The following is a 72,089-nucleotide window of genomic DNA, read 5'->3' on the forward strand; positions in this document are numbered from 1 at the left end:
GGCATTGAATTATGGGTGTGGGCAAGCACACGCATGAACCCCCCACGCTCTCCCTGCTTTTGGCACACAACGGCAAAAAGATTAGTCATCACTACCCTATCCTATTTCAGACAAATGGTTGTCCAAACTCTTTAAAAACCTCCAGGAGCACCCTATTTGACCATCTTGTATAGAGAGAAAAGAAGATAGCCTTGACAGCAGTAAGCCAAATCTGGGAAAAATAAGGCAAAAAGCATGACTCAATCCCAAAACAATCTGAGGAGAGGAGGAAATGACTCAGACACCTTCTGAATTTCAGGAGTATAAGGGGAAAGGGGGAGGCAATAAAGCACAAACTTGCAAGATTATAGTCAATATAATGAATTAGTTTTAATGTTCCTTTGGAGTTACTTTCTTGGTCTGGTGTACATAGTGGCTTTGACATAAGTCTTGGAAGTCTGATTGTCAGTTGGTGTTGACTCTTAGCAAACACATAGCTAGATCTTCTCTAGGATGATTTGTTTCCATCCTGACATTCTTGTGCTCCAACACTGCACTCTTTTGTTGTCCATTCACTCTGATTGCATTCATCTTCTTCTCTTCCCTTCTGGTGACCTAGTGTTGCAGGTCGCAAAATTTCGTTATCTGACCTATGCCACAACCATGCAAGAAGAAAATTGATTCACCTGCCCCAGGATTATACAATGACTTCACTGGGGTGTGGCCCTCATGTGGGGACAGCACCAGACCTATGGGAAGTACCCCGAGTTTTTAATCTCTAAGGATCTCCAGTGCCATGGATCATCTGAATCCTTAAAGTGCAATGCTCAGGACTGGACATAATGCTCAAGGTGAACATCTGCCTAACATAAGGTACAGCAAATACTTTCCATGATTTGAATGATACTATTGATGCAGGCTGTTGACTCATACTCTGTTTACAATCAACAAACCAATTATCTTTATTCACAAATTCTCTTGCCAAACCAGTAATTTTCTTTCAAGCAGGAGGAATCTGAGGTCACATTATGCCCACAGAGATCATAACAGAACAGGAAGTGTAGAATGGACCTTGGAAGTCTTCTAGTCCAATCCCCTGCTCAAGCAGGAGATCCTATACTAGTGATGGCTAACCTTTTTGCCGTTGTGTGCCAAAAGTCGGGGGAGCGCAGGTGTGTATGTCACATGTGCATGTGCCCACACCCATAATTCAATGCGCCCTGCCCCCCCACATGCGCACTTCAGTGGTGGGTTGCATCCACAACTTCTGAAGGCAAGCTGTTCTCACTGTCAGGAAATTGTTCCTTACTTCTAGGTGGGCTCTCCCCTTGATTAGTTTCCATCTATTACTTCTTGTCCTAACATGGATTCATTATGTAACAAAATGATGCATGGTCCATTTTCCTGAGATTCTGGATCCCCAAGTTAATGCTTAAGACAGAGAAATAGGAGTATTTGAGTAAGTTCCTCATACAAACAAAATAAGGATTGTGAGATCAGTCTATGTTGTGCTTTCTTTTGCGGGGACTTCTTTCTTACTAAGTTTCATTTTCTGAAATCTATAGTAGTATAACATGTATGAATGATTTAAGGATTTCTTATGTGGGATCAGAGAGATATCATACTGTTAACTGTCAGGTAATATATTAACTAATTTACTGTAGTTCATATATTGATGGTGCTGAGAAGCTACCCAGAAGCTCCCTCACTGAAGCTACACAGTTGAGCCATTTGCTGTCTAACCACCAATATATTTAATGATGAGTAAACCAGAAACAGATATAAAGATGGATTATATTGGAGTCACTGACCAAGTGAATAATCATTGTTAAGTTTTCTCCAATATGATTTCCTTCCTTTTCCTCTAGGTAAGAAAAAACTGCTCTAGATTGTAATATGTTCCCCATCCAAATCTTCAACCTATATTGGCTATTTTGTTGGCACATCTACTGGCACAGACAGGACTATTATTTCTGTGGATATAAAATGTGTTTTTCTACTTGTATACTTCCATGTTGTCCTGTGTAGCATAGCTGCCTTCATAAACCTCATATATTGTTAGTGAAGTAAAGAGTATAATTTAAGGCTCTGTGATGCTGCTGAAATATTGAAGTTGCATTAACTGAAAATCAAATTAGAATTAAACCATTAAATTAAATTAAATTTATTTATTAAACCTCTGTCCAAATAGGAGACCTTATACCATTCTGGACAAATGGCTGTCTAATCTCTTTTTAAAAACAGCAAGAGATGGAGCACCCATAAATTCTGGAGGCAAGCTGTTCCACTGATTGTTTGGTCAGAAAATTTATCCTTAATTCTAGATTGGATTTCTCCTAGGTTAGTTTCCATCCATTGCTTCTTCTCCTGCCTTCAGTTGCTTTAGAGAACAAGTTGTCCTCCTCTTCTTGGAACATAGCCAGTTGCTTCAACTGATTGTCATACAGTATATTTTAGCCTCCAGACCCCAAATTGCTCTTCTCTGCCCTCTTTCTAGTGTCTCAACATCTTTGAATTTTTTATTCTTTGCTTACTTATAGTGCCATCATGTGGTCTCTGTGAAGTCTCATGCTGCATTATTTCAGTTTATTCAGAATCAGAAACAAGCACACCAATTAGAACAAGTTATACTTGATCAAAACAGGTAGGACAAGCTGCCACACATCAAAAGGCAGCAAACCTGACCATTTTACCTAGAGTGGTAATAAAATGTTTGCAGAAAGAAAACCAAGCTCAGCAAAATCCCAATAGATTGTTCTTTATTTATAATAGGAGATGGTTTCTGTCTTGCAACATTTAAAACTTGAAAGATTAGTCAGTCCTATTCTATTTTTGAGGCTGCTGCCACTAATGTTAGGAATATGAATAATGTTGCTGCTGAATACTTAGCCAAATCCTAGTTAGGATTTGTTAGGATAAGTTTTCTAATTTAAGTGTGGTCTTTGAGGATATGTTTTTCTGCCCAGTCTCCTTTTGAAATGGAGATGCCAACAGTTCAATCTTTTGAGCTTCTACATATACAACTTAAAAGCAGCAAATGTGTTTGAGCTCTTAAAACAGGAAACAAAATATAAGGTAGTAATTTTTGTCTATATCATCCTATACTTTGTTTCTTCAAGCAAGGTTATTAAATAAGCCACAATGGGCTAGAATTTATACACACACACACACATACCTACCAAAGTATGCTATGGTTTATCATTATGTGTGAATCATGCTCATAAGAAAAAATAATGAAAAATGAAAAATTTATTGCTGTACTTGCAATATCATCTGATAAATATGGAATATTTATAAAAAACAAGTGAACCACAAACACACTTTTCTCTTTTTTTTATAAAGAAATCAAGAGAAGTGACAAAGTCAGATTGATTCTTTTTTACAATAATACTAAAGCTTACCTATTTTGTAACACTGGTAACTGAGAGAGTAGTTTGGAGGGGTACAAGGTACTATTATTATATGTTATAAAAGGTAAAACTGCCTCAACCTCATCAGAACCTAACCTGCAAACCCCCATTTTAAGCAACTTTGAATTCATAAGAAGAGAGAGAAAGGCAGCAAAATATCTTAATATTGTTTCTTAAGATTCTCCAAATACAAAAAAAAAATTAAGTAGGCTAAATAGCAGTAGTAGACTGAGATCAAACTAAATTTGATGTTAATGGTTTGAAAGGGAAAGCTATCACAGTTCATTTTTCAACATATATATGTTTCCTTTGCTTTTTTCCCCTCCAAACAGAATTGAAATCAGAGCAAGAAGGGAAGTTTAATTATCTTGCTTAGGATGAGATCGTAGCAATTCTTTGCTGAGGCTAAAAACAACTGATTTTGTTAAGAAAAGAGAGATTTTCATCAGAAGCATGGTGGGGAGGGAAAAGATTACACCCTCTTTGCGCAATTCTCTACTTTTATAAACTGTGATAGTAGAAAATGACAAAATGAGGTATTTGTACAAGGCTGCATGACTGGACATCTTTGAATGTGAATTCAAAGCATAAAAGAACATGAGCTTAAACAAGGTCTATGTGGGGAAAAATGGCTGCAAAATGCTTTGATTAACAATTCGCTAAAAGCTTTATTTGATCTGTAGCTCCCCTAGCCTGACCCAAATGCTCTAAACGACATTAGTTCATTCTTAAAAAAAACCTAGACTTTTCTCTTGAAGAGCAATCATGTTCAGTGTGACTTAACTTTCCCAGTTATGAGGCTCTGAACTGGAGATACTGAATCAGGATGCATACTGATGGCTGTGCTATTGAAGAAGCAAACTGCTTTTATCTCAGTCCTATCTTAACAGAGAACTAGAGAGATCATCATCATGTACTGATCATCCTAACTGGTCACCATCCCTTGTCCGGTGGTGGGGATCAGATCTCCCTTCTTTAGATCAGAGGCAATCTCTTTTTCTTTTCTGCTCCGTGCTTGCTGCTCTGTGGAAATGATGAAAATACATTAGACACAATGCTGTGTTGCTATTGCACAATAGAAGAACACAGTTTGCAATTACTCTATACCCAACCAGACTGCATATCAATTTAATCTAGCATGTTAATGACTCCAGTCCTCAGGGAAGGCCTTTCTCCTTTATTTGCTACTTGTTCCTTTAGTTGGAAATACTTAATAGTTAAATCTGGGATTTCCTATATGCAAAACATTGATTCTGCCAAGAAACTATATTTATCTCCACAGATAGGGACAATTTCTCATACATTGCTGTATTAGGATTATGCATTTTCTGATTCTGCACAATGATGACAATATTGTCAGTTGCTGAAAAACTTTATTTCTTAAGAAGTACAAATGGGGTATTTGCTTAAAGTAAAATTTGTGTTCTTGTGAGTGTGTTTCTGAACCATAACAACTTGAAGATGGGTGGACTTCATTTCCCAGAATTCCCTAGCCAGCTAAGCTGATTAGGGGGATTCTGGGAATTGAAGTTCACCCGTCCTCAAGCTGCCAAGGTTGAGAAACGCGGTTTTATAGAGCAGAATAGAAACCAAGACAGCATGTCGGCAACACCAATCCAATTTCTGAAACTGGAGCAGGGATTGCCAACAGTTAAGAGGAAGATCTTTGGTGGCAGCGTTTCTGTCCTCTTTGTCAAACTAAATTTTGTCATGCAAACTATGTAAATAAATGCCAATTAGCTTAACGTTAAACTTTTTGTACAGGTTACAAGAAAGGGAAGAATATACTAGTCACTTCCCAATCCTTTCATAATGTGAAGTAATGTAAGAAGTTCCAACCTTGTTAAAAATCTCTCCCATTGATGTTTAACCTCCCAGCTGCTTTCCTCCTGTTGGAGATCCAAATCCAACATGGTCTAATGATCTAATGCCACATGACTCAGGAGGGCATAGAAAGAAACATAAACATTATATTTCTGCCTGCGCCTTGCCACACAAATTGCTAATGGAAAGTCACTTCCTTCTGCTTCCTTCCAAGACATACACTTACGGAGATGTTCTTTGATCTCCGCACAGTGAGATGTAGTGAAGTAGGGACTAGGCTTTACTTATCTCTGTAATGTATTTATAAATAGATCCCCTGTTTATTACCATTATAAAATTTGCTTCGCTAAATGTTAGTTGTATATACGGAATCATTTAATCTCCAGCAGGCAGTACTTTAAACATGCAGAAAGTGACTAAAAACAGGAGTGAAATCCAGCAGGTTCTGACAGGTTCTGGAGAACTGGTAGCGGAAATTTTGAGCAGTTCAGAGAACCGGCAAATATCACCTCTGGCTGGCTCCAGAGTTGGGTGGGAATGGAGATTTTGCAATATCCTTCCCCCAGGAGTGGAGAGGGAATGGGGATTTTGCAGTATCCTTCCCCTGGAGTGGGGTGGGAATGGAGAGTTTGCAGTATCCTCTCCCTGCCACGCCCACCAAGCCACGGTGACAGAACCGGTAGTAAAAAAATTTGGATTTCACCACTGACTAAAAATGCTCAGGAAATATTTCCTCATTCGTTTGCTCTTTCCAAGAATGAATCTAGGGAATTCAGTTTTGGAAGCAAAAGTAGCTTTGCATGAGAGTTGGTCAATCAAGCTTCTTAACTTTCCCCTTAACTTTATGTGATATAATTTATAATCCTTAACTATTTGTATTGTTAGAAAAGTAAGAAAGCCTAATGATATAAATGTAAATTGGTTCTTTAAAAATATAGGCAAATAGCTGGTAGCTAATACAATATGGGGAGGGACAGAGATGAGCAGCATATACATTTAATAAACAGACAGGCAGATAGATTACTGTCAGAATCAGTGACATTGCATCTATTTAAAAACAGCAAAGATCAAAGAAGACCGATGCAATTCATGACACAAAATGTTCTTTTCTACATATTTGTGTAAATAAACAAGACATTCTTCCATTTGTCTGCAAATAAAGACTGAATATTGATTACTATATCCATGTCTTCTTCAGTTCTATACCAGCAAAATAAGATTCCAATTTTCTACCTACCGTGGTTCACCGTGAAGGAGTCACTTGTTTCTCGCAACTCTTGGATAATTTCCTGAAGAAGATCAAATCTGAGGAAACGTGAATTAACCCATTTTTAAATGCAGTTTCATGAAGGATGATTTCGAAACTAGGGAAATGTAAGGCAGAATAAAATTTAGAGATATATTTCGTTTACAAATGTCTCCATTAGTTAGTTGCTAACTAATCAAATGAGAAGGAGGCAGGACTTCTACTTACAGTAGGTACTATTTGGAATTTTTACTAATGTTGTAGGCACAGAAAATGAGAAATTAAAAAAAATTCAGAGTTTGAGAACAGATTTCTTACTGCAGAAAAAGGGGAAGGGATACAAAAGAAAGTCAAAATAATTCTATGTTGATTTTGTTTCATAAAAGATGGAGCAGGGAGAAACTATGATAGGCTTTTAGGATTCTACTCTTCTCCCCTACAATACCATATTTCCCCGAAAATGAAATCCTGTCTTATATTTTTTTGAACCCTGAAATAAGCGCTTGGCTTTATTGCCATGAGCTCAAAAGCCCGATTGGGCTAATTATCAGGGGATGTCTTATTTTGGGGGAAACAGGGTAGTAAGGAGCATTCCGGGAACCCCTTCTGTGTTTTCTTGCCTACCTCAAAGGGCTGACATTTATTGACAATCCCTGCATGGTAAGAAGTTTCAGGGATTACCATAGTAGTCAAAGATTCAGAAAGAAGACATTGTAGTACTACCTGACATATTTACCAGGCTGAGCTTGAAAGACGATTTACAACAGCATTCCATTAAATTCCCACTTCTCACAGATTTCAAGCAGAATTCAACAAAATCAGCTCTCTGCCTTCTATTTAAATTCAGTCCCTATAGAGTCCCATTTCGTTTTAAAAACACATTTCATTTTTTTTTTTTTGTTCCTTGTCAGAATTTAGCGGCATAGTATTTCTTTGGGGATCTACTACACACAATTACTGTCAGAGGTGTCATAAGACTGAGAAACTTAACCTTCAGATTTACAGAGTTGAACACATCCCAAGCTGTCCCAAGCCCGGAATAACGTAATCTGAAAGCCAGCAGCAAATTCTTTATGCAAGGTGATTTTACAATGTGATTGGGACATCTGCTACTTACGTTTTGGTGTTATAAAAAGGCCTTTCTGTGTGACTTTCCAACCTCGGATAAATCTCTGGTAAGACAGGATTTTGCTGCAGGCAAGACTGTAGGTGGTTAGTATCACCAAACAATAGACTAAAAGAAGTTTTTGTTTTGTTTTACTTTGTTTAAAAATACCTGTTGTTCTCTTCTGGCTTGAGCTGATAAATCAATAAGGTTTTGAAGGGAGTAGTTCTGGATGTTATCTTTGTACTTCTCTGAGTGGAGACAAATGGAGGTTAACAGCAATCTAAAGAATGGTTAGTTACAGGTACTCCTCAATTTATGACTGTAATTGAGCACAGAAGTCATACCAGTTGTTAAGCAGGTCATCCTATGACCGACCAGATTTTATAACATTTTTTCCAGCAGTCATTAAGCGAATCACCATGGTTGTTAAAGATTGTCTACAACGTTTTTTTTTGGTCAGAAACTGGAAGTAAAAGCTGGTTTCCAGCAAAAAATGTCATAAATCATGGTCATTTGACCACAGGATGCCGCAAATGGCCATAATTGTGGGCCAAGCACCTGAAATTGGGGGGAGGAGGGGTGGAGTGACAGTTGGAGTTTCAAATTCTGCTCATAAAGGCCTTTTTTTGGGGGGGGGGTTCCATTGTAACTTTGAATGGTTGCTAAGCAACCAGTCATAAAGCAAGGAGTATCTACAGGTAATCTTTTCTTACTGTCCGAAAGAGAATAGTGGCAGAAGATTGCAATGCTACTAGAATGGCATAATCACAATGTGCTTTCCAGACACACTTTAGCATCCAAAATCCCTCCAAGGTACATATAGATTTGAACCTGTTCAATTTTATTCTGCCTTATAACCCATATTATCTGATTTCTGTTTTCCAGAAGGCCAAGATTTTGGATTTTGGAAATGACCTTGTTTTATTCACTATGGAGGATGGTAAATTTCATCGTTCTTCTGAACCCATCTCATGTTTGGGGTATAACGGCAATAAATGCATTTCATTAATTCTGTATTCATGAAGAAGTTCTAGTATTACTAAGAATATCCGTTTTCTAAAATTATCAGTCGGGATCAATTTTCCCACTACTGATACGTACGTAGCTGTCACCTTCTGAAATTCCATTACAAAAATTTCCACTTACACAGCAAATCTTCCATAGTTTCTGTGATTTTCTAAAAACATATCCCTTGGTGACACATCTTTTTTTAAATTAATATGCTATATTTGGAGGAATTCCTACATTACATGTACTACATTACATGTACATGTACATGTAGTACAGATCTAGTAAAAAAAATAGTTAAGAAAAAGATCACCTTCTCCAAATAGTACATAGTACATAGATCCCAACTATAATCCCCCATTTCCATAAGGTTAATAGCTGGGTTGAAACCAGGAAGACATATTTCTTTGTCATGGCTCTCATTTTAAGGATTAGTCTCTGTGATTAAAGTTGAAACTCGCCCTGACCTCAATTGCCTTCCAGAAGCCGATTAAAAAGGAACTCTTCCAAGCTGTTTTTTAAAATATGTTCTTTGTTTTTATTTCTCATTTAATATTTATTTCTAATAATTTTACAATGAGCATGTTATGCTTTTTAATTGTATTGTGTACCACCAAGAGTCATTGGTCTGTATTCTTAGGAAAAAAATATATATAAAAAACAATAAAGCACATATGGATTTGGAATGAGATAAAATGCTGCAAAAATTTCTGGATTTTTGTCCCTAGATAATCTTCTTTTCACCATGCAGCCAACTGCAATTGTGTTTGTATTAGCACTGGTCAAATATAGCAATTTTCTCCTTCTGGAATATAAGATTGGAATAGGTTTTACTTCTCAGGATCTGAAAACATAAAGATACATGCAAGACTACTACAGGAAATTAGTCCTGCAGAAATTGAAAATTGGTAAAAAAAAAAATCTAAAAAGTTTGGAAAAGCTTAAACCAGCGGTCCTCAACCTTTTGGGCGCCAGGGACCGGTTCTGTGGAAAACAATTTTTCCATGGACTGGGGGAGTGGGGTGGGGAGGGGGAAGGCGGAGGAGAGGAATGATTTTGTGTGCTACTTAAAACATGTGCATACCCAGATGAAGCTTTGCTCACTTGTGTGGCCCAGTTTCTAATGGACGGTGGACTGGTATCAGTCCGCAGCCCGAGGGTTGGGGACCCCTGGCTTATATGACCATGAAAGATTCGTACATCAGTTTCAATAATTCAGTGCTGAACAATACGCAGAGCGGTTGTGTAATGCCGGCACACAGATTACAAGTAATAAAATATCTACAATAACTGGAAAGGGTCAAAGCTCTTACTTTTAATGTGCACAAGAAGGAACATCCTCAGTCATTGTTAAATACATCATAGTTTCCAGTATTAGGACTTACCCACCACCACCCGCTTAGATACGGATCCCTCACTATGACCCGTTCGACCTGGTGCCTCTTGATGGGTGACAAAGGACTCTAACATATGGATGCCAGATGTAAAACGTTTCTCAAGATTTTCTAAGGAGGCTTGGGCCTTTGCCAATAGACAGGCTGAATCCTGTAGGCTGTTCACAAAATTTTCCTCCTGGCTGGCAACAGTGTTTCCCTGAAGAAGAAGAAAAAAAATTGTGAGGAGAGTTCAGATGGGGTAACATAGAAGAGACCAGGGTTAAGAGTACAGGTAGCCCTCAATTTACAACCATTAGTTTAGAAACCATGTGAAGTTATAGAAGCACTGAAAAAAGTGACTCATGACTGGTCCTCACACTGATGACCCTCACAGCAAGCCGAGTCATGTGATAAAAATCCAGGAACTTGGCAACCGGCAAGTTCTTAGAATCATGATTGCCATTTGTAACCTTCCCAGCCAGCTTCTGACAAGTCAAGTTAAAGGGGGAAGCCAAATTTTGATGAATATGTGATTCCCTTAATAACCATGGTGAAAAAGGTCATAAAACTGAGCACAACTCACTTAACAACTCCCTAGTTTAGCAATGGAAATTTTGCTCCCAACCTGTAAATTGAAGACCAGCTCTAGAATATTTGATTTCTGGAAAATCATCCAAAAATGCAGATTAGTATTGAAAAAAATCTTGTGTGTGTTTGTGTATGTGCGTGCGCGCGCACGCATTACGGGCAACATAATCCAGAACTAGGAAAGAAGACCAATAAATTTACACTATGCATATTGAAGATTCTGCTTACAAAGGCTTACAGAGTGGCAAAGTTCAGATTAAAAGAATGGTTTACTTGAGAAGTGGTGAAACGTTTCTTAAAACTCTTGGAGATTTTGATGTAGAATAGTATGTAAATCCTAGTAGTATGTAAATCCTAGAGCTGCAATTTTTAATCATTACGTTTATTGATGGGTATGCTTTACAGTCAAGTAAAAAGAAATCCACAATCAATGCATTGCATATATGACACTGTGTGTTAAAATGTGAATGTGCTTGTTCACGGCACACAGTTCAGGCTTCATAGTGAAAATGTTGCTTATCTTGTACTTTCTGGTACCCACCTCCCCATTTTGGACTATAGTTCCTACTCTGTTTCCCGGAAAATAAGACCCTACTGGAAAATAAGCCCTAGCATGATTTTTCAGAATGCTTGTAAAATAAGCCCTACCCCCAAAATAAGCCCCAGTTAAGATTGTCAGCAGACAGAGGCGTTTAGTACTGTATTTTCCCTAAAATAAGACCTAACTGGAAAATAAGCCATGTGTCTTTTGGAACAAAAATTAATATAAGACTCGGTCTTATTTTGGGGGAAACACAGTACAATTATGCTAACAGGGAGAGTTGGGCATTATTACTGGAAACAGCCAAAGATCCTTGGACTTAATCAAAGAACTCATTTGATTCATTAAATAAGTTCTCATTAATCGATTGAAAACTCTAAATCATTTCCTCCAGCAATCTGTACTGGGGGAGGGGGAAAAATATTTGCAGATCAAGACTTAAAAAGGCTTCAAGCCTGACCAAGTCATACCAGGTCTGATGACATGACAGTATTATCAGATTCAACCTTCTCCTCATCACTCTTCCCATGTTCCCATGTGCTGTCACAGTTTGACTTCAGATTTTGCTGTTCCACAGATTTGCTAGAAACACCAGCCTGCTGATCGCTATATTTCTATGAAAAAAAATGCAGAACACTGTGAAAATGGGTGCTCTTCAGTGGATGAAATGTAATTTAATCTAAATTGTCCCTTCAACCTCTTTCCTAAAGAGGGGCATCCTTGACCAGTCTCTTTCTACAGAAGAAATTTTGTACTTGTACTTGTACAATATGTGAGGCTCTATGCCTCTCAGTTGTCAGTGGCTAGAAACATGAGAAGAACATTATTCTCCTCCTTCTTCTTTCTTGTATCTTGCTGCAGTCATTTAATTGACAATAGAACTTAGGCTTTTGACTTGTTCCACTTCATCTTTCTTTAGATTCTTAATATTAATTAAGAATATTGCAACATTAATTAAGAATATTGGAATTTAAAAAAATGTAAGAATGAAATATGATTCACACAATGAACCTGTTGAGTATTAGCCACTTCCCTTGGGATAAACATATGGAGAGCCAGGACTTTTTCTGAAGATTCAGTCAGTCAGTCAGTCACTCTGCTGATCCAAAATTTCCCGATATCAAGAACAGACACTATGTAAGAGTGCTTTGCCTGTTTTAGCTAATATGTGTGAGTGTATGTGCATATGTGTTCGTATAATTTCTCCATTTAAAAACTGATATGGACTGTATTTGACTGCATTAAACACTTCAAGAGTTTAGTCCTGTGTTTCCAAATCATGGCAAACCTTAAGATGTTTAGACTTCGATACACACTGTAGTCAAAGACTTAACATTCACACATATTAAAATTGCCAAGGTTGGAAAACATTAGTCTAGTTACTATTGCAGCATAATTCAAATTACTGTAATTGAAGGCTTTCTCCACAAACAGCCAACATGCTCTTACATGTAATAGGAATTATGTTGTGTCAGGATACATTCCTCCCCAGAAGGAAAAAGGAGAAAGTTTGTTTAAAGCCACTGGAATCCAACCTCCTACCTGTGCCAGTTTCATTGTCTGGCTCCCAGGATGAGCACTAAATGTGCTTTGTCCTGCACTCCTGCTGCTGGACTCCACCTCAAAATATGGTGCTTCTGGAGAGAGTAACAGAGATAAAACTAACTATAGAAAATCTATGAGTTCTGTTAGATCCTTATATTAATTTATTTTGCTACTCCACATTATTATACATTAGCTCCAATTTTGCTTGTTAGTTGCCCTCTGTTTCCCCATTCTTATTCTTGTGTACAATTTTCCACTTTCAATTTATTTTATTTATTTTGTCAAACACGTATAAGATAACAGATATAAGTATAAACATGACTAGCTAAATACCCATGCTCCGCTACGAAACTATGTGATTGGGCTTGATAAATCGACACTTAGAGTTTGAAAATTAATGAGTAGTTACGATGGGCCTCTCCTCTTTCCTTCTCTCCCACAGGATAGCCCCACAGAAGCCTCTCCTCTCTATCCTCTTCTCTCCCTCAGGCTTGCCCCACAGAAGCCTCTCTTATCCTACCCCCTTCTCTTCCTCAGGCTGGCCCCATAGACCCCCTCCTCTCCCTCAGGCTGGCCCTATAGAAATGTCTCCTATCCTATCTCCTCTCCTTCAGGCTTTCTAGCACCTTCTCTCCATGAAGCTTGCCCCACAGAAGCCTGTCCTATGTTATCCCATTCTCTCCAGAGTTATTTTCAAGTTGGAAGGGGGAGTAGAACATCTAACTAATTAGCATCAGAATGTGTTATAATAATATAGGAAATATTAATGCTCTGATGGTCACTTCGAAAAATCCTTTCTTAGTGAGCACCTAGAAGCCAAGAGGAACATACATGGCAAATTTCAAGTTTGTAGGTTTTACAGTTTTGGAGATTTCGTGATTAATGCGTGAGTGGTTTTCACTTTTATATATATGGATTATGAATATAGGATAAGGATATGAATAAATGGGGACAGTAGGACAGGAACGGTAGGCACGTTGGTGCATATTATTGTTCCAATTAAAATTATTGCATTATTACTCAAATAGTTCTTAGCATAAAATATTTTACCTTATCTGACATTATATGAGATGATTTTTTGTAACCTACATAGCTATTCATTTAGAGTTTACATTTACCAAAAGCTGTTTTATAAACCCCAATTCTGAAAAGTATAGTTTGTTGATGAATTGAGTCCAGTTAACCTCAGGATTGTTTGCCTTCTAAATTATTCTGTAGTTATTTTCTTAGTCTATCCATATTTCTACATGAATGCAAAACTAGAGCAGCAAAAGCAAGTGAGAACAAACAAAGAATAGACCAAACCATGGGTGTCCATGGGATCCAGTTGCTTTCATCAGAAAAACAAAAACAGCCACATCATCCTCTCTTTCTTATGTGCATGCAAAGAAGCAATGACTGCTTTGCTCATCTACAATAAAGATTCTGGCCTGTTTCATAAGTGATTCAACAATTGTGGCTAAAATAGGCTATAAGTTAATTGTTACGTATTATATATATAGTTGTCAGTTGAAGTTCTCAGTCTGGTCTTCTGTTGGAGCAGGAAAATACTCTCTCCTGATTGGTTGTGGGCTGATCAGCTTCCCTATAAAAGGAGCTGTGTCAGTCAGAGAGCAACAGGCAGTATTGAATAAGGAGCTGTTAGAAATCACTCTGGCTTCATCTCCATTCTTCACCCAGAATGTAACATTAATATTATAGATGAATTCATTTAGTGACTCAACTTAAAATTCACATCCGAGTATAGATTATAACACACATTCTCAAACCCAACATTTACTTAGGTTTGGCCTCTGGATCTACATTGGAATCCATGAAGCTAACACCTTTTTGCATGCTGTAGTTCTACTCCTGGCCATGAAACTGACCTTCAGGAATGATGGGGACAGAGTCTTGAGTGGACGTTTGCCCTGCCCACATGCAAAGCTTCTTTGGACCAGATGCTGTTGATGAAAGCAAAGGAAAATTTCCCACGGCACCCTGTAAAAGTAATACTGCTTATGATTTTTATTCCTGATCAATAAAAGTTAAAAAAAGAGACCCAATAGTGTCTTGTTCTTTCTTAAAAAGAAACTTAAATACTGTATATGATGAAAGGAGCCTTGGCTGTACCAGTATTTGTGTTTTTCCCCTTAAACTGAAAGCTTTACCTTCATTTGTAGAAATGTAGTAAAATTTGCTACATTTCTCCACCAGAACAGAACAGAATAACAGACTTGGAAGGGATCTTGGAGGTCTTCTACTCCAACCCCCCTACTCAAGCAGGAGACCCTATACCAATTAGAATAGAATAGAATAACTGAGCTGGAAGGGACTTTGGAGGTCTTCTAGTCCAACCCCCTGCTTAGGCAGGAAACCCTACACCACTTCAGACAAATGGTTATCCAACTTCTTAAAAATTTCCAGTGTTGGAGCATTCACAACTTCTGGAGGGAAGTTGTTCCACTGATTAATTGTTCGCACTGTTAGGAAATTTCTCCTTAGTTCTAGGTTGCTTCTCTCCTTGATTAGTTTCCACCCATTGTTCTTGTCCTACCTTCAGGTGCTTTGGAGAATAGTTTGACTCCCTCTTCTTTGTGGCAGCCCCTGAGATATTGGAAGACTGCTATCATGTCTCCCCTAGTCCTTCTTTTCATTAAACTAGACATACCCAATCCTGCAACCGTTCTTCATATGTTTTAGCCTCCAGTCCCCTAATCATCTGTTTCTCTTCTCTGCACTCTTTCTGGAGTCTCCACATCTTTTTTCCATTGTGGCAACCAAAACTGAATGCAGTATGCCAAGTGTGGCTTTACCATCTGACATTATCAGAGATGGTTAGGTCACCAGTAGCAGATAGACCTCTTCACAAGGGCTTAAATGTTGTGGAAGAGGGCAAAGCGAGTGTAGAAACAATGCAATGATCAGACCTGAGAATGGGGCTTGGATGTCTGGGCAAGATATGAAGCAGCCTAATGGTGAATACATTAATTCAAGAAGGAATCAAATAAATTATGTGACTCAAAGATTCCAGTCTCTGTTTGCAAATGCAGAAAGTATAGGAAGAACTAGAACTAGAATTCAGGAAGGCAAATACGGTTTAGTACAGCCATGATGGCAAAGTGGTTAGAATGCAGTACTGCAAGCTACTTCTGCTGATTGCCGATTGTCAGCAGTTCGATTCTCACCGACTCAAGGTTGACTCAGCCTTCCATCCTCCTGAGGTTGGTAAAATGAAGACCCAGATTGTTGGGGGCAATATGCTGACACTGTAAACTGCTTAGAGAGGGCTGTAAAGCACTTTGGAGCGATATATATGTTTAAGTGTTATTGCTATTAGTAGGCATTGCTGAAGCCTTTAAGGATGAAACTAGTGAGTGATCATCTGAACTGGACCTTCAGACCTTCTCAATACGTAGGCTCAATGTCTTTTACATTACTACTCTTCTTTCCTTTTTTCTGGTTTAGTAATTTTCTATGTAGTGAGGAAAAGCCCATACTTTCATCAGTGCTGCAGATAGTAGGATTAGGAATAACTCAAAATGTAAGGAGTTGAGCACCTTACCTGTTGGGCTGCCCGCAGTAAGTAGCGTAAGTCAGGGAAAGTGCCTCTCCGGTCACGTTCTTTCAAAGCTATACCACTTTTTACCACCTCATAAAATGGCTCAGGCACACGGGCATCAGTTAAGAGAGATTGCCCTCCCTCCATTTTTTCTTTCACGTCGAGGCCATCCAATCCATCCCATGGCATTTCCCCTGAAAATATGCATTGCTTTATATATAAGATCATAAATCATAGCTTAGGAAGACCACAGAATCTAGCCTGATAATTTTAGTCACCACAGCATTCTACTAGCTGTGATTACTAAGCTTGTGGCCAAAAACAATTTGAAACACCTTTAATGAATTATCAAAGCAGCATAATTTCACTGGAATTCTTACAGCAGCATCTTTTTTCAAACACATGTGGATTTATTTTTATGAAGTCGAAAATGCATTTTTTTCTGAATAATTTTGAAAGCATGCCAATTCTAATTATTATAAAGATCTTGTTGTTTGAATCATTAATAATCCAATAGTCAAAACCACATCTAAGAAATAGACTGAAGTGTGCTAACCTCAAGAAATTGAATCGGATAAAGATTTCTCCACAGGAAGGCAGTGATAAACAAAAAAGATCAAAGGAGCATCTAAATTCTAGTCCTTAGGCCTATTTCTAATTGATCATTTTAGAGTTTGTTTCTACAATTTTAAACTGGATCTAAATCTCCAAATGTGGCTATACAAAATATGGCATGCCTAATTTAAATCTGACTCCAACAGCCCTATTTTAAATACAATTAAGGCTAAAACCAACGTGATCTTTCCAGAAAAGAAAGCATTTTTAACAGATTGCATTTTTGGCAACATGTTCACCTAATTTATTTGCAGTGAAGTTACTTTGCACAACTCACGGGTCGCTGATTAGTTCATTCTACCTGTGATTTTCTACTTGTGTCACAAACTGACCTGTGAAGATTTCCTGAATTACTGTGCAGAAACTGTAGTAGTCAGACTTCACAGAGGCTGATCGGTCTCTGATGACTTCCAAGGGTAACCAGTTGTAGAGAGGCGGAGGTGGTGGGATAGGCCAAGTTAAACAAAGTTTCTCTCTCCTGAAACAGAATCCATTCCGTCAAGATTCCTGCAAAACCCTATCCGAATTGCTACAATTTGCATTTGCTTCAACTAACCTCTGTTGCATGTACTCAAGGTTACTGAGCTTGGCAAGGCCAGGTCTCACCAGCTGTATGGCGTGGGAGGTCACAGCCCGATGGATATAGCCTCGAGAATGCAGAAACAAAAGCGCTTCAGAGACTTGGAGGAGCAGATGCACTGTAGCGGAGGATGCCGGGGAGCTAGGATTCTGCAGTGAAGGTAAGAAGGGAGGTATGTAGTTCTGGGTGGTGAGAAGAGCCGCCTACCTTCCTGACTTCCACGTACCTCACAGTGTAAGGCATAGTAGAGGGAGCACATTTCTACTCTTTCAAAGACAAGCTGGATAGTTTGGAGATCCACGGATGGACTCACAGCTAAGAGGAGCAGTAGATAGGGATGGCGAAGTTGGCTACAGGAAACATAAGACTCATGTTAAATACCATATCTACTCTGAATAACCACACAGATCACATCTCTTGATTGTAACCAGGAAAGCCTGAATAAATAAATCACATCACTATATCCTTCTTTGAGCCATCATATTCCGGATGTGCGCAAACTGCAATTACCTGCAGTGTTCTTGTTCAGCTAGGAGCAAGTCCATGGTGCGACGTGCTTTACTGCAGTTGGGATGTGCCTCTGGCTTGATGCTTCTCACAGTAACCAACTGTCCATTCCATAACAAGCTAGAAATAGAGGTCAAAATGGAAGAATTGGAGTTAGACTCTAATCCTTTTCTCCACAAAATTGTGAAATGAAGAGTTACAATCATAACTCCTCAGTTGACTTTATTTGCAAGCCATCCCTTTTACCAGACTACCAAGCTACGCATCTCTATTTATGTAAAGTTGCCCGCATATTGGTTCTGTTTTCCTTTGTTTTTAGATGCATATGTATTTCTACTCTCCTCTTGGAAGGTCAATGTAATGTCAAAGCTTGCCAACAATATTCTGAACTTGAATGAGATGGGAAATATTAAAGATGAACCATGGAAACATATGATGACATAATAATAATAATAATAATAATAATAATAATAATAATAATAATAATAATAATAATAATAATTTTATTTCTATACCGCCCTTCTCCCGAAGGACTCAGGGCAGTGTACAGCCTATTAAAAACACAAAACCACATCAGTTAAAATAGTTTAAAATTATTAAATAAATTCGGCTGAATTTTAAAACCCCAGAATTTTAAAACCCAATTTAAAATTGTTATGTTGATAGCCCGGCCTGGCGGAACAACAGGGTCTTGAGTGCGCAACGAAATACCCGGAGGTCGGACATCTTAGGTATTTCCGGGGGCAGTTCATTCCACAGGGCTGGGGCACCCACAGAGAAGGCCCTCCCCCTGGGTGTCGCCAGCCGACATAACTTGGCCGATGGCACCCTGAGGAGGCCCTCTCTGTGGGAGCAAACTGGCCGGTGGGAGGCTATTGGAGGCAGAAGACGGTCTCCATGAATTCATTATTAATTCAGGAGAAGGCTTCCACTATGTGTAACTACCACTCTTTGAACTGGATCTTCCAAGTTATTCTAAGGTTACATTTCATTATTCTAAAAGTGTAGGAAGGAACAAACTACAAAGGACTATACATAGCAACTCAAAATACAGCTTTACTTCCTCATGAGTGTAAATGGTCCATTCTGATAACTCCAATCTGCCTCTCTTTGTCCTCTGATCAGTTCATCATTATCAGCAATGGATAGGAAGGCAGCCATCCGTGGCTGCTCGTATCTACTTGGATAGAGCTGGGGGGCGGGAGAAATGGACAAGTTAAGTATGCAGTTTAGCATTGCACTTCATAGATTAATACCTGCCCTTCCCACTGCACTGAACTACACGATTCAAAGAAATTTCCTTACATGTCCATATCCAACAAATGGCTTCTTCCCATTTGCAAACATTTGGGGACAGTCCAGATACCTACAACAAGAAGGGTGGGAGGATTCTTTTAAAACACATTCTTTTGAGTTTTCAATATAAGAAAAGGAAATGGACAATTTCTCTTGCTGACAAGAAAAAAAAATCTATAAGTTGCAATCTATTTTTTGGGGGGGTTTGAAAATAAGTATGGCTGCTTTCATGAACAGTTGAAAAGTGCTTTGCTCGCGTGAGGTCTGAAATATTTCTTCAGGTCAGTTTTTAGGTCTACACTGCCCTAAGCCCTTTGTTCAAATTGTTTGCACCTGAAAGAAATTATATCTTTACAAGTGCTAACATTAAGTAATAACTAAATAAATGTCATCCGGAGATAACCCTTTATTGTGACTTCAAGGAATGAAAAGAATTGACATTGAATAATGTTTTGGGCATATTTGGGGGGGGGAGGGGCTTTGTTTTGCAACAACATGAATTTTTGGGAACTTGAGTTTTTAAAGAAATGATCACAGCTTATTTATGGGATGGTAATTTCCGACATGTGCTATCCTGACATGCTGGTTCTTGTTTCCTTCATAAGCGTAGATAAAAATATACACTCACTGGGACATATTACATGAGAGAACTATGCCTTTGGTCAGTTCAAACCATGATTTTTGTTATATAATCTTCTACTTTAACAGGTTTGGGGTTAAAATTAGCCAAGAATAAAGTTACCCGAAGGAGGTAGATAAAAGTGAGGTGAAAGAGGAACGCAAACTTCGTGAAGATGTTCCTAGACTTTTTGAGTACAGTGACTGATCACCGTGCTGCACCTGTGCTGCCATCTGAGCGTAGTACTGCTGTATGATGTCCATGACCTAGAAGAATAAAAAGACAGTGGATCTCATTCGGCAAGATCCTTGCACAGAATCTAATAGCCGGGTATCATAAACTAGATGCATGCTTGCTAAGTAAGCGGATTGTTAGGGGAAGAGCATTGCTCATGTCTCTGCATCCAGCATAGAAGCAAAAATGGCCACCGGTATATTAACAGGTAATTCTCAACTTATACCCATTCATTTAGTGACCGTTCGAAGTTACAATGCACTAAAAGAAGTGAGTTATAACCGGTCCTCATTTATAACTGTCAGAGAATCCCCAGGGTCATGTACAGGTAGTCCTCGATTTACGACCACAGTCGAGCCCAAAATTTCTGTTGCTCAGCGAAGCAGTTGTGAAGTGAATTTTGCTCCAATTTACGACCTCTCTTGCCATAGTTGTTAAGTGAATCACTGCAGTGCTTAAGCTAGTAACGTGGTTGTTAAGTGAATCTGGCTTCCCCATTGACTTTGCTGGTCAGAAGGTCACAAAGGGGAATTGCATGACCTGGGGACACTGCGGCCGTCATAAATATGAACCAGTTGCCAAGCATCCAAATTTTGATCACGTGACCGTGGGGATGCTGCAATGGTCATAACTGTGAAATACGGTCATAAGTCACTTTTTTCAGTTATGTAGTAACTTCAAATGTTCACTGAATGAACTGTTGTAAGTCGAGGACTATCAGAGAACAAGGTGGCTGGATTGAGTCACTGAAGCAGTAGGCGTGAGCTTAAATGGACTCCAGAGGATGATAGAGGACAAGAAGGCCTGGAGGAATGTTGTCCATGGGGTCGCGATGGGTCGGATAAGTTATAGTTAGTTATAGTTTATAGTTTATTTGATTTGTATACCGCCCTACTCCCGAAGGACTCAGGGCGGTGAACAGCCAACAATAAAATACATAAATACACAAAATTTAAAAACCCGATCAAATCAAATTAAATTATTTGGCCCAGACAAATTAAAATACCTCAATAATTTAAAAACAGATTAAAATTTACGTATTTAAAAAGGGAAGAGATCAGGCCAAGCCCGCTTGATGGAATAAAAAGGTCTTCACAGCACGGTGGAAGGAGCGCAGATCCGGGATCCTCCGTATCTCCGGGGGAAGCTCATTCCAGATGGTAGGTGCCCCCACAGAGAAGGCTCTCCCCCTAGGGGCCGCCAGTCGACACTGTTTGGCTGACGGCACCCGGAGGAGTCCCTCTGTATGAGAGCGTACTGGCCGGTGGGAGGCTATTGGTGGTAGTAGGCGGTCCCGTAAATAACCAGGCCCTAAGCCATGAAGCGCTTTAAAGGTGGTAACCAAAACCTTGAAGCGCACCCGGAAGACCACCGGGAGCCAGTGCAGCTCGCGCAGGAGAGGTGTTACATGGGAGCGCCATGTCGCTCCCATTACCACCCGCGCGGCCGCACTCTGCGCCAGTTGGAGCCTCCGGGTGCTCAAGGGGAGCCCCATGTAGAGAGCATTACAATAGTCCAGGCGGGAGGTGACGAGGGCATGAGTGACCGTGCGTAACGAGTCCCGATCCAGAAAGGGACACAACTGGCGAATCAGGCGGACCTGATAAAAAATCCTCCCGGTCACGGCCGTCAAGTGCTCTTCTAAAGACAGCCGTGAATCCAGGAGGACGCCCAAGTTGCGAGCCCTCTCCGTGGGGGCCAATGATTCGCCCCCAATAGTCAGTGATGGCGTCAACTGGCTATATCGGGACGTCGGAAACCACAGCCACTCGGTCTTGGATGGGTTGAGCCTGAGCCTGTTCCTCCCCATCCAGATCCGTACGGCCTCCAGGCACCGGGACATCACTTCAAGGGCATCGTTGGGGTGATCCGGGGTGGAGATGTACAGCTGGGTGTCATCAGCGTACTGATGGTACTCCACCCCGAAACCACGGATGATCTCGCCCAGCGGCTTCACATAAATGTTGAACATTATGTAATGCCAGGTCCGTAGTAAATAAAGCCCCCCTCATTTGTGATCTTATTCAAGAGGGGGGAGCGGACCTGGCAGGTATCACGGAGACCTGGTTGGGCCATGAGGGGGGAGTTCCCCTCGTGGAGATGTGCCCATCAGGCTTCTGTGCATTTCATCAGCCGAGAGCTCAGGGCAGGGGTGGGGGGGTGGCGGTCATTTTAAAAGAAGGTCTTGATCCGAGGGAGACCACTGTACCTCAGATAGCCGGATGTGAGTCCCTTTTTGTGAAGTGGGGTCGTGGGGTGCAGATGGGTCTGTTGATCACGTACCTGGCTCCCTGCCACGTGGCAACGACCCTGCCCGAACTCCTCAATGTTATAGCCGAGGTGGCGGCTGATACCCCCAGACTTGTGGTCATGGGAGATTTCAACCTGCCATCCATCGGTGAGACATCTGAGGTAGCTCGGGAGTTCATGGCTTCCATGACGGCCATGGACCTGACCCAAGTAATTCACGGCCCTACTCATATGGGGGGACACACTCTGGACTTAGTTTTTATCTCTGGTCAGTGGTTGAGTGGCCTTGATATAGGGGATGTAGCTATTGAACCCTTGTCATGGTCTGACCACTCGCTCCTTCGACTTGACTTTCTGACCGCCGTACCCCGTCGCAGGGAGGCGGAACCGACCAGGTGGTTCCGCCCCAGGCGCCTGATGGACCCTGATAGGTTCCAGATGGAGCTTGGGCCATTTCCTGAGACTCTAGCTCATGACTCGGCTGACGACCTGGTGGCCGCCTGGGATAGGGCGGCTGCCGGGGCTTTGGACCGGGTCGTGCCTTTGCGGCCTCTGACCCGGCACCGAACTCACTTAGCTCCTTGGTTTTCCGAGGAGCTGAGGGTGATGAAGCGCCGGAAAAGACGCCTAGAGAGCGGTTGGAGGGCCAGTCGTTCCGAGTCTGACTTGACACTGGTAAGGTCTCATATTAAGACCTACCTAGTGGCGATAAAAGCGGCGAAATCTAGCTATTTTGCCGCTCTTATTGCGTCATCAGATAACCGCCCAGCCGCCCTGTTTAGGGTGACCCGCTCCCTCCTCCATCTGGGAGCGCGGGAGGACCCCTTGCAGGGCCGAGCTGAGGATTTTGTACAGTATCTGGATGATAAAATAACTCAGATTCGGGAAGACTTGGCCGCCGACTGGGTTAGTTCAGACGAGACGACTGAGGCAGGCCTTGAGAGTGTTATCTGGGAGGAGTTCGATCCTGTGGCTCCCGAGGACGTGGACAGGATCTTGGGGCGGCTGAACGCAACCACATGTTTATTGGACCCGTGTCCCTCCTGGTTGGTGCTGGCTTCCCGGGAGGTTACACGAGGCTGGCTCCAGGGGATTATTAACGCTTCTTTGAGCGAGGGTGTCCTGCCGGCCGCCTTGAAAGAGGCGGTGGTGAGGCCTCTCCTCAAGAAGCCATCCCTGGACCCGGCTGTTTTGGCTAACTATCGTCCAGTCTCCAACCTTCGCTTTATTGCGAAGGTTGTTGAGAGTGTGGTGGCACGACAGCTTCCCCAGTACCTGGATGAAGCTGTCTATCTGGATCCGCTCCAGTCCGGCTTCAGACCTGGGTACAGCACGGAAACGGCATTGGTCGCGTTGGTGGATGATCTCTGGAGAGCCCGGGATAGGGGTTCTTCCTCTATCCTGGTCCTATTAGACCTCTCAGCGGCTTTTGATACCATCGACCATGGTATCATGTTGCGCCGGCTGGAGGGACTGGGAGTGGGGGGCACCGTTTTGCGGTGGTTCTCCTCCTATCTCTCCGACCGGTCGCAATCCGTGTTGACAGGGGGGCAGCGGTCGACCCCAAGGCGCCTTGTTTGTGGGGTGCCGCAAGGGTCGGTCCTCTCGCCCCTCCTGTTCAACATTTATGTGAAGCCGCTGGGTGAGATCATCCGTGGTTTTGGGGTGGAGTTCCATCAGTACGCTGATGATACTCAGCTGTACATTTCCACCCCAGACCATCCCAATGATGCCTTGGAAGTGATGTCCCAGTGCCTGGAGGCCGTGCAGGTCTGGATGGGGAGAAACAGGCTTCGACTCAACCCTTCCAAGACCGAGTGGCTGTGGCTGCCGGCGTCCCGGTATAGCCAGCTGACGCCATCGCTGGTTATTGGGGGCGAATCATTGGCCCCCACGGAGAGGGCCCGCAACTTGGGTGTCCTCCTGGATGCGCGGCTGTCTTTAGAAGGGCATATGACAGCCGTGGCCAGGGGGGCTTTTTGTCAGGTTTGCCTGATACGCCAGTTGCGCCCCTTTCTGGACCGGGACTCCCTACGCACGGTCACTCAAGCACTCGTCACTTCTCGTCTGGACTATTGTAACGCTCTCTACATGGGGCTCCCCTTGGGGTACACCCGGAGGCTCCAACTGGTGCAGAATGCGGCTGCGCAGGGGATTATGGGAGCGACGGGGCGCTCCCATGTGACTCCTCTCCTGCGCGAGCTGCATTGGCTTCCGGTGGACTTCCGGGTGCGCTTCAAGGTGTTGGTGATCACCTTTAAAGCGCTCCATGGCTTAGGGCCAGGGTACTTACGGGACCGCCTTCTGCCACCAATAGCCTCCCACCGGCCGGTTCGCTCCCACAGAGAGGGCCTCCTCAGGGTGCCGTCGGCCAGACAATGCCGGCTGACGACCCCCAGGAGGAGAGCCTTCTCTGTGGTGGCACCTACCCTATGGAACAATCTACCCCCAGAGATACGAGTGATCTCCGACCTTCGGATTTTTCGTCGGGCCCTAAAAACTTATTTTTTCCAGTTAGCCGGTCTGTCTTGATTTTAGGGTTAGTTTTAAAATTTTAATATTGATTTTAAATTGACAAGTTTTAAATTATAGGCCAAATTTATAAATTATTTTAACTTTATTTTTTAACTGTGATGTTTTGTATAGATGTTTTTATCTTGGCTGTTCACCGCCCTGAGTCCGAAAGGAGAAGGGCGGTATAGAAATTTGAATAAAGTAAAGTAAAGTAAAGAACAGGAGAGGTGAGAGGACCGACCCTTGCGGCACCCCACATATGATGGATAAGACTTCGCAACTAACAACAACATCCCAGGGTCACATGATTGCTGTTTTGCAACCTTCCCTGCCAACTTCTGACCAGCAAGGTCAATGGTGGAAGAAGGATTTGTTTAATAAATTCATGATTCACTTAACAACTGCAATGATTCACTTAACAACCATGGCGAAAAAGGTCATAAAATCAGATGCAACTCACTTAACAACCACTTTGCTAGCAATGGGAATCCTGATCCCAATTGTGGTTTAAGTTGAAGACTACTTATAACTATCTTTCTCCACAATTTTGCAAAAAACAGAGCCTGGTGGTGCAGCAGACTAATAGCCTGTTATTAACATTCAGCTGCCTGCAATTACTGCAAGTTCGAATCTCCCCAGGCTCAAGGATGACTCAGCCTTCCATCCTTTCTAAGGTAGGTAAATTGAGGACCCAGTTTGTGGGGGCAATAAACTGACTTTCTATAAATATACAAAAGTATGAAGGCTTAATACATTGCTTAACGCATTGTAAGCCGCCCTGAGTCTCCGGAGAAGGGTGGCATATAAATAAAAAAAAAAAAAAAGCAGTGAACTTTCAAACACAGAAAAAACTCCCCAGTGCTGTTAATTAGTTACTATTAGATTAGAATCTTTTGGTTTTTCTAGCAGGCTAATACATTTCATAGAATTATATCCATATCAGCCTTATGAACTTTGTACCTTTGCATTTTGTTCACTTCCAGCTTGCTGGGCCCAGTCTTTGGGAGTCCGACCCTTTTGATCATGGAATCTTAAATCACCTCCCACTTGCAAGATACTGTTGAGAAGTCTTGGGTGACCAGAAAATGCAGCTGCATGGACTGGAGTGCTACCATCATAACAACGACTGGGATTCATAAAATAGAAAGAGAAGGAAAAAATTTAGGATATCAACTACAGGAAACAACTGAGTTCAAACGGATCTCATTTGTGGTGAATGGGCTAAATGTCTATGGAGATTCTCAGTCATCCAGGTCATGGTGTTCCCAAAGGTGCTTTTTCAGAAGGCAACTGGACTTTCTGGTTTTTCTTTGAAGACGTTTTGCTCCTCAACCAAGAAGCTTCTTTAGCTCTTCAGACTATTTTACCAAGTCTCTCAGTGCTCATAGATCATGGCTGATTCAACAGGAGTTGGTATAGCAGTAGTCTGGGCTCAGTGGCTTCTTAAACTAAGATATCTTTTGGACCGTGGAAATATGGCATAAACTATTAGGGCTGGCCAGTGATCTGGATCTGAAGAACAAAATGAGTTTGGGGTTGTGAATGAGAACACATAAATAGCATCTCTCGGGAACAAAACAGATGCTGCTTTCCCTGGGATTGTATGTCTAAATCACTAGGCTCATATAATTTACAACCGGCAGATGCTCAATTTGGGAGCCAGTTTAGTATAGTGGTTAAGACATCAGGCTAGAAACCAAGAGACCAGTTCTGTGTTAGGTCTTAGGCCAGTCATTTTCAACCCTAGGAAGTAGGCAGTGGGAAATCACACTTCTGAAATCTTTCCAAGAATAGTTTTCTTTTCTTGTTTGAATTATAGAGTTGCTTTGTGAGCCAATCAGGAACAAGGTTAGCTCATCAACTGACAATTATTGTTCAAAAGCCTCCATTAAGATGTTGCTCTTAATGCTGAATGGCAAATGTACCGTTCTACAACATGGGCCCATTAGATGTAGTCCTGTCTTTGGGACAGCAGGGACAAGTCTTCACTCTCATCTTCCTTAAAACACTTTAGGAAACGTGAAAGTGCTGTTGTGTGGACACCTCCAACAGGCCTGTTAGCAGCGGTGAAATCCCCCTCGGTTCTATCTGGTTTGCTGAACTGGTAGCGTGCGTAGAAGAGGTGTGCGCTCTCTCCCGTGTGCTCCTGTTCCCGAACTGGTAGCAAAGGTAAGTGGATTTCACTGCTGCCTGTTAGTGTGTTAACTGGAACGAGAAAGAGGATATCTCCACAGCAAAGCTAGGCCATTTCTAGTCACCATTATCTGTGGACTATAGCTGCAAAGCTGAGGCATGAATGATGGAATTGTTCCTAAAGGAATGAACATCTGTAGATATCTGAAACAATGTAGACATTGGGATGCTTACAATATATTTCTATTCTAAAACAATTGCACATTGAGAAAGGCTGCAAAAGAATAACTAATATTGAACTAGTTTCTCTAAGAATTCTATATCACTCACTGATTAGGATTAGCACCAAAGCGCAGAAACAGCTGAACTATGGAAGCATGTCCCAATAGGGCACCAATATATAAACCAGTCTGTCCAGCTGCATTGTGGCTATCGACTTCCACACCTAGGAAGGAAGGAAGGAAGCATACACAATGAATAATAGCAATAAATAAATAAATAAATAAATAAAATCTGAATGCATGTCCATTGGAATTGGGCAATCGATAAATTAATAAGATTAACAAGGGCAACAAGAGTAAATTTACAGTAATACTCAATTTACAACAGTTCATTCTGTGACCATTCACACTGAAAAAATGACTTATGGCCATTTTTCATGCTTATGACCATTGCAGCATCCCCATGGTTACATGATCAAAGTTCAGACGCTTGGCCACTGACTCATATTTATGACAGTTGCAGTGTCCCAGAAACATGTGACCACATTTGCAACCTTCTGACAAACCTAGTCAATGGGAAAACCTGATTCATTTAACAACTATATTACTAACTGAACATCTGCGGTGATTCACTTAACAACTGTGGCAAGGAAGGTCATAAAATGGGGCAAAACTCACTTAACAAATGTTTTGCTTAGCAACAGAAATTTTGGGCTCAATCGTGGGTGTAAATTGAAGACTCATCTGTATATGCATCAAAATGAGTTCAATGAACTATAACTAAATCTCCTGTCCCATATTAGAAATATGGAATAGAAAATAAAACATACATTTTGCTGCTTATATCCTCTAATTTCAACACATGAATGATGCACACCTAGTGTTCTTACTCTTACCAAACAGCAGCTATTGACGCAATGTAACCCACACCAGCAGTCACCAACTGGTGGTCCATGAGAAAATTTTGGTGGTCCACAGAAAAATTATTTGCATTTTTTATATTGCACTAAATCAGGGGTCCTCAAACTGTGGTCCCTGGGCTGGATATGTGCAATGAATGTTTGTGTTGCTGCAGAGAGTCTCCCCCTTTGGGGTCTTTTTGTGCAGGTTGGAGGGAGCCAGAAATTCTGACTTGGGGTCTGCTTTAGCCTCTTGGTGCAGGGCTTTGCTGAAGGCTGGAGGGAAGCGCTGCTGGTGGCAAGGAGCCGGAGGGCCTTGTTCCAGTGGGACTGCATCATGGCTTGGAACTGGCTGACCATCTCAGCCCACTGAGCCTCCAGGCACCTGTACCTGGCCTTGCACTCCCGCAAGTTTTCCCTCTGCTTGGAAAGCCTATGCTTGTAGTCCTCAGTGAGGAGCTTCTGCTGAGCCTCCTTCTCGGTCAGATCCAATTTGAACTGAGCCAGCTGTTTTGCTAACTCTTTCTTGTGCTGGCTGCTTAGCTCCAACAATTGTTTCCTGTTGGGGCCCTAAGGAGCCCAGGCAGGCAGGCAAAAAGTGGCTGGGAGGGGAGGGGTGAGTAGAGGCCAGCGAGGTGCCTCTCAACGTGAGTGACATTGAGTTAGCCACGCCCACTCAGTCACATGACCACCTAGCCACCCCCAACCCCCAACCAGCCAGTCATTAGGCAGGTCATATTAGTGGTCCACGGGATTTAAAATTATGAATTTAGTGCTCTCCAAGGTCCAAAAGGTTGGTGACCCCTGACCCACACAGCAAACATGATTTACCTCTTTTTAGTAATATTTTGGCCTTATTGCTCTTGCCCTCAGCAGCATGCATCAGTAACTGCCCCTCCAGAGATTCAGGTTCAGTAAAGTAGCCTAGGCTCACAGGACAGTTTGGCGAGAGCACTGGCACCTTTGGCATCACACTAAAACAAGCATCAGAACATGGTTTAAGCAATATTATAAAATAAAGCACTGCTTTAAATTAAATACCAGCCTCCTTTAAAAATCATATATTGTAAGAAAATGTAGATATATGGATGTGTGGATATAAGATGTGGACACATGTATGGACATTCAGAAGAACAAAGATGATTAGGGGATTGGAGGCTAAAACATATGAAAAATAGTTGAAGGAATTTGGATACCGGTATGTCTAGTTTAACAAAAAGGAAGACTAGGGGGTGACATTAAGGCCTGTCACAAAGAAGAAGGAGTCAATCTATTCTCCAAAGCATCTGAAGGCTGAATAAGAAGCAATGGATGGAAACAAATCAAGGAGAGAACCAATCTCCAACTAAGGAGACATTTCCTAACAAGTTAGAACAAATAATCAGTAGAATGGCTTGCCTTCAGAAATTGTGAGTCCTCCACCAGTACAGGTTTTTAAGAAAAGATTGGACGGAAACGGTAAAGTCTTCTGCTTGAGCAAGGGATTAGACTAGAAGACCTCCAAGATTCCTTCCAACTTATTCAAATTTCTTTCCTCCTCTTTTCTATAATCTTAAGTGTCTTCAAGAGGGCACCACTGTACAGAATGGAATACAGAGTTGGAAGGGACTTTGGAGACCTAGTCCAACTTCCTGCTCAAGCCCCATAGGTGCTTTTTCAAAGGTGCTCAAGCAGGAGAGCACGCTGGCTGTCTAATCTCTTCTTAAAACCCTACTTTATTCATATATATTTCACAGTAAAAGTTTCTCCAGGATCTCCAGGCAATCAGTGCATGTTGAAAACCTTATCAGTAATCCCATTTATATTCCTGAATATATCTTTACCGATTCCCATGGGATTACTGTGTGAATATTCACGAAACTCTGCTGCACATTTCCATTTTTATGAAAAATCTGCTTTTGATAAATCCGTTTGCCTGAACAACTTTGCCATAGTATATTGTAAACTGCAATCTGACCTTTATAGTACTTCTTTCTAAATGGAGGAGCAGTATGGTGCTATTGTATGTCTAATTGTGAATTCCATGTGCTATTGTGTAGGTGTTCTGTATTGCGTTGTTGTCAAGCAAATGTGGATTTTCCCTATCCCCGTCACAAGGCTGAGATTACATACACTTGATCCCACATTACTAATGCAAGCCTACCTGGCTCATCCACCTGGAAATATTCACGGATATGGGAAACACACTCTGCATATTCAGCTCCCTTTATTGACTCTTACTTTCTATTCCTGGAAGGGTTGAGTCCCAGGTCTATATTAACACTTCATGCTGCAGCATTATAAAGTGCTTTACGCTCCTACATCAAGCCAGTGTGCAAAATCATAAAAATTGGAAAATACACTAAATCCTGAATTCAAGTCAGGACATTTTGTAGAGCAACAAAACAAAACTGGAGCCTACTCTAAGCAGGGCAGGAACCAATAGAAAGCAATAGATGCTAGGGGTTAACTAAAGTATTAAATATAATGAATGCACAAAAGCCACCCTTGATTTCAATTACATCTCTTGGGAAGAAAACAATGCCTTTTTTCTGGAAATCATTCTTGCTTCTTTAAAAGAAACACCTGTCACCTCAAGGAGCATTCCTTGGGCGAGGAAAGGCCCAGCGAAGAATTAGGGTGCCAGAATCCCCCCCAAAAAACCCCAATTACTTCCTTTCTTGCTTTTATGCTCTGAAAGTGATTGACAGTCAAGATCGCAAGAGCGACGATGGAAAGCGGGGCCTTTTCAACGGCCGCAACGCGAACCAATCAAAGGGGTCGAAGACAGATGGAGAGGTGGGGCAAAGCGCGAATTGACGGGAAAATAAAAGGTTTGCCAAGCGCGAGCACAGCGAAAAATCTGTTGGAGATTCCCTTTCAAAACGAGCCCCGCCTATCTACCAGCAGCTTGGTTTTAATAGTTGGACGCCGAAGACCGAACCATTTTCGCCCCTTAGGGAGGATAACCTATTTTGAATGTTTACGAATTCAAAAATAAAAGGAAATAGAAAGCGAGCGTGATAAAGAAAAGACTGCAACTTCATCATTTTGTCTCCTCTGCAATTTTCTTGCTTATAAGGAATCAACATAGCATAGGCAAGCACTAAAATAGGGAAATGTCCCTCTTTCCAGGTCGAAGTAGTGTAGTCCATTTCCTCCTGTCTTTTCCCCGTTTGACGGTTGAGCGTCCGTTTATTTCGGGGAGAGGTTTGCTACAGATAGGAACCGTTGTTAAGCAGACGCTTTATTTAAAAACAAAATTTCTAAGATATTCCCCTCCGAGCAATTAAAGTTAGAAAATAAAATCTGCTTTTGTCGCTCTGCGTGATTTTGTTATCGTGAAAGTACATAATAAAACGCTGATTTTTCGAGTTTAAACTCATGCTCGTTCGCTCTCGGGTATCCGAATGCACCAGAAGCAAACGTTTTCTATGGTTTTACGTCAAATACACAATATGTACAAAAACGAGAGCTGATCAAACCCTTAACAACCATGGCAAAAAGGAAATGTTTGAGGAGAAAAACGCCCTTCACAAGAGATAATTAATTCATCATTTATTCACTGCTTCTTCTCTCCAGTTTTACGTCATTTTCTTTTATCCCAGTGTTTCTTAACCTCCCCCCCCACTTCCCGGGACCCTTCTCATTTTTAAAAATGATGGGTTATTATATTTATTGGTATTAATCATATCAAGAGTTAAAATTAATACCTTTGCTGCCACTATTGCTTCTCATGATTATTTGATAGGATTTTGGTGTCATTTTCCCACACAAGCTGGAAAATAATTTTGATTTCACAGACTCCTGAGTGAGTGAGTCTTGGAGACCCCCAAGGGTCGTTTGGCCACACTTTGAGCAAAACCTTTATGCCACTATATTTTGGTTAAAGAAAATCCTGCCTCAAATGACTTGGCAGAAATTTATGGAATTTCTAACTCCACAAAAGATGTTTTGCTGTGAAATCAAATTTCACAAGTGGGTGGGTGGAAAGAATGCTGATTTAAGGGAAAAACTGAGTTTATTAAATGAAGTTGTAAGGCAATTAACATCTTGAACTAGGCTGCTTTGAGGATTATTTGATTAAAAACTACGGTATAACAAAGTAGCAACTCTAAATAAAAGCAGTTTTTCTAACACTGGTGGGTTGCTTCTTTGCTTGTGCTGGTGGGTTTGCCACCAGAGAGATCTTAGTAATGACATAATACCAAAATTAAACAAAAATAAAGGGGCTAACTATGTTTATATTTCTTTTTTAAAAATCAGGTCTGTTTCTAAGGCAGGATAGTAGGAGCCAGAGCTGCTTTAGAATAATTACTCTGGACATCTGACTCCCAAAAAGACAAGCTTCTTTATTAACTAGCCTTAAACCTTTGAAGAACAACTCTACTTTTTTTCAAAAGCTGGGATGTTTATTCTCACAAACTAGCCTTAGATCTAGGTAGACCAAGGTGGTTCTGAAGGGCAGATGACAGTTGGAGCAAGTTCTCATCTCTTCCTGGCCCAAGTTATGGTTCATCCAGTTTATTATTGTGCTATTGTGTATTTATTAAAGAAACAAGCAATTTCTACAAAAGCTTCAGTTTACAAAATCCTACTCTAGACATTACAGTACTCTGTAAATGTCTGTATTTACAGTATGGAAATTTAAACTTGAAATTTCAGTTGATGAATAGTCAATAAGTTTCATCCTCGTATTGTGCAGCACCATGTCCCTACATCATGACCATAATAAAGATATTTGATTTGACCTTTTCGGTCCTCCTTAGTACTTGGATATAATTTTATCTATTTTACCTATTTTATCTCTTCGCCTGCTTTCTATTCTTTTTGCTCCCAAAACACACATTGTTTGTTTTCTGGCATTTTTGGTCTGATCTGCCATTTCTTTTTTTCCTTATCTAGCCTATTTTCCTAACTTGTTTTCAGGTAAGCCTTTGATTATATACTGTAACTGCTCCATAAACCATGATGGGGGTGGGCATGTCAATGGTAGATATTTTGGCCAGGTGCTGTTCCTACTGGGATATGGGAAATAATTTGATGCAAAATTTGTGACCCATAAAACAAGCAACAAAGAAATAGAAAAATGAATTCAGGTAGTAAATTCAAACCTTTGTTGAAGATAGGTATTTCCAGGCAGATAATTTGAAATCATTGTGACTTAGGATATCCAAGAACGGGTAAAATATTTATGTAGAAATATTGTCTTCTGTTCAGAGAACTATTTTGCTGCCCCTCCACTACCATTGCCAAGAAACACTATAATGATCTCTGGAGAATGGAGAATACTTGATAAGAGAACACTCTGCTTAGTAGAATACCTTTGTGATGAAACACCTCTCCCATTATAATACATATATATACTGAAGATGCATAAGACAAGATGCCTAAGCAGGAAATGTGTTTGTACAAGCTTTGATTAAATCTGCTACCTTCTGTTTATCAGCCTACAATCAGGTCACATGATTGTAAGTAGACATAGATGTATCAGTCAATGAAGGAGAGAAACCCAGGAAATAATATACTAAATAAAAAGATTATGAGTTGCACCCATATATTATATCATTAAATACAGTTAGACATGGCATATTATGCACTGAATAAAACATGATTTATCTAATTATCTCTGGTACATTTGAAACAGCTATCCATTTGAAAAGAAAAATGAGGTAAAATAAACAGAAATAATGTGGGAGTTTGTTTCTTGAACTTTGTTTCCAGTTTTAATCTTATAATGACCCACTAAATAATACCTTATAGCGTTGCATGGTGATAATTATTACTACACTGCACAAAAGACAATATGAACTATTAGGCAACGTTTAATGTATTTCTAAGATTTTAAGATAAATCCAAGCCATAAAAAGCAATTTACATGCAATAAGTGTACAGTATAACAAAAAAACATTGGATAAATAACTTACTAAAAAGTGTGACTTAAACTCTTTTCAAGTTTAAGGTAATTCTTCAGAAGTCGTGGATGGCCATCTGTCAGGGATGCTGTAGTACAAATTGTCCTTGACTTACAACCATTTGTTTAATGACCAATCAAAGTTACACCACCACTAAAAATGGTGACTCATGACTGTTTTTCATATTTATGACAAAAGCAGTGTGTGGTCATGTGATTAAAATTCAGACGCTTGGCAATTGATGTGTTTTGGTGGTTTATTTATTTATTTATTTATTTAATTTATTTGCCTCTTGCTACGGGGATACTCTAAGTGGCTTTCAATAGTAAAAAGGAAGAAAAATGAAAGGGTTGTAGAAAGAACAGAAGTAAAATAATAGAACAAGAAAATAAACAATGACAAAAGAGCACATTGAGAATAATACATAAATGTGATGACCCAAAGGTACTTAGAGGCAACTGGACTTTCTGACTTTTCCTTTTAACCAGAAAGTCCAGTTGTCTCTTGAAAAAGCACCTTTGGGACAACCCTGACCTAGATGACTGAGAATCTCCATAGGCATCAATCAACATGATGACCAAACAGATGGATGGGTGGGGAGAGGAAGTGGTGGTGGTGGTGGTGGTAGTGAAGATGGAATCTGCCATCAATCTAGCAGGCACCTCCAGTGTGGAACTCCCCCATTTTGTCCCAAGGCCAATAGGTAGAGCCATGTCTTCAGGCTCTTGTGGAAGGATAGGAGGGTCCTGGGATCATTTGATTGCCATTTGCCACCTTCTGACAAGCAAAGTCACTGATGAAGCTATATTCACTTAACAACCATGTTATTAGCTTAAAAATTGCAGTGATACACTTAACAACTGTGGCAAGAAAGGTCATAAAATGAGGCAAAATTCACTTAACAGCTGTCTTGCTTAGCAATTGAAATTTTGGGCTCAATTGTGGTCGTAAATTGAGAATTACTTATGGTAGATTCCTGACTAAGCAATGGATTTGATGAGATAATCTCCAAGGTCATTTCCAAAACTTATACCGTTCAATTCTATGAAATGGAATATTTTGCAAATGGTTCAAAATTGAGCAGAAGGACAAAAGTATGAGAATACCCCTTGGTTGCTTAATGTATTTATGGATAAATTTATAAGGAATACTTCTGATGTCTGAAGCGTACTGGTTGGGCATTTAAATGTATGGTAGATTTTAAAAAATATATAAATAGTGCTATGTTATTGGATGAAAATGCAAATAATTTCTAGCAAATACATGATGCAACAAGTAATATGGACCTGAAAATTAATATATCCTAGACCTTTGTTTGGAGAAAAGTAGAGTGAATGATTGTGAGTTAAATTTATATTTTGTTATAGCCTAGCTTTGGAGGCCAATCATGGAAAATGCAATAGTTCTTGAAAATTTCACAGCCTTGCTTTAGATCAGTGACCTCCCCCTCCTGAACTCTCTAACATTTTTTTCCCTCCCTCCTTGTTTAGATTTATTATGTCAGAAGATTCTTACACAACTGTGAATACTGGTTATTAAAAAATGATATAATGGTACTGCATTCAGTGGCACAGTTGAGTGTATAGCAACCAACACGCAACATCAATCTGCAGACTCCAGAAAAATAGATCATCCTTCCATTTTTAATGTGCGAGGACCCCTGAAAGGCCAGGTGGAGCCTGCGCATGCGCACCAGACAATTGGTCTTTGTGCATGCATGCGTGCCAGAAACTGGAAGAGCAGGTGGCTAGCGTGCATGCGCGTGCCGGAAATTGAAAGATCATCTGCTTCAGCACTCGGTGCTGAAAAGTTCATGCGTGCTTCTGTTTCGGCACTTGGTGCCGAAAAAATTAGCCATCACTGCCCTATACTGCCCCCCTGAGGAGCCATCACTGCCCCCTTGAGCCATCACAGCCATCACTGCCCCCTTGAGAAGCACCCGGAGGCTCCAACTGGTGCAGAATGCAGCCGCGCGGGGGATTATGGGAGCAAGAGGGCGCTCCCATGTGATGCCTCTCCTGCGCGAGCTGCATTGGCTTCCAGTGGTCTTCCGGGTGCGCTTCAAGGTGTTGGTTACCACCTTTAAAGCACTCCATGGCATCGGACCTGGGTATTTGCGAGACTGCCTTCTGCCGCCGATAGCCTCCCACCGACCAGTACACTCCCACAGAGAGGGATTCCTCAGGGTGCCGTCAGCCAGGCAATGTCGGTTGGCGACCACCAGGGGGAGGGCCTTCTCTGTGGCAGCACCTGCCCTCTGGAATGATTTGCCCCCGGAGATACGAAGGATACCAGATCTCCGGGCCTTTCGCCGTGCCCTAAAAACTTTTCTTTTCCATCAAGCAGTGCTGGCGTGAACCCCCCCCCCTTTTAGCTCTTTTTAGTTTTTTAGCTTTTTAAGTGTAAATTGGGTTTTAATTGGATTGTTTTAAATTGTGGGCCTAAGCTGCATAATTCTTTTAATTGATTTTAAATTTTGTATTGATATGTTTTTTATCCTTGGCTGTGCATCTCCCTGAGTCCAAATAGGAGAAGGGCGGTATATAAATTTAATAAATAATAAATAATAATAATAATGCAATCAATATACCATATTTTTTGGAGTATAAGATGCACCTTAGTTTTTGGGGAGGAAAATAAGAAAAAAAATTCTGCTCCTACCTACCAGCATCCATCGGTATTCATCTGGCTAGTGTCCTGTCAGTGTGTGAGAGAGTTGATGGCTGTTTGGAAACTGAAACAGTATTTGCTGTGTGAGCAACAAGGAAGGAGACAGCAAGGAGCCTGGGTCTAACTAAGGTCAACTGTTCTAAAGCTGCATGCTGTGCTGATCTCTGAAACTGAAACTGAAGCTCCTCTCCTCTGCTTGTGTCTTGCTTGTGTTGGAAAACCTGCTTTTTGTATTGTATCAGTAGTGGGTTCCTCCCGGTTCCGCCGAGCTGGTAGCGGTGATGGTATGACGTCACCGAACCAATTCTCTTTGTTCGGGAGCTGCCCGCCACCGCATTATTCTTACCTTTTATTTGGCCCCGTCCCCAATCTATTCGCTGCTTCCCGAGCCCCAGCTGATCGGTTAGAAGGAAAAAAAACTGTTTAAACTCTTGCTGTGGGGTTTCAAAGGGCTGCCCTACAGCTGATCAGTGTTAAAAGGCAGTGTGGTGGTAGACCGGTGCCTCCAAAAACAAATGAGTAGACCAGTGCCTGGTAGACCGGTGCCTCCAAAAACAAATGAGTAGACCAGTGCCTCCAAAAACAAATGAGTGGACCAGTGCCTGGTAGACCGGTGCCTCCAAAAACAAATGAGTAGACTAGTGCCTCCAAAAACAAATGGGTAGACCGGTACAGCTCTGCAAGCAGTTAAAAGCCTGGTAGACCAGTACCTCTGCTAAATTCTAAAGAATTGTCACATGACCATCAAACCACACCCACAAAATAAGCCATGCCCACAGAACCGGTAGTAAAAAAATTTAGAACCCACCCCTGTATTGTATATTTACTTTATATTATATATAAAGAGAAGTTATTGAATCCTGCTGAATCAGTTACTTGTGTGTGTTTTCTGGATGTGATTGCTGCTGCAAACTCTGACAGTTCTTGCAGCAAATAGCGAACAGCCCGGTCAGCTTCAGCACATTATTGCAGCCTGATTCAGCACAAGCAGCTGATTGGCAGGTGGATCGGCCTCCCGGTATACCCCCAATCAGTGTTCCAGGCTGCAGGGATTGCCACAGATCATTGCCACCTCTGTGCCTCCCGTTTTTGGCTATATTTGGTGTATTAGACGCACCCAAATTTCCCCCCTCTTTTAGGGCATACTCTGAAAAATACGGTACATCACAATTTACTGACATTCTTTATTCTTTAAAAATTGCTATGCTGTTATTTTTCACAATAGCTTTGGGGCTCGAGTTCAAAGCAAGACTCAAAATAATAGAATAAGAATTGCCAATCTTCCCATCATAGTATACCTGCTTATTACTAAAGAGTAGCTTTAGTCAGGTGCAAGCAATTAGAGCAACTAGTAGATTATTAAAGTAAGCAACTTTATTGTTCTTTACCTAAGTTACAAGAAGTTCCCCAGATGGTTTGCTTTCTCCTGGAAATGACCAGATAAGGCTTTATGGATCTTGGGAGAGATTAAGCTTATGCCTCTTGTGGCAAGGACTCTAAGCTAGGCCTTCACTTGATCCCTCATTCCAGCCTAGGTTGCAGTTTCCCAACAGGTAGGAAGCTCAACAAATTTATTCATTAGATGATCAAAGGGCCCCGTGAACCTAATGTATATGGGCATAGAGAAGCTTGCATGTTAACCTTGTATAATAGTGATATATGCAACTTTAGCAACATTTGTAAGGCTGTGGGTAATATCACAAAAGCCTATGTGGTAAACATCAGCAGGAAATCATGGCTCTCTAATGATTTGTCACTGATTTTTAGCTCTGCAGTCTCCACAGTCGAGGTTATCCAACCCGCTCTAGTTTTAAAGGTATCAAAAGTTGCATCTTGATCAAGCGTCTCATCTCTCATTTTTTCTACTCTCAAAAATCTTGCAATTAAACCTGGTTGAAACATTTCACAGCTCTGCAACTTAAAATGCCATACAATGTCCAATACGAAAGGAGTTTTAGCACCAATTCTGCTCTCTTTGGGAAGCAGGATGAATTGTAAAGCCTAAAATTGGAGAAAAGGTGAGGAGAGGTGTGGTGGTTGTGATAAATTTAGCACAATGGTTGCTGCTGTCTTGTGATTCCATGCTGTCTGCTGTGAAAGAAAGGGGATTGGTTACAGTCCTTTCATCATTCCATACTTGCCTTGCCAAATTCCCAGTAGGAGGATGTTTCCAAAAGGTTGCACCTGCTCTGTTGAAACAGTAAAGAGTGGCACTCCCAAGCAAGGGATAGCAGGATACCACACCCTAAAAATTTGGGAAATCCAGCCCTGTATCCCAACAGGAACGATATAAGGTGTCTCCTTGAGAGTACCTGGAGCAATTGGTTCCTTAGATGAGCCTGACTGGAGAGTCATAAAGCAGCAAGGTGTTGCAGTGGGCCAAGCCAGAAGGATGAAGATCAGCTTCAGCTTGGGCAGGATGCCCTTCAGTGGAAGCCTTGTTTCCATCTTGGCCACAACTCTACTTTTCACAGGTAAGTAAAGGATGAGTGAAGTCAGAGCAGAAACAGAACATCAAAAAAGAAAAAATTGGAAGTACTGCAAAACCTGGAAAAGTCCTGTTTTTGACTATGGTAGCCAGAAATCAGGAGGACTCTGGTAGCAGCTTTTCAGACATATGTATTTTATTAAACTTTTGTGAGTTGTCTTCATCAGATGTGTGAATGGCTTAGATCCTAACTTCTCCATGCATTGGAGTCGGATGTAGTTCACAAAAACCCCTATCTTGTTCAGTCTGAGAAGGTGTTACTAGGCTCCTTCAGATTTTTAGGAAAGCAGCATAATTTATTGGGAGAATTGGGACTACATTTATAGCAAATCCAGAAGACATCTTGGACCTTGTGAAACCTGATGTGAAGTTTCCGAGAGATGCCTTAATTAATTCATGAGCCACGAGCCAAACCTCAAAAGAAATAGTCATTTATTAGGAGATCCACTGAGAAAAAGAATAAAACATTCTTCACTTTCTGACAGTGGCCACTTTAGCATTTTATTTTATTTTTTCTTATTTTAAGTATCACATTACTTAAGGTTTAGCACTGCACTGAATCGCACCAGCCTATTATTTAGGAAATGTGGAACTGCTGTGTTTAAAACCATTTGTGTCTAACTTTCATTTGACAGCTGTCAGAATGCTTTCAAGGACCATAACATTTATACAAATCTTAGGGAAATGTTCTAGATTATAAGGACTTTGTAATGTAAGTAGGCTGAGAGATGCTCATTGCTTAGTTTCATAGCTGAAAAAATGATTCAAACAATTTAAATAGTAGAGATATGAGTGCATGCCATGGGTTGATAAATTGCTCAGTCTGGAGTTAAAATGAAGTTTGGCTTGGACCAAGTCTTTATAATGATATTTTAGTAACTCTTCCTAGTCCATTGATAGCCTTTCCAATATGCATTTGTGAGTGTTCCGCACAATGTCTAGTTTGGATATGGTAGATTAAAATCTGTCCTCCATCATGACATTCAGTTTTGTGGATGATCTTGGACAAACCAGGTTCTCTTAGGGAAAACCAGGCATGGTTACCAGCAGTCTGAAGTTTTCCTTTGCTCTTTTTTGTGAAGTAATGTATGTGTGGCCCAGAAAGGAAGGAAAAGCAAATAGGTCGTGTTAATAATGGCACAAAAGTGAACCCCCTTTACTCAACTCTGCCGCAAAGCTAGAACCATTATTATTTTAAAAGCTGGCATTAGTGATGTGATGGATCAACTTTAATTAGTCTTAACACTCAGGACAAATGGCAAGATATTTTGTGAATTCTAAAACATCTAGAAACCAACAAATTGTCAATCCCTTTATAAAAAAATTATAAATACTTTTTTTGTACGCAAAGCTATTTTACAGAAATTATTGGCATTTTTTCCCCAGAGTTGATCTGGAGTTTTGGAAAGGCAGGAATCCAATAGCAGATTCCAGATGGGGACTTCTGGAGTCAGCTGGACATCCATATCTTGAAAACAGAATGTCAGGAGAGACAGAAATGTACCTTTTCTTCTAGTCTCTTGTTGACAAGATGGTCATTATTTATTGTTTGGTGAATTTCTCATCTTTTTTTTTTTGAAACTCAAAGAATACTCAAAGTATTCAAACCAGATCTTTTTTTGCTTCTGTAAAACTGGTACATCATATAATTTGGGGCAAGAAACTAGGATTATATTTTTCAATTTTATTTACTTGCATTTGTGTTGGATTGCCACATTTTGTTCTAAGCCTAATTGGGACCAGCTAATGTCCTTCACTTAATGCCTGCAGAAGCGAGGAGTATTTATATTCTGGTTAGGCTGGATTGTCAAGATTTTACACACTTAAATAGTAGTGTGAACATGTCTTCATTTTTTTAATCCCATCTCAGTTTCAAAACCAGGGAGAGCCATATGCTAACTACTAGTAATTGATGTTGACCATGCAATCAGCAACTTCACAAAAATATTTGCTTCTTAATTTGTTCCTTCCCTCAAAATATGGTAACTACTACCACTCTAAGCAACTATCTAATTGGCCAATTTCTTTTACACTCAGCCTCCGTAAGCTTTTTTGAGAATATATTGTGGTGTTCTCTTTTGGAAAAGCACCTGCTGTGGTGATGCAGCCAGCCACATTGCCTCCATTTATCAGCAACCAAAATGGTGAGGTGGCTTTTTCCCTATAGCCCTCTGGAATGCCGTCTGCATCTTGGCTTACATTTAGTCTTCTGGTAGGCAGGCACACCTCCAAACATCTTATTTGGATTCGCTGCCAGCAACCATTTCCATTCTGTAAGAACACCTGGGGCATCCTTCTAAATAGAGGCTGAAGCTTTGATGGTGTGTATATTTGACCCTTTTTTTGGTACCCCATCACAGCTTTGTGAGTCAGGCTGGGCTTCCCCACTCCACCAGTCTGCTCTAGGACTGAAAGAGAGAGGGACTGATCCCCCACAACACCCAAGGAACTTTTCTGTAGCTGTTAAAGGGGCTAGATGCTGGGTCTTTCAGCTGCTTATCAGAAGCACTAGCCTGCAATCTTAGCTGGCATCAGATACAACTATTTTTCCTGCACCCAAGTTTTGACTTTATTTGTCTTCCAGGTTCCAATCCTACCTAAATCACAGAAGCTTATTGGGTGATTTGTGGCTACTCTCTTTTTCTCAATCCAGCCTACTTTGCAGGGTTGCTGTTGCAGGGGAAAATTAGGTCTTGGACCATGCTTAGATAAATTGCACATACCATTAAAAAAGAAAAACCTCTTAAACTATGCTTTCTGAAGTTGCCTAATTTGAACAATGTAATTTATGTTTCTAAATATCCCAGGTTGCCCTGAACATAAATGACTAATGAGAAAGTATTATACCTCTAAAAAAAATTTAAAACAAGTTTTCTGGCTGGGTTCAACTTTATCTGATGTGTTTTAGATTAAGGAGTCTATAAGATTTGGCAAGAGTGGAAATGGGAATTACTGTACTAATGAGTGAAGATGCAAAGGACAAGGCCGATTGAGTGTTTCTCAATCTTGGCAACTTTAAGATGCATGGACTTGAACTCCCAGAAATCTGGGAGTTATCAAGGTTGAGAAACACTGATCTAGATGCTTTGGATTTTACGTGGTCAGGTGGGCATGTTAAAAACAAAAATACAATCCTTCACTTATACTTTGATTGATGGACTCTTGTTCCATGAGGCCCTAATTTCCATCAGCAGTGCCAAAAGGAATTCCTGGGTGCTGAGTTTCCCCGGTGAAGATATGGGCAAAAAGGGACAAACAAGTTAATTGGTTTCAAGGTGGGGCCCGATAGTTTTATAAGTGATACTTACTAGAAAAAATATTTATGGAGAATGTTACTTGAGATTTTAGAATGCGGGAGACACAATCAGAATCCTTTTGAAGCCTGACAAAGCAAGATTTTAAACATTCTTATGTCTCTCAAGGGTCACGGTTGTGAGCCAAAGCATGGCTTCCTTCGGTGAAGTTGGGCATAAATAAAACATTGCTCATTATGCCCTTGAAGACTAAATCAGCAACTTGATTTCAGTTTTACACTACACGCCTTTGCTTTCAGAATTAACCTCCATAACTGCCAAAGTAAACACCACAAGGCTTTCTTTTCCTCTCAACACCATTCTGTGAAATTCCTAAATATGATTTAAAATGAAATATGAAATAAACTAAGCACTGTTGTTGTATCTTAGAGATTAATGGCAAAGGTAGAATCCCCCCCCCAACCTATTATCCGTTGAGGTTCAACCAAATTGTTTGCAAGACTCATTTCTCATTATGATAATTTCAAGTAATTGTAAACTGGGGGGGAGGAGTGTTTCCAAATCCCATTTAAATAATTTATGGTTAAGAGAACATTATGCTGCTTTGTCTGCTTTATTCTTCTCTAACCGGCTTTCCCAAACCAAAGGCTTTTGAAATGGGTTTGACTACACCTCCTATCATCCTCACTCAGCATGAATGTAGATGGATATTTATTTTCCTGTTTTTTTTTTCTTATTTTATGCCATTATTGTTACTACAGCAAGACTTTAACTAATTTTGGAAAAGGTTATTAGATAACACATTTGTAATCACAGCATACACATGCCAAAGAAATAACAGGTAGTCTTCATTTACCAACTACCTCCTTTAGCAAGCATTTGCCGTTACAACAAATCCACGCATTTATGACTTTCATAGGTATTTGAAGCAAAAGAAAGCTGAAGTTACATCATAAATTGTGGTTTCACTTAATGACAGCTTTGCTTAATGATTGAGTTGCCGGTGCCAATTGTGGTTGCGGAACAAGGTGGACCTGTAATATGTTCCACTGTCTACATAGACAGTTCATATATTATTTGTTTGTACATATCCTGCTAATTACGCCCCCTGATTTCCGCTCTACGTTGGTTTGTGTCCTACTTTATAATTTTAAGTAGACATGCAAAAGAAAACCTGCCCTGATTTTTCTGCTGAGGCTTCTGTGCATTTTACAACATAGTGGTAGGCAGAAATTGAATGGGTAAAACCTTGAGTTTGCCATGGAATGCTCAGCCTGTTGAGTCACTCAACACTCCCACTTCTTTAATTACTTGCTTCAGTGAAATCTCCCTTTTCGTGGTGAGAAGAAGTGCTCCAAGCAGCTTTTAATATTCACACAAAGAGCAGATTTTGAGCAGGTATAACTTGTCTAGCCGAGTGACGTGGACATAGAAAAAGCTGCTGTTCTTCCTTCTAGAAAAATATGGTGGCAACAGCACTATGATTATGTGGCTAACAATATCATTTAGTGGACAAAGTATCTTCTTTCCTATAATGCAGTTTTCTAAACTCGGCCACTTGAAGATGTGTGGACTTCAACTTCCAGAATTCCCTGGCCAGTATGTTTGGCCCAGGAATTTTGGAAGTTGAAGTTCATGTATCTTCAAGGTTGGGAAATACTTATAAAGCAGGTAAGAATCATTTCAAAGGATTGATAATGCTTGCATTAAACTAAGACTTAGAACTGGCCAAGTTCCATCCTTGCCTGTCAGGGGCTTCCTCTTAAGAATTGTGAAGATCTTGAGCCTTTCTCTCCCCAGCTTGTGTTTCCTATTTGCTAAATGAGAACAGCAACAATCTATTTGATAGAAAAAGATATTAGGTTAGTCCAGTGTTTTTCAACTTCAGCAACTTTTAGAGAGGTGGAATTCTGGGAGTTGAAGTCCGTACTTCTTAAAGTTGCTGAGGTTGAGAAATGCTGGTTGGAGACACAAAGTAAAATTATCTTCTTTGCTGCCCTAAACAACCAGTTAGAGTAGCTGACAGGTGTGTGGGCTGCTGCCTAGAGCATTAACAAGAATTGCACGGTAGAGGTAGTAAGAGGGAAACATACCTGCTTAACTGGAGAAGCAACGTACTTTGGAATAAGTCTCCTGGGACTTTCCTTTTATTTACTTGAAGATCAGCAGAATTAATCCTGCTTCATATCATGTAGAGTCTTGGGGGAAAAAAGTCCTAACTTTGAAGCCTGAATACAAGTAGTCGACTGGCTGCTTAGTGACAGGTTGAAGTTATGACGTGCCTCCCCTGGGATTCTTACATGTTTTGAAGTTTTGACAGTTTCCCTTCCCCCTGTGGTCACATGACTGCATTTCAAATGCTCGTCAACCACCCTGCATTATGGTCATGTGATCAGGTTTTACTACATTTTTACTGAAAACCGTCTTTTACTTCCAGCTTTTGGCAAAACCAGTCCATAACAAACAATTGGGTAGCTTAATGACTGCAGCATTCACATGACTGACCCAATTCTATGCCAACAAGATGATAGAATTGGGTTGGTCATGTGAATGATCTGCTTTACGATCATCATGACTTACGACCATAGTGCGTAAGCTCCATTACAATCCTAAATTGAGGACTACCTGTATAGATGTGAAAGTATTCTGAAACCAATTTAATGAATTGAATTTGCGGGTCCCTCCTTGCTGACCAAATGGGCAGAAGAAACACAGCATCATATGAAGTGTTGGCTGCTTTCATGTTTTCTATATCAATATTCTGTAGAAAAAATGTGTAGAAAGAAAACAAAACAAAAGCTGTAGACAAATAGTAATAGCTATACAAAGAAAAGGGATTACATTTTCATTTAAGAGTCTGCATTATGAGCATTGATACGTTAAACAATAAAATTAGGGTGTGTTGCAATTTTTTTTTTAAAAAAACCATTTCCTAGACAATTTATGTTAACAGTTACTTAAATTACAAAAAGATCATTATGAAGCTTCCATTGGACAGGAGATTATACAAATAAAGATATTTCCTGTTCAGCTGCTGTTGTATATGTTGTTGCATATTTCTACAAATATGAACAGGGTTTTTAAATGACTTGTAATAGGCAAGTGCTCTGTAATTGTTGGTTGCTTGGTTTATAGATCTATCGCTTTATAATATTTCTCCTTTTTGATTCCTCCTAGGTGTGATATCCATGAGCATTCAAGTGCCTGTTGAGAAAACGGTTGATGTAGCCCCAACTGTGGCCAATGGATCAGGAGCAGAGGTTCCTGAAAAGGAAGGTGCTTTTGAGAAATACAATCTCAAACCCAACGAGTTGGAAGCCAATTCCAGCGAGATGGACTCGACTGAACAGGATGATTCCTGGGATAACATTGGAGCTATTATACCCGACCTAGAAGATCTGGACTCCCCACAAGTTAACGGAACAGAGGGAGTCAATAAGGAGCAAGGAACAACTTTGTGGGGATCTGTAAACACCTCAGAACCCAGAATTCCTGAAGAAGAAAATCTAAAGATTATTGAAGATGAGGAGGAAGATCCTCTGGCTCTATTAAATCTCCTTATTAAAAGAGCTATTGAAGATGATTACGAGGATGGTGAATTAGAGACCATCGATGAGGATGACTTTTCTTTTTCTGACTTGCCCAAGATTTTTGAGCCTTTAATAAAGGCTTTCTCCAGTTCTCCAAGTTCTGAGCCTCCTCCACCAGAAGATTTTCTCTCTTGGTTTCCTTCTCTAAAGGAGCTTCTGTTTCCCCCAAGGGAGGAACCTGCTTCAGTCACCAGTTCACCAAGCAACAGCATCACACAGCCAGCCAGAAGGTCTGAACTCCCTACTTCGTTAGAGCCATCTCTTCAGATGGCCCCTGCCGTCTCTTCTGCTCAGCCAAATGAAGCAGAGAACCTCCCCGTCCCCTCTTCACTGGAGGAATCATTCACTTCTATTGTTCCAACTCTCCCTACCCCACCTCAAACGAGTGAGCCTTCTCTCTTGGATGTCTCAGATTCTGAAGAGAGATTTGATTGATCAGAAATATCAGCTGGATCAAGAATATGTAGCCTTACTTTTTCTTGCTTCTCCTGGAAATTGGGAAAATAAAGACACCGGTTAAGGAAGATTTTGAGGTGGGGAAGAAACACCATCCCTAATTTTTAGATTTTTTTTAAAAAAAGGGATCTGACCAAAGCACAATATGCGCTTTGATAACAATTTTTTTTTGGGGGAAGGGAAGGGGAATATGATCTTGTATACCTAGCAATCCTTTTGAATTTTCTTTGTACTAAAGTTGGAAATGGCCCTTTGATGAGTACTGTTATGACAATAAAGTAACTCTATATTTCAGACACAGGAAATTATAACTTCTTTCGGTAGAATGCCAACTCCAGATCATTTTCCTTACTTTTGTTTCCTAACATGTTGGGGAGGCAACTTATGGATTTGCAGAATCTGCTCTGTGTTTCATCAGAGTTTCGAGATCCACAAATTGAGTTTGGTGCAAAAATAAATACTTAAATTTTACAAATTCTGAGGCTGGGGTTTGGGATTGTGTTTTTTGGGGGGGAGGGTATCAAACCTGAACTTAACCCCTGCTCCTTTGTGTACCTGCGCACAAAAAAAATCCATTCTAGAGTACCCCAAACTGCCTCCATTTCAGCCAAATATTTAAATGGGTTTTTTGTCACTGCTCTGTTGGACAATTAAGATGAGAAATTTTTAAATCTAAATTCTCTGTACTTTATCAAACAAATACATTACACCACAACTCCCAAGGCACCACAGATAGATTAACAACCTAAAATGGGAGTTGTAATTCAATATATTTTATGAACAACAAATTTGAGAATGAAAAGTCTAAAGGGTTAGATTAGTGTGAAGAAGAACATAGGACAGGACATGAAGTTGGCTTAAAGCCCACCAGGTACAATTGGATGAAACTGATTTATGAGGGAGATTGAAAAGCAAAAATGTATGCTGCATCACCAGTTCTAATCTCCTTCCTCCAGTAACTGTCAGGCCCAAACAACCAGACCTACAGGCGTAGTGTTCAAATTTGTTAGTTTATTATTCTCTGCCTATAATACAGAATCTTCTCAAACTGGCAGCTCTTGCCAGGGAAGACCAGATAAGGCACAAATACATTTGGTGTGTGTGTGTGTGTGTGTGTGTGTGTGTGAGAGAGAGAGAGAGAGAGAGAGAGAGAGAGAGAGGGAGAGAGAGAGAGAGAGAGAGAGACTTGGCTCTCTTGTGTTTACATAGTGAGTCTAGTTTAATTCCCTGCTGGGACAGTTGCTCCCCAGCAGTAATCTCTTGAGTAGATTACAGAGGACCACAGTGCAAGTTTATGAGGTGTATTTCTTTTCCAGTATTTCCTGAACCTTCCATTGAACTCTGTTGTCTATATAGGGAAAATCTGTCTTAAAAATACCTACCTATGTCAAAATTACTGCTAATATTCATCTCATGCCATTTTTATAAGAGCTAAGAGCTGTGGTGGCTCAGTGATTAGAATACAGTATTGCAAGCTAATTCTGCTGACTGCCAGCAGTTCGTTTCTCACTCTCTCAAGGTTGACTCAGCCTTCCATCTTTCCCAGATTGGTAAAATGAGGACCCAGATTGTTGGAGCCAATAGGCTGACTCTGCAAACCGCTTAGAGAGGGCTGTAAAGCCCTGTGAAGCGGTATATAAGTCCACGTCCTATTGCTAAGAAATCTGTAGTATAGGACTTAGGGAGTGATTTATTGTAAATCATCAAGAATTCCACTATTGGAGCTATTTTTTTCTCATTAATGGCATTGGGGAGTATTCTAGTAGGTGCCAGAATGATTTGCAGCTACTGGGTGGGAAACAGTTTAGGTACATTGATGTTTGTGTCTGTGTACTAATGTCCCTTTGGTACCCAGTGCCCTACTCCACTACAATAAGCTCTACCCTGTGCACCTTAACTTTAGCCTGCCTTTCACAGCCTTAATTTATTATGATGCAATTAAGTGTTGGCAGTTTAATGGCTACTTGGCTTCCAACACATTTTATCATGTTATTGCTTATTTATCTCCTGCTCTTTCCTTGCTAAAGAAACTGTGGGTTATTCTATGCTTAATGTTTACATTAAGATCCTGCCTGACCTCTCTGGCTCCTGCCTCATCAGTTTCAGCCCTTATACTTCCCCCCCTGCCTATTTTCTTTTTCCTCGTTGAGTGTTACCTCAATTATAGGGGTGTTTTTTTTTAAAAGCAGGCTAGGCGTCCTGCTAGTAATTTACATAGCAGCAAAGCTATTGCTTCAAGATTGCTTTTATCTTCTCCATTTCTCTAACCAACTGGGTGGAAGACAGGCGGAGTCCTGTCAGTTTTCAACATCCAACAATTGAAACAGAGCTTTCCAAAACACACTGTGAAAACCAGAAATGAGATAATTGGATAAACAGTTGTTTCAGGTAAAAAAAAAAAAGATTGAATAAACAGGAAAACATTTTCAAGAGCAGAATAAAGGCCAGGATGTGAAATGTGCCATCTTAGAAAAAACAAAAACAAAAAAATTTCATCTGGGTGCTTGGCAATGGCAAAGGTAGGTCATTTATTTATTTAATTTATTTATTTATTAAACTTCTATACCGCCCTTCTCCCGAAGGACTCAGGGCGGTGTACAGCCATATTAAAACAAACATATACTCACAAAATTTAAAAACAATTTAAAATAAATATATAAATTTGGCCCTTAAGTTAAAAGCTCCAAACACCCAATTTAAAATTCATTTTCTAAACAAGCCCGGCCTGTTGGAATAAAAGAGTCTTAAGGGCACGGCAAAAGGTAGGTAGGTTGGGGATCATGCGAACCTCTAGGGGCAGTTCATTCCAGAGGGCAGGTGCCCCCACAGAGAAGGCTTTCCCCCTGGGTGTCGCCAATCAACATTGTTTGGCCGACGGCACCCTGAGGAGTCCCTCTCTGTGGGAGCCTATTGGCCGGTGGGAGGCTATCGGTGGCAAAAGGTGATCTCGTATATACCCAGGTCCTAAGCCATGGAGTGCTTTAAAGGTGGTGACCAGCACCTTGAATCGCACCCGGAAGACCACCGGGAGCCAGTGCAGCTCGCGCAGGAGAGGTGTTACATGGGTGCGCCGTGTCGCCCCCATAATCACCCGCGTGGCCGCATTCTGGACCAGTTGGAGCCTCTGAGTGCTCTTCAAGGGGAGCCCCATGTAGAGAGCATTACAGTAATTCAGACGGGACGGGACGAGGGCGTGAGTGATCATGCGCAAGGCGTCCCGGTCCAGAAAAGTCATGTTTGAAAATGACAAAAAATGTGCTCTTGTGGAAAGGGGTGGGGAAGGGAAGGGATCCAACAGCCCAGCCAGTTAGTGGTGAGAGATGGCCTGGCTTGAAAAGTGAAGCAAAAAGAAAATATACGGCTTGATCTCAACTCTAAAACAAGGCACAGAGTCACATAGAAGCTGGGTCATTTTACATACATCCAAACGTTAGCTATTAGAATAGATCTGCCAAACCTCTTTTGGTGGCTGGGGAATTGCGGGAGTTGAAGGCCACACATTTTAAAGTTGCCAAGGTTGAAAAAATCTGTGTTAAGGTATAATTTCAGGCAGCATTTCTACTGTCCACAGAAGAAATTCCAAGAAGAAGAAATTCACTAGAGGCGGATAGGTCAATGCAGGTCTCAACATCCACTGTTGGGTTAAAGAAAGAGAAGAGATGTATGCAACAGGGCTTAGAAAGAGGGAGTAAACAGATATGGTAAAAGAAACTGGTATGAGCATTCAAGGGGTTAGGGTCAGGGGTGAACCAAGAACCTTGGTGGCGCAGCAGACTAAAGCACTGTTAAGTTAAGGTGACCAGATTTTAACATTGGTAAAGAGGGAATTGTGGGCGTGGCTTATTTTGTGGGCGTGGCTAGCTGGTCATGTGACTGGGTGGGCGTGGCTAGCTGGTCATGTGACCGGGTGGCCATGGCTATGTGTATAGGGTAAGGTGAACAGATTTTAACATTGGTAAGAAGGACACCATTGTGGGCGTGATTTATTGTGTGGGCGTGGCTTGAAGGCCATGTGACTGGGTGGGTGTGGCTAGCTGGTCATGTGACCGGGTGGCCATGGCTATGTGTATAGGGACTACTCAGAGGGCTGAAAAGTCATTTTTGACAGGTCCTCACACTTTTGACTGGTCCTCACACTTATGACCATCCTCACATTTATGCCCGTGCAGTATTCTTAACAACCATGTCACTCATTTCACAACTGCTTCTCTTCACCATGGTGACAAGATAGGGCAAAAACGTAAAATGTGAGGACAGTCGTAAGTTCGAGGACTGGTCAAAAGTGTGAGGACCAGTCAAAAATAACTTTTTCAGCTCTCTGAGTAGTCCATATGCACAAAAGGACTAACCAGAGGGCTGAAAAAATCATTTCTGACAGGTCCTCGCACTTTTGACTGGTCCTCACACTTATGACCATCCTCACATTTATGCCCGTGCAGCATTCTTAACAACCATGTCACTCATTTCACAACTGCTTCTCTTCACCATGGTGATAAGATAGGGCAAAAAACATAAAATGTGAGGACAGTCGTAAGTTCGAGGACTGGTCAAAAGTGCGAGGACCAGTCAAAAATAACTTTTTCAGCCCTCTGAGTAGTCCATATGCATAAAAGGATACAGCAATAGAGAGGGATGAAGGAAGGGAAGGGAAATTAGAGTAGGAGTGAGGGTAAGAGTGGGAGGAAGAGAGGAGAAGGAGAAAGGAAGAGGAAGTAGGGAGGAGAAGAAGAGGGGGGGAAGAGAAAGTAAGAAGGAAAGAAAAGAGAGAGGTGGTAGGTTTGAGGAGAAAGATTGCTGTACAATAAAAAAGATGAAAGGGAAGAAAGCCAACCCCAAACAAATATAAAGATATTAAGATAAAGAATGAATGGTTAAACTTTAAAGAATAAAAGAGAACAAATATGAATAAATAGCAGTAATTAGAAACACACATACAGACATACAATTTATTTTCTTTGAACAGAGTATTAGGCCGGTTCACAAATTTAAACAGTGTTTAGTCACTTCAATTAAATTTACAATTTCTATATTCCCTTTTTGCCATATTTATTCCTCATCTATTTTTTTAAAAAAACCAATATTACCCTTCATCCTCATCTCTAATCTTAATCAAATTCAATTTTTCCCTTCTATTCTATATTATACCCCTTTCCATTGTCATCTATTTTTATATCCATCCTCACATTGTTTAATTATGTAATTATGTAATACAGTTGTTTAATACAAATTCAACATTTTAATATAAATCAATTAGTTATAAAACTATCTTTTTTTATTAATCAATATGAACATGAATATTCCAATTATTTCCATGCAATCCAATTTCTTACAAATCAATTAATTATATTTACCAATAATAATAAACCAAATAATTTCCCCCATATATTCCTCTGAACCACAATTTAAACATTTCTGCTTTCAACACAATATACAATTAATAGTATCTCAATTCAATTATTACAATTCCCTAGTTAAATACAGCTTTTTTTTCTTTTGTGTTTTAAAATCTTGAACTCTCCTCCTAAATTCCCCATTGTTTGCAGGTTTTCACCTACCTTTTTTGGGGAGGAAAAATAAAAATAAAAATAAATCTCTCTCTGCCTCATTTTGTCACGTTCCACCAAAGATCCTGGTTTCGGTTTCGTTTCTGCAGCTTAGCTAGGGGAAAAAAAAACTGCTTCAGGAACTCTTTACACTGATTGTCTGTAGGGCGGCCCTTTGAAGCCCCGGGCAAGAGTTTAAACAGTTTTTTTTTCTTCTAGCCATCAGCTGGGGCTCAAGAGGCAGCGGGGCTGAGGAAGCAGAATGAAAAATCGGGACTTTTTTGAAACGCCGCGGGACGCGGGACAAATTGCTAAAAAGCGGGACTGTCCCGCCAAAAGCGGGACGTCTGGTCACCTTATGTTAAGTAAAACCAGCTGCCTGCAATTACTGCGAGTTCAAATCTCACCAGGCTCAAGGTTGACTCAGCCTTCCATCCTTTTGAGGTAGGTAAAATGAGGACCCAGATTGTGGGGGCAATAAGCTGACTTTGTATAAAAAAGAACACCGCTGGGGGGGGGGGCAAAAGCCCTACTAAGCAAGTATATACAAAAGTATGAAGGCTTTTGCTTAAAGCATTGTAAGCCGTCCTGAGTCTCCGGAAAAGGGCGGCATATAAATCGAACCAATAAATAAAATAAATAAATAAATAAATGCTACCAGTTTGGACCGGTTCGGGTGAACTGGTAGTAAAAAATGCTACCAGTCCAGACAATCACCAGGGATGAACTTTATTTATTTATTTATTTATTTATTTATTTATTTATTTATTTATTTATTTATTTATATTTTTATACCGCCCTTCTCCCACTGGGCTCAGGGCGGTGAACAGCCAAGAATAAAAAACATCACATACAAAATTTAAAATTTTAAAAAGAATTAAACAAATTTTGGCCCAATAAATTTAAAACACCCCAACTAAAATCAATTAACAATTAAAAATATCTAAGGGGGGGGGGGTTAAGCCAGCCCGGCTTGATGAAATAAAAAAGTTTTAAGGGCACGGTGAAAAGCACGGAGATCTGGGATCCTACGTATCTCCGGGGGCAGGTCGTTCCAGAGGACAGGTGCTGCCACAGAGAAGGCCCTCCCCCTGGGGCTTGCCAGCTGACATTGTCTGGCTGACGGCACCCTGAGGAGGCCCTCTCTGTGGGAGCGTACTGGCTGGTGGGAGGCTATCGGTGGCAGAAGGCAGTCCCGTAAGTACCCAGGCCCTAAGCCATGGAGCGCTTTAAAGGTGGTAACCAACACCTTGAAGCGCACCTGGAAGACCACCGGGAGCTCGCGCAGAAGGGGTGTCACATGGGAGCGCCCCATTGCTCCCATAATCCCCCACGCGGCCGCATTCTGTACCAGTTGGAGCCTCTGGGTGCTCTTCAAGAGGAGCCCCATGTAGAGAGCATTACAGTAGTCCAGGCGGGAGGTGATGAGTGCCTGAGTGACCGTGCGTAAGGAGTCCCAATCCAGAAAGGGACGCAACTGGTGAATCAGGCGGACCTGATAAAAAGCCCCCCTGGCCACGGCAGTCATATGCTCTTCTAAAGACAGGCGTGCATCCAGGAGGACGCCCAAGTTGCGAGCCCTTTCCGTGGGGGCCACTGATTCACCCCCAATAACCAGCGATGGCGCCAGCTGGCTATATTGGGACGCCGGAAGCCACAGCCACTCGGTCTTGGAAGGGTTGAGTCGGAGCCTGTTTCTCCCCATCCAGGCCCTCACGGCCTCCAGGCACCGGGACATCACTTCAAGGGCATCATTGGGATGGTCAAACTTTGGCTTGAAGTCTTCCCTTTGTCAACTCTCATGTATAATCGGATACTGCCTTCAGAATAATAGAGTTGGAAAGGGCCTTGGAGGTCTCCTAGTCCAACCTCTGTTCAAGCAATAGACCCTATACCCGTGATGGCAAACTTATGGCACGCGTGCCACAGGTGGCACACAGAGCCATATCTGTGGGCACGCAAGAGTCTCCCTAGCTCAGCTCCAGCACACATGTGTGTGCCAGCCAGCTGATTTTCGGGCCTTCCGGGCCCACCAGAAGTTTGGAAACGGCCATTTCCAGCCTCCGGGAGGGTGGGAGAGGCTGTTTTCACCCTCCCCAGGCTCCAAGAAAGACTCTAGAGCCTGGGGAGGGCGAAAAACGGGCTATCGGGCCCACTGGTAACCTTTTTGCCATTGCGTGCCAAAAGCAGGGGGAGCCCGGGGGGGTCGTACGCACATGTACAGAGGGCATTGAATTATGGGAGTGGGCATGCGTGCGTGCAACCCCTTCACGCGCTCCCCCCGCTTTTGGCATGGGATGGCAAAAAGGTTAGCCATCACTGCCCTATATTGTTTCAGACAAGACACAGCTTGGCATAAAGACAAACCCCTAACTCTCCCCATTTAGAGAGTTCAACTTACCTGCCCTACTGGGACAGATAAGAGAGAGAGAGAAATGAAATTTCCCTGCATACACCCAAAACTGTTGTGAATGTTATTGTTTACAGGGTCTAAGCGGAATCCTGATAGTGCTACCAGCAGTACAGATTTTGTTCTCAATTTCTCTCTCTCTCCAAGTGTCAGTAAAGTAAAACAGTCTCTTGGCAGCGTCTGGGAAGCAGCTTAAGGCTGTTGTTATTGTAATTATCATTAGTACTATTACTATATTTTTATCCATCCCCAAGTTTGACTGGCATGCTGTGATTGTGTACGTTGGAATCCAGAATGAAATATTTCCTCTGCTGTTGTGGCTGATTTATAGTCCTTTAAAAAAAAAACAAAAAAAAACAGCCCTCAAGACTTTTTCCAGAGTTCATTCATGAGTGAGTGAGATGAACAGTCTCTGATATATAAATAAATAAATAAATATAAAATAAATAAATGGTGGAATTATAGCAACTTCTCCAGGAGATGGCAATAGATATACGTGATGAGTAACTAGAAGATCATTTATGTCCTAAGTGCCACTGATTTATTCATCCTTCCGGCAGGAGAATCACAATTGTTTCTTGTGCGTCATTGTTACACAATGTATGTCAAGGAATGGGCAACCTATAAGCTGCAGGTGGACTCCAACACCTTTTTGGTGCTGTTCACCACAATTGCAGTTTTGATTGCAAAAATCTAATGGTAAACTGCTGAACAGGAAGAGCAAGATTTCTTGCTGGTTTTCAGCAGGAAACAAACAAACAAAAAACAAAGCGGAAATAAAGCAGAAAAGAGCCCTATCCCTTCTAAACAGGAAATAAAAAGGGTCCTCCAAGACCAGTAGTGGGTTTCAAATCCCGGCACTACCGGTTCGCTATTGGGAGCGTGCGGAGCTTCTGCGCATGTGCAGAGCATTTTTGATGATGTCTGGGCAGGTGGGCGGAGCCTCCTGCTGCCGCCGCTACCAGTTCACCTGAACCAGAGCGAACCGGTAGCAACCCACCACTGCCCAAGACCCATTCCACACTTCAGGAGTAATTGTAGAAGTTGTGTGTATGTGTGTGTAGAATCAAGATTACACACTACATGTCCAATACTCCCTCTCTCTCCCTCCCTCTCTCCCCCATCTCCCTCTCCCTCTTCCTCTCCCCTTCTCCCTCCTCTCTCCCCCACTCTTCAATTTCTATAGCCTCCTGTTCGGCTAACAATTCTAAAAAATTCATGTTTTTATATACACAGACAAAACATTCATTAAAAAAGATGATTTAATTGCATAGTTATAGTCGCCGTCATGAGTTTTTTCATCCTTCTGCAGAAAACTCTCCTCTCTGATGGAAGTATTAGTGATGTAAACCATTTTTCCAACTAGGTGCCTTAACTCCAAATCAAACTGGCCCTTGAGACTAACTACAGTCCTAACAAACCATTCCTAATCACTCTCTTAATACCTAAATAATTATTAAGGCAATAGGAGATCTCCCACAGTTTGAATTACATCCTGTCCCTTCCCATCAGGCAACTTTCCCAGATATTCCTGAATCATCCAATCCAGGTGCAACAGGTACCAGAGGACTTCTTGCCAGGTCCTTCAGTTGCAGCTTTTATGGAACTGGAACTGGATCCAGCTGATTAACTAGTTAGGCACTGGAAGAGTTCTACTTATTTCAGAAGAATTATGCTATGAATAAGGCAAAGGCATTCTGATGATTCTTAGGAGGATTCAGACCTGGAGAATGTAGAAAATCAGAAAGTGACCTGATACACTTCTCCAGCTGTGTAGTCTTTCAGTGCCACCAAAAGCCAACACTCAACATGGATGGTTTTGTCAGTGAGGGGAGAACCTGAATCATCAACCTCCATTGTCTCCTGAAAAAATTTAAGACATGTGGACTTCATCTCCCAGAATTTCCACGATGTCAGCCATGTTGGCTAAGAATTCTGGGAGTTGAAGTCCATGTATCTTCAACTGCCCAAGGTTGAAAAACCCTAGTCCAGAGGTCTTCAAACTTGGCAGCTTTAAGACTTGTGGACTTCAACTCCCAGAATTCTCCAGCCAGCATAACTGGGAGTTGAAGTCCACAAGTCTTAAAGCTGCCAAGTTTGAAGACCTCTGCCCTAGTCTATTCTATGTACAGATAGTCCTCAATTTGTGACCAAAGAGAGCAATGCTCTCTACATGGGGCTCCCCTTGAAGAGCACCCGGAGGCTCCAACTGGTCCAGAATGCAGCCGCACGGGTGATTGTGGGAGTGACATGGCGCTCCCATGTAACACCTCTCCTGCGCAAGCTGCACTGGCTTCCAGTGGTCTTCTCTAAAGGTGCTGGTTACCACCTTTAGAGCGCTCCATGGCTTAGGACCTGGGTATCTTCGAGACCGCCTTCTGCCACCAAGAGTCTCCCACCGGCCAGTACCCTCCCACAGAGAGGGGCTCCTCGGGGTGCCGTCGGTCAAACAGTGTCGGCTGGCGGCCCCCAGGGGGAGAGCCTTCTCTGTGGGGGCACCTGCCCTATGGAACGAATTGCGTCCGGAGATAAGGAGGATTCCAGATCTACGCACCTTCCGCCGCGCCCTTTCTATTCCAACAAGCTGGACTGGCCTAACTCTTTTAATTGAGTAATTTAGTTCTTAATTTGATTTTAAATTGGGAGTGTTTTAATTGTCATGGGCCAATACTATTTAATTTGTTTTAAACTATTTTTAAATTTTGTATTCTATGTATTTTTATCTTCGGCTGTTCACCGCCCTGAGTCCTTTGGGAGAAGGGCAGTATATAAATTTGAACAATAAATAAATAAATAAAGCAAGAAATTTGTTAAGTGAATTTTGCCACATTTTACGACTTTTCTTGCCACATATGTTAAGTGAATCACTGTAGTTGTTAAGCTAGTAATGTGGTTGTTAAGTGAATCTGGCTTCCCCATTGACTTTGCTTGTCAGAAGGTCTCAAAAGGGGATTACATGACTCCATGACACTGCAACGGTCATAAATATGAATTGGTTGCCAAGCATCTGAATCTAAATCACATCATGACCAGGGAGATGCTGCAACAGTCATAAATGTGAAAAACTGTCCAAAGTCACTTTTTTCAGTATTATGGTAACTTTGAATGGTCACTTAATGAACTGTTGTAAATCAAGGACTAATCTGTATTGTATATGGCATAATGAAGTTAAAATCTTCTACAAGGAGTATAGACAATGGCCTGCTCACCAGATACTTTGGACTACAAATTCTCTATTTATCTACTTAGTGGGGCTGATGAAAGATGGAAGTTGCATACTTCTACTTTTCTCTTTGATATGATAACCTTCAGGTGAGTTGGGACTAGTATCCTTCCCTAGATGTTGACTCAATTGCTCAACTAACTATTTTATGCAGAGACTAGGCATTGCTGGTGAGGGCAGGGAGGATGTTGACTGCCTCTTGAAGTCAGCCGCTACTGTTTGAAACAGATGGCTTTGCTACTCTTAGAGCTGCTGCTTCTGCGATGAACTTTCTTAAGAAGCCAGAGGGTGCTTAATTAGATGTCTCTACACAGTGGAAGTGGCTGCCCAGGTGACTGGGTTGAAGTCAGGGTGGGGGCGAAATTGATGTCGACGTACACAGAAAGCATATCAAGGAAGGGTGTGCAAGGCTGAATCATAGCAAAATTGGGAGAACTCTTGCATAAATAGTCAGGAATCAAGACTCACAAAGTACAGGATAGTAGGCATTGCTAAGAAAAGATTTTTCACCAAAAATGCACCTGGAGGATTCTTCTTCAGAGGTCCAGCTGCTCATGCTGTGTCTCTCTTCCCTCCAATTTCCTTGGTTGAGTTAATTCATCATTTGATACACCATTAACAAGATTTAATGTTTTATCCTCCTGGCTTTAGAAAGAAAGTGACAACCCTACTATATCGTAGCAGTAGCACTTAGACTTATATATCACTCTACAGTGCTTTACAGCCCTCTCTAAGTGGTTTCCAGACTCAGCATACTGCCTCCAATAATCTGGGTCCTCATTTCACCGACCTTGGAAGTATGGAAGCGCAAAGCGTGTGCGCGAAGCAAACTGATGGTAACACCGGTTAAAACCCACCACTGGCTCACCCTGTTACGCGGCACTAGGGATTCGAAACACTGAACTGCTGACCTTTCGATCGACAAGCTCAGCGTCTTAGCCAGTGAGCCACCACGTCTCACTATGTCTTAATTACTCCACCCTATTTTTCCATCTCCATCTCTATCTCCATCTCTTTCTGTGTGTAATATAGTTATTCCAAAATGAATACAGTTGTTAGATATCTATCCATCCCTAGATAGTCAGGCAACAATCTTGCATGTCAGAGTGAAACTGATGTTTATTTTTTTAAACCATAAAAATACTTAAGGAGTGGCCATCTAAGTCATTAAGGGATGTTTCCCTCACTTCCTTCCTCCACAGAAAGTGTGTTGGGCTACTTCTGCTAAAGGAATCTGATGACATATGAAGTGAGATGAGGTGAAATGAAAAACAGAAATGACCCATTATGGAGCATCAGTGTTTCATTCTCCTTTATCAGCAATTGTTATGCTATCGTGATGCTTCTTGAGTCCTACAATGTAGGAATTATTCTGAATATTGCTCCAATATTTTAGAAGAAGAATATTCCTACTTTCTGACAAGTGAAATTATATTTGGATCTTGGGATGAGTCACATATTTATATTAGGGTAAATCATGTTTCCTGTAATTCCTGTTGTGGACAGATAGGTCTTTGTCACTCATATAACAAGGAAATATTTCATAACGCTTGATCTACGAAATGTTTAATTCTCATTCTGGAATATTAGATTTATTGAGAGGCTCTAAAGAGGAAGATTCATTCCAAATATCTAATAATTTGTTAGGAAACCAGATAATCAGTAAGAATGTTTGTTGTAATTGACTTAAGAAGCTAAGGTTTAATTACCCTGAAGCAAATCTAATAGACAAAGAATGCCAGACCTTCAGATTAACTGCCATGCCTAAAATAAGGATTATACAATATTTATGTGTTTCATATTTTTAAGGATTATTTTTATGTTTTTAACTAGGATTGGGTTTATATTGCTCTAGTTTTTGAGTTTACCTACAGAAACTGACTCTGTACTCAAAATGTCAGAAACAAATGAAAGAGAGTTGTCGATTATGGGTTGTTGTTTTTTTTTTTTTCATTTTTTAGCCTGTACAGTACAGGTAAATTCTATGTCAAATGTTTGCTCAGCTTCATCTTTGTTTTATTAAAAATAGGGAGGACAGATTTCAGCTTTCTGTTTGTGTTTGACTAGAATTTAAGAAGCACCAAGAGAGCTGAGAATAGCTTAAGGCTCCCTCTAGAACAGGGGTGTCAAACTCATGTTATCACGGTGGCGTCACGTGACGTTTCGGGACTTTCCCCCCCTTCGCTAAACTGGGCGTGGGCATGGTCAGCACGTGACATATCTAGCCCATGGACTGGTAGTTTGACAGCCCTGCTCTAGATGCAATCTAAAAATTAAGGGAAAGGATCTTCTGCATTTAGGTAGTCCTCAGTTAATGATCACTTTTGGGACCAGCAACGCCGTCCCTGGGCAATGCTATTGTTAAGCAAGACATCATGTGATTCTGGCTTGCAATTTCATTGCCAGCTTCTCCATCGACTGTTTGTCAAAAGACAGCTGTGAAGTGAACCAAATGATGATCATATAATCATGGGAGCCTGCGACAATTGACAATTGCAAATGCCTGTTGGTTGCAGAACACCCGAATTTTGATCAGGTGATGAAAGAGGTGCTGCAATGCTTGTAAATGCCGGAACAGGTCATAAAATTACTTATTTCAGCACTATTATCACTTTGAACAGTGGCAAAACAGGGCTATCATTAAATGAAGTCTATATAATTGTTCAGCTCAGGAGACGGGTAGGGATACAGGTAGTCCTCGACGTACGAGCACAACTGAGCCCAAAATTTCTGTTGTTAAGTGAGACATGTGTTAAGTGAGTTTTGCCCCATTTTACAACCTTTCTTGCCACAGTTGTTAAGTGAATCACTGCGGCTGATAAGTTAGTAACCCAGTTGTTAAGTGAATCTGGCTTCCCCATTGACTTTGCTTATGGGAATGTCACAAAAGGGAATCACATAAATATGAACCAATTCCCAAGCATCCAATTGTTGATCACATGATCATAAGGATGCTGGAAAGGTTGTAACTTCGAAAAACAGTCATAAATCACATTTTTCAGCGCCGTTTTAACTTCGAATGGACACTAAATGAACTGTTGTAAGTCAAGGACTACCTGCATATGATTGGTAGCTGAACCTGCTCAGAAATCTTTTGACACAAAAAACCCACTTCTGATTTCCCTGGAAATATTCTCCTTCAAAAATGTCATCTAGGAGAGAAGTTTGGTCTAATGGTTAAGGCACGAGGCTAGAAACTAGGAGACTGTGAGTTCTAGTCCTGAATTAGACACAAAGCCAGTTAGGTGACCTTCAGCCAGTCACTCTCAGCCCAATTCACCTCATAGGGTTTTTGTGTGTGGGGAAAATAGAAGAAAGGAGTATTAAGTATGTTCAGCACTTTGAGTTATTTACAGTATAAAAATAATAAAGCGGCATAAAGCCTTGGTACTACAGGGGTTTAAGGCACCCTGTTATTAAGCTTATTAAGACCAGCTGCCTGCAATTACTGCAGGGTTCGAATCTCTCCAAGGCTCAAGGTTGACTCAGCCTTCCATCCTTTCTAAGGTAGGTGAAATGAGGACCCAGTTTGTGGGGGCAATAAGCTGACTTTGTATAAATATACAAAAGGATGAAGGCTATTGCTGAGCACATTGTAAGCCACCCTGAGTCTTCGGAGAAGGGCGGCATATAAATCAAATTAAAATAAATAAATAAATAAACTGTTTCTAATAATTATGCCACAGTTAGAAATGCTTGTACATCTATGCCAATTATCCAAATTACTCCTTAGAAACTATTCCTGGCCCCACTGGCGCTTTATCAAAACAACTATGGTGATATCTCACATTGGGTGTGGTTAGTGATGTCCTCCTTCATCATTATGGATATTATTGGTACTAGAGTCTGGTGGAGGACAATTTGTAGGCCACCATAACTGTACCTCCTAATATTATCCTAGGTTTGTCCTTCAAAGGCAGATAGGTGTCTACTACCGGTAATAGTTCTTGCTCTACTTTCTGGTCACTGTTTGGTTTGGAAGGCAAATGCATATAATGAACCTGTTATTACAAGTCGCCACACCTGGCACCTTTCTGATTTTGGCACCTCTCCCTTTAGGACACTGACAAGTAGGTTTGCTGCTCTAACCTCCTCCTTTTTGATGCTCAGTGAGGTGCAATTGGACAAATGGAGTGATCAGGCTAGTAATTGGCAACCTTGTTAAAAGTAACTTCAATATTGTTGGCTCTGACATGCTAGCCTATTTATCTCTCTCTATGCTCCAGAGGGGATACCTGTTAGCTAGCTTCTGAATACACTTTTGCAAAGAGTAAACAAGTGTTTGTGTATAACAAGTACTCTGTTCAGTGGTGGGTTGCCCCCGGTTCGCACCGGATCTATAGAACTGGTGGTATAACCGGCGGGAACCTCCGCCCACCAACCCCGACGTTATCAACCCCGAGCATGCGCGCAGCCCTGCTGTGAACCGTTAGTAAAGGTAAGTAGAACCCACCCCTGACACTGTTCCTGAGTATGTTTCCCATCCCCAACTCAAGGTGTTTGTAATTATTTTTATTTATTTATTTGTATCCAGTGGTGGGTTTCAACCGGTGTAACAATCAGTTCGCTTTGTGCATGCGCTTTGTGCAAGCGCGCCAAACTTGCACTCCATGCAAGCGCATTGCATTTCAAAACAGCGGAGGCGCAGCAATCCGCTCTGCCGCGCCTATCAGCTGGGCTAATAACGAATTAATACAGGTAGGTATAGCGCAGGGGTGGGCAGGCAGGCCCAGCTGACGATCGGAGCGAACGGGTTCACTCTCAGCTCACCATTGGAGCTACCAGCTCTCGCAAACCAGGGAGAACAGGTAGAAACCCACCACTGTTTCTTTTTTATTTATTATTTTTACAGATAACTTAAAGCAATGAACATATCCAAAACACCTTCCTCCTCCTATTTTCCCCACAACAACAACCCTTTGAAGAGGGTTGGGCTGAGTGAAAGTGACTGACCCAAAGTCACCCAAGGTTAGCTAAGGCTGGGTTAGAACTCACGGTCCCCCTCTTTCGAGCCTGGTGCCTTAACCACTAAACCAGGGGTGTCAAACTCGATTTCATTGAGGGACACATCAGGGTTGTGTTTGACCTCAGGGGGGCGGGTGGGCATGGCCACGGTGGGCGTGGCCAGCTCAACATTACTCATGTTGGGGGCACCTGTGGTGGACAGGGCTGGGGGATCCATTGTCTCCAGCAGAGGAAGAGAATCTCTCCACCAGGGAGACCTCCGTTTTTGACTGCGACGACCTCCCGCAGCCCTCTGCCAGTGAACATGGGGCTCCGTTTTCATGGCAGAAGGCTGCAGGAGGCCCTCCTATGGCCTTCCTGCAGTTCTCTGCACGCATCTCTCCCGAGCTCCGTTTTCTACTGTGACGGCTTCCTGCAACCCTCTGCCAGCAAACATGGAGCTCCATTTTTGCTGGCAGAGCCACCGCAGGCCGGTCCTTCACTGTTTCCAGCGGGGCCTCATGGGCCAGATCTAAGCACCCCGTGGGGCAGATCTGGTCCGCGGGCCTTGAGTTTGACACCCCTGCACTAGACCAAACTGGCTCTGTGTTTCTCTTAGTAAAAAAAGGAGGGTGTGTGTGTGTCTCAATTCTCAGCCAGAGAGGAAATGTTATGCTAGCTGAGGCCTGTTTAAATAGGCTTTTTATTCAAATCAATCCAATTGACATTCTAATATGCAGTGATGAGCAAATAGCAGTTTGAATGACTCAAGTAAGATAATTTTAAGTGCATTCAGTTTTGATCTTTTGTCTTTAGACCTCTTTTCTCCTTTCCTAAGCCTTTTTTTTTTAAATGTAAGACAAAAAGTAACGCAACCCCAAACTTCCTAATGTATTGCAGTAGAATATGACTTAGCTTTAATGGTAAAGGCTCTTTCAAGATGAGCTCTGCTGATGACTACATGGACACAACCAGTCAGTTTTCTTTGGCAAACATTCAGATATGCCTTGTTATTATAGCTTTCTTTCAGCCTTAATGGCTTATAACTATTGAAAATGTGTCAGGCTCATTACTTCTTCAACTATGCCATCCAAGTGTGTGACATTCAATTAGGTCTGTTCGTGGTGAATTCTCCAAGTTAATTGAGGTGTTTTATAAGGAAGGATTTAGTTTTGTCAGGTGTGAACCAATTGACTGATGAAAGTGCCATTATGCTATAGTGGTTATAGTGTTCAACCAGTACAGGGACACCCATGCTTAAGTGTCCCTCTCAGCCATGGATATTCATTTGGGTGACTTTCTCCTGCTCTATCTTACAGAGTTATCGTTGTGGGGTAAAATGAAAGGATACTTTTATCCAAGCTACTTTTTGCTCTTAGGCAAAAGGCAGAGTATATTTCTAAATGACAAGAACATCAACTGATGGACTCTGTGAAATTTGACTAGATTTATTTTTAAGAGAATGAATGGTTGGACACAGAAACTCTGTGTGAATGTAAATGTTCCTGAGAGTGGGAATCTGACCTGATTAGTGAAGCTAGTTTATAATAGAAAGGGGATTTATTTGTTTATTTTAGAGCTGGTTTGGTCTAGTTCAGTGATGGCTAAACTTTTTGCCGCAAAAGCGTGGGGGAGCGTGGGGGAGTCATGTGTGCGTGTGCCCATACCCATAATTCAATGTGTCCCACCCCCCCCCGTGCATGCGCATGCGATCCTCCCATGCTCCCCCCACTTTTGGCACGCGATGGCACAGTGGGCTCAATAGGCCCGTTTTCGCCCTCCCCAGGCTCCAGAGGCTTTTTTGGAGTCTGGGGAGGGCGAAAATGGCCTCCCCCCCCCGGAGGCCCTCCAGAGGCTGGAAACGGCCCATTTGCCAACCAGGACCACCGACCACTTGCCAGTGGTCCCGGAAGGCCTGAAAATCAGATGCGTACGCCGGAGCTGAGCTAGGGCAATGCTTGGGTGCCCACCAATATGGCTCCGTGTGCCACCTGTGGCACACATGCCATAGGTTCGCCATCACATGTCTAGTGGTTTAGTGGTTAAGGCACCAGGCTAGAAAGCAGTGGGCGTGCATAAGAGCACCAGCGTGCCTACCATCCCTGTCCTAATGTTTCCTCTATTCGTATCTATTTTATGTATTCAATTCATGCTTATACTTATATATATTACCTAATATGTTCTTGACAAATAAAATAAAATCAATAAAATCAATAAAAAAAGTCCTGCCTTAGTCATGATAGTCAGCTGGGTGGCCTTGGGCCACTCATTCTCTCTCAGCCCAACTCACCTCACAGAGGACACAAACCAGGAGTTTGTGTTCTAGGTGTCCTTTAGGTATGAAAACCAGCTGACTTTGGATCAGTTATTCTATCAACCCAACACATCTGATAGGATTTTTGTGGGTAATTTAGGACACCGGAGTATTAGATATGTCTGCCACCTTGAGTTATATATTAAAAAAAAATAGTTATGATTATTTAATGTCCTCTTTGTCCAGAGTCATACACGAACTGAGACGAATAAGAGCTTTATGCATAAACACAGCCATACAAAACCATTTTAAGACATTTAATCAGAAACAAGTCCTACTGGGTACGGTGCTTAATATGTTGCTATAGACCCATGGTGGGCAATTAATTTTTGCATTTATTTATTTATTTATTTGTTTATTTATTTCGAATTTATATACCGCCCTTCTCCTGGAGGACTCAGGGCGGTGTACAGCCACAAATAAGAAACATAAAATACAAACATTAAAAACAATTAAAAGAATATATATCTATTTGGCCCCATAATTTAAAAAGTGACAAACCAATTAAAAACATTTAAAAAAATTTTTAGCCAGCCCAGCTTGCTGGCAAAGGAAAGTTTTAAGGGCACGGCGGAAGGCACCGAGGTCTTGGATTCTCCTTATCATGAGAAATTGGGAGTTTTGTGGAGGGTCAAACCAACTGGGCTCTAAAGATACGTAGTCATGCACCCACTGTCAGGTGTGCTTCCTTCAAAGTCCAGGAAAGAATGACCCAAACTCCATTGTTTATAGAGAAAGGTACTTTTACTAGAAAATGAAATGAACGCAACCAAAGGAAAGCAGAATCTAAGGCAATGCGCGCGAAAATTGCATATAGAAAGCATCCCCTCCCACTGTCCACCGTAAATCATCCAATCCAAAAGTCTCCCAGGGGTCAGGTGGAAGCACACGTCTGGCAGCGTCATCAATCAGGAATGCCACGACCGTTGGCCCGATGGCAGCTTCAAAGATACAGTCCGGTGGCTTAACTATCGGTTTCGTTTCCTCCAGCACGCTCCCCCCCCATGCTACCTAGCTCTCCCCCCTCCTGTTACTTTGGCAGCCAAAGCAGTAAAGGCGGAGACTGACACCCACGCACATATGTAAATTGGGGGGAAAAAATAACACCTGCCTTAAAAATAAAACTAACACAGTTGTATTGTATGCATGGCATATACTTAACTGTATTTTTTGGAGTATAAGATGCACCGGAGTATAAAACGCACCTACCTTTTTTTGGTGAGGAAAAGAAGAAAAAGAAATCTCCCTCTGCCTCTGCCTCTGAGCAATTTTGCTTTGTTGCAGCAAACAGCAAACAGCCTGCTTTACTTTCATTTTCGTTTTCAGCATAGTTTGATTAGCACAAGAGAAAAAAATCTGCTACAGCAATTTACCTCCTTGCAGCAAGCAGCAGAGGCCAGGGCAAAACAGCTGAGAGCATAACAGCTAAGAGTCGGGAGGCCGATCTAATCAACTTGTGCTAATGAGGCTGTGCTGAAGATGAAAGGAGCTGTTTTTTCTTGCTGTTTGCTTGCAAGGAGGTAACTGCTGCGCGGCAGAGGCCAAAGGGTGGCGGCCAGTGGGTGGGCGGGGCTACATTCGGTGTATAAGATGCACCTAAATTTTCACCCCCTTTTAGGGGGGAAAAAGGTGCGTCTTATACTCCGAAAAATACGGTATTTACATTTGATTTCTAATTTCTGATTGACCTCATGTAGGCTGCACAGAGAAAATCAAATGTGGTCTGGAGTGGTGGTATTCAGCCGGTTCGGACCGATTCAGGCGAACCGGTAGTGGTAACCTGTGGGTGGGCTGCCCTGCCCCTGCCCACCCGCCCCAGCGCTATGTCATCCTATTTAGCCAAGTTTTCTAAGCTGCGCGCATGAGCAAAGCACAGGCGCGGAAGGCCGTGTGCATGTGCAAAAGGTGTGTGTGCGCTCACGTTTTCATTGTGCGGCGAACCGGTGGTAAAGTTATGTGAAACCCACCTCTGCCTGGAGCTGTAAAATGCCCAGGTCTCCTATAGACACTAGGCAGTGTAGAGTAGCCTATGTATCTACAGGAGGATCAGTTTGCTTAGTCAGTGTCTGAAGAAGACAGTGAAGTGAATGTAATACAAGAAGTTGCTGATTAGGCATACAGTCATAATCCACTATGTCTCTTGGATGTCTCAGAGCTGATCATGGCAGAGAGGCGAGGGCAATCTTCTCTGGTCCGATCTATCTTGCTTGCCAGAGCTTTGACCATGACATTTCTGACCAGGAATCTCTCCAGAGACTTCCATCCCACCACTCTGAGATCTTTGATCTTTGTTGTAGAATCAAGCAGAATCATTCCATCTTCTGTGACCTCAGCCACAGAACTAGAATTAACCTCACATGCCAGGTAGTACCCACAGTAACACCATATGTTTTTCTAACAAGCAGATTATTTATAGCATTTATCTTCTATTAGTATGCTTTTGAGAGACATGCCTTGTCTTCTTCACATTCAGAAACATCGTTTCCAGAATGTGTATTGTTGAAGAATTGAATCTCATTTTAATATGCAGAGGAATCTTTTCCCCTCTTTGGCCATTATAGATTTGTTTTAAAATAGACATATAGTCTCTATACATCTATCCAGGATATAGCATATAAGCGTTGCTTACATCTATCCAGGATATAGCATATAAGCGTTGCTTGAGTAGGATCTGCTGCAGTATTGTCTGAAACGCTACACATCCCCTTCATGATCTGTTTTCCTTGTTACCTTCTGGGAGGAAGTTTCGTGGTATCCGAAGCAGAACATCCAGATTCAGCCACAGTTTTGGTCCATACAGTATCAACCTTGTGAACTCTCAAGCTTCCTCTTTCAGCTATGTATTCAAGATGGACAGTGACTAATATTTATATTTCTTTATATATATTTTGCTGTAAGTATATACATATGTATGTATATAGCATGTCTAGAAGTGTGTTATGTATATGTATACTTTTCAGAGCAGGCAATAGAATTTCATTTTTAATGTGTGTCAGAATGCCCACAGAAAAAAATGACAATAAAGATCCTATCTTATCTTAGATTTCCTGGCCAGAAGGCAGCTCATTACTACCAGTTCTGTGGGTGTGGCTTGGTGGGCAAGGCTTGGCTTGGCTCACATGGCAGGGGAAGGATACTGTAAAATCTCCATTCCCTCCCCACTCCCGGGGAAGGTTACTGCAAAATCCCCATTTCCTCCCAATCAGCTGGGACTTGGGAGGTAGAGAATAGATGGGGCGGGGCCTGTCAGAGGTGGTATTTACCAATTCTCTGAACAACTCAAAATTTCTTAATAGACCCTAGGAAATCCCTTCTTAATTGCAATTTTCTATTGGCTTTCTCATGGACAATCAAGTAAGTCAAATGTTAGTTCTCAAGTCCTGTCAAGTATTTGCCATTACATGTCAATAGTGATGATGAATTTTGCTATTGCTTTCCAACTGTCACTTATTCAGAAAGTTGATCGCTATATACAGTGGTGGGATTCAAGTAATTTAACAACTGGTTCTCTGCCCTAATGATTTCTTCCAACAACCAGTTCGCCAAACTGCTCAGAAAGTTAACAACCAGTTCTCCCGAAGTGGTGCGAACTGGCTGAATCCCACCACTGGCTATATATCAGGTTCTGTTAACAGATGGATACTATCAACTTTTACAAAATTGTCATTTTTTTTTCTTTATGGATTCCCCAGGCCTTCTTCTTTCCATAGTATCTCATCATGTCTTCAGATCCCTCAAGGCCTGGTCCTTCTGGAGCACTTGGCATTCCTCCTGTCCCGAAACCTGACAGTCCATTGGTTCCAGTTCCAGAGAAACCATGGCCAGAAGGACCACCAAAACCAGAAGGTCCTCAGCCCTTGGGGCCTCTAGTGCCTGGAAAACCTTGGCCAGAAGGTCCTCCTATATCACCACATCCCCCGCAACCCAAATTTCCACAACCACCAAAGCCCTTGGGGCCTCACAACCCAGGGCAATTTCCTGGATCACTTAATCCCCCATTTCCTGATGATCCTTACCCACCCTTACCCCTGCTGCCAACGGCACCTTGGCCACCACTGCCTGAGCGGGATGATTTAGGAAATCTTCCTGAAGATCGTTCTGGGGAGGATTAATATTTGTCATGATCTCCTTGTAGCAAATATGGAACTGTACCTTATTTTTCTTCCAAGGATGTACCATCTTCAATGTCCATCTGAACTTTTAAAAAAAGAGTATTCCAAATTTAGACATTCTTGAAACGTTCTTGGAGGTTGTGTGTCAACAGGAATAGAAAAAGGGAAGAGATGAAAGAAATGGATGGATTATGAGAATCAATCTCACGTCTATGATGTTGATATTCTGATAAGCAAATCTTACCTGTAAATAAACACCTTTCTTATGTTTTGAATTGACAGGAGGCATTTCAGTTGATTTATATAATTACGTTTTCTCTCTGTCTACTTCCCAATATTTACTTCCCTTTATTTCTGGTACCAACCAAAGCTGTTCTCGCATCTTCGATTTTCATATAAAGACAGTTCTGACATTTAAGTTGTAAAGGAATTTCCAATAAAATATGTAGAACAGAAATCTGTATGGTCTGCTCACTTGGTCTATTGCACTTGCTCTCTTTTATCTGTTATTGTAATTTTTGTTTGGTTGTTGCTGCATTCAAATTTAATAAATCATTATTATGATTATTATCAACATATATAAGGGTTGTGAAATTTCAGTATTCCCTTATAAAGGCACATCACGGACAAAAATGATTCTTTTTTGCCCAGGTTTTATGGATAATGTCAAGAAAAGGAATTATTAACTAAACAGTTTTCAAGGTGGGTTTTATGGTTATAACAGTAACAGAGTTGAAAGGGACCTTGGAGGTCATCAAGTCCAACCCCCTGCTCACGCAGGAGACCTATACTACGGATTCAAACCGCCGAACTGCCGACCTTTCTGATTGACAAGCTCAGCATTTTATCCACTGAGCTACCTAACCTAGGTTCAGGATCCTGATTGTCAAACATAAAATGGTAGAGAGGAATTATGCCAATAGCAGATTAAGGAATATGTTATAAGCCCAAAACTATTTCTACGTAGCAAAATATCTAATAAATCATATTTGAGCATGGTCTGGTGAACCATGTCTTTCTGAAGGGAAAACAAACTTCACATCTGCTGTACAGTGGTGGTATGTACAGATAGAGAATTATCTGGCAAGCTACAGGAAGTAACAATCCCACTTTGCTCTGTGCTGTTTGGAGAAATGCATCAGAATAATCATGAGCTCTGGATTTGTTTTGGACTTGAAAGGGAAAAAGTGATCTCTAGTTCATGCAGGCTCACAAGCCACGTATGTCTGAAACTTCTTAAAGACATGGGACTTCTCACAGTTCTATCCTACTTTTTCATGAGCATTGGGTGGAGACAAACTGATCTCAGCTGAGCTACGAATCGGCTCTTCCAATGATCAAACTGAGTCTGGAGTAGCATGCTACAATGATGGGTGTTTTGTTTCATGCTGTTAACTCTTGCAGGCTAGCTTTATCATGAGAATATAATGCCATAAATATGACCAATGAACACATAAATATGATACTAGTAGCGTATACCAAAGAGCCACTTTAGTATAGAATGCTAGAAACTGGGTTGAAGTCCATACATCTCCAAGTGGCCAAAGTTGAGGAACACTGCCTTAAATGGATGGGGAAAACCAATGGAAACAGATCTTACCTTCAAAAAACCAGGAGATAGACAGACAGATATAGATGATAAATAGATAATAGGTAGATAGATGATAGATTGATAGATGATAGAAAGAGAGATAGATGATAGATAGAGAGATGATAGATGATAAATAGATGATATCTATCTATATCTACCCTGTTTTTCCCGAAAATAAGACATCCCCTGATAATAAGCCCAATTGGGCTTTTGAGCGCATGCGCTAAAATAAGCCTCCCTCCGAAAATCAGGTAAGACGGCAAGAGGAGCCCCATCTTGCTTCATGCGCCCCAAAATAATAAGACCTCCCTGAAAATAAGGCCAAGCGCTTATTTCGGGGTTCAAAAAAAATATAAGACAGGGTCTTATTTTGGGGGAAACACTGTATATCTATAGATAGATAGTAGATAATAAATAGATGATAGATAGGCAGGCAGGCAGGCAGACAGACAGACAGACAGATAGATAGATATTTCATGTCTGATAATCTCCAGGACTAATTGAAACTGATTTGCCTACTTACTATGAGAAAGTAGATATCAGGGGAAACTGCTTTGTATACAAAAAGGCCTGACAATCCAGATAGGTGCCCAATCTGTGGCCCAAGGGGCACAAAAATTTTGAGGGCCCCAACATTATGATAATGTAATACCAACGTGACAGATAGGAGGGACTATTAAAGATATGACTGGATAGTAAACATATTGGATACGACTTTTAAGCATTAAATAAGTGTAAATCCAATGTACAGTAGTTTTTCTTCCCCACCTGCTGAATTCCATCCTACATTGTTTGCTTTAGAATTTCATCCAAGACTTGATAAAGTCAAGAATGCAGGGCTGGCTGAGGAATTCTGGGAGTTGAAGTCCACACATCTTCAAGCTGCCAAGATTGAGAAACACTGATTTAAGAGAATATTAATATCACTGATTTAAGGTTGAGAAACACTAATTTACAAGAATATTATCATTGGTATGTGAGAGGGCTGTTCAGATGAGATAATATTGGATATCTGCCTATTTTAGTGAAGAAAGAGGGCTTGAAGCTGAAATTCTCTGATAAGGACTTATTGGAAAAGCAGACTGACCCCTAATGACCTTGATGTAAGATTTCACGTGATCCAGTCTAATGCCACGTTGCAAATGTGCATTTGAGTTTTCATTCCTAAAGTTGATAGAGATGGCTTTGCCCATTAAAAGGATGTGCTTATGTTGAAGGAGTGGATAAAAGCATTTCAGGCAGGAACTTGGAATGAGGAAGAGAATATAGTTTAGACCAAGTTGAAAGAAAAATCACACTCATATTCTTGAATCTACGTGGATTTGGAGTGGGAGAATTGCTGAGTTTTGGAATATAAACTCTTGAACTTGTAGACAGGAGCCAAAACTTGAACTGTAGAATGTATTATCAAGAAACATTGTAGGGGGGGAGGTAGTGGTGAAATCTAAAATTTGTTACTACCGGTTCTGTGGGCGTGGCTTGGGGGGGAGTAATGTGACTGGTTGGGTGTGGCCATTTTTTTTTTTTAACTTTTAAAACCATTTTTTCTACAACCTCTTCGGCGAA

The 72,089-nt window shown here is 41.4% G+C and overlaps 2 protein-coding genes and 1 long non-coding RNA gene across 19 annotated transcripts; 2 read left to right on the forward strand and 1 right to left on the reverse strand.

The window, feature by feature from the left end:
• Positions 1–3,210: 3,210 nt before the first annotated feature.
• LOC117667974 (inactive serine/threonine-protein kinase TEX14-like) lies at positions 3,211–33,322 on the reverse strand. 17 transcript variants are annotated; one of them, XM_087888066.1, is made up of 20 exons: positions 33,128–33,322; positions 28,866–29,008; positions 27,245–27,359; positions 25,742–25,907; positions 19,907–20,049; positions 19,174–19,234; positions 18,929–19,059; positions 17,872–17,988; positions 17,588–17,711; positions 17,338–17,510; positions 17,114–17,259; positions 16,170–16,360; positions 14,494–14,605; positions 12,623–12,717; positions 11,551–11,694; positions 9,961–10,168; positions 7,736–7,815; positions 7,577–7,650; positions 6,451–6,518; positions 3,211–4,407 (listed from the first exon to the last, which is right to left on the reverse strand). In XM_087888066.1, exons 1-20 carry the CDS (start codon positions 33,169–33,171, stop codon positions 4,370–4,372), a joined length of 2,373 nt encoding a protein of 790 aa, XP_087744192.1. In that variant the 5' UTR covers positions 33,172–33,322; the 3' UTR covers positions 3,211–4,369. The 17 variants fall into 17 exon arrangements, 13 of the variants coding, with proteins under 13 accessions (XP_087744192.1, XP_034277504.2, XP_087744189.1 ...); XM_034421613.3 differs by having other exon boundaries at positions 3,211–4,412; XM_087888063.1 differs by having other exon boundaries at positions 6,451–6,577.
• Positions 33,323–38,750: 5,428 nt separating this feature from the next.
• Positions 38,751–46,680, forward strand: LOC117667972 (uncharacterized). Its single transcript, XM_034421611.3, has 2 exons — positions 38,751–39,072; positions 45,518–46,680. Exons 1-2 carry the CDS (start codon positions 38,991–38,993, stop codon positions 46,363–46,365), a joined length of 930 nt encoding a protein of 309 aa, XP_034277502.2. The 5' UTR covers positions 38,751–38,990; the 3' UTR covers positions 46,366–46,680.
• An 18,036-nt stretch (positions 46,681–64,716) lies between these two features.
• On the forward strand, positions 64,717–69,389 carry LOC132711510 (uncharacterized). Its single transcript, XR_009622397.2, has 2 exons — positions 64,717–67,713; positions 68,513–69,389. It is a non-coding gene; the product is annotated as an uncharacterized LOC132711510 (long non-coding RNA).
• The last annotated feature ends 2,700 nt before the right edge of the window (positions 69,390–72,089 follow it).

The sequence above is a fragment of the Pantherophis guttatus genome, chromosome 2 (assembly GCF_059756535.1).
Source record: "Pantherophis guttatus breed Tessera chromosome 2, ASM5975653v1, whole genome shotgun sequence".
NCBI lineage: Eukaryota > Metazoa > Chordata > Lepidosauria > Squamata > Colubridae > Pantherophis > Pantherophis guttatus.

Excerpts from the sequence above, each read along its gene's own strand:
- LOC117667974 (XM_034421612.3), bottom strand. The coding sequence starts at position 33,171 with ATGATTTCAAATTATCTGCCTGGAAATACCTATCTTCAACAAAG. Across the intron at positions 10,169-11,550 it reads CTGTCATGTCATCAGACCTG|GGAAACACTGTTGCCAGCCA; the intron begins GTATGACTTGGT and ends CTTCTTCTTCAG. Across the intron at positions 4,413-6,450 it reads CTCCTTCACGGTGAACCACG|AGCAGCAAGCACGGAGCAGA; the intron begins GTAGGTAGAAAA and ends TCATTTCCACAG.
- LOC117667972 (XM_034421611.3), top strand. The coding sequence starts at position 38,991 with ATGAAGATCAGCTTCAGCTTGGGCAGGATGCCCTTCAGTGGAAGCCTT. Across the intron at positions 39,073-45,517 it reads CACAACTCTACTTTTCACAG|GTGTGATATCCATGAGCATT; the intron begins GTAAGTAAAGGA and ends GATTCCTCCTAG.